This window comes from Carassius gibelio, chromosome B3 (genome assembly GCF_023724105.1).
Source record: "Carassius gibelio isolate Cgi1373 ecotype wild population from Czech Republic chromosome B3, carGib1.2-hapl.c, whole genome shotgun sequence".
Lineage (NCBI taxonomy): Eukaryota > Metazoa > Chordata > Actinopteri > Cypriniformes > Cyprinidae > Carassius > Carassius gibelio.
In genome coordinates, this window is record NC_068398.1 from 50,745,911 (window position 1) to 50,817,999 (window position 72,089).

Below are 72,089 nucleotides of genomic sequence, written 5' to 3' on the forward strand. Positions count from 1 at the left end.
GTCAACAAGTCCTGTACTTTTAATGTAGGACTATTTTCAGGTTCTTTGAGAAGGTTAATACAAGAATTAGATCATCTGTTCTTGCCAAGAAACTGCCTTCTGGGGAGTTGAAAAATGTGCAAAGCCTCTCCCGTACTTCATAGGCTTCCCTGCATCCCCAATTGCCACCCATCCCATATTTATCACACGTGGTAGCACTTCCCCTCTTTCTTCTGCCTTATCCAGCCACCTCTGGTTCTCGGAGGGATTCAGGAGGAATTTGTGGAGTATGCAGGCTGCAGTGACTACATAATCAGCATTCGATGGCTTCACATTCATCTTTGTACTGAGTAACCTCCATCTGGATGCAAGAATTTCCAAATACACACTCGATAACCATCGGTGCCCGAGACAATCTGTAGTTAAAAATGTGTCGTCATTGTGGAATTTGCCCTGATTGTGCTGATGACGCTATGGTGATGTGTTTTCTGTTTCACCTATGCAATTTGGAAAAATTTTATTTCTCCCAAAATTTTGAAGCAATATTTCACCACATTTCCTCTGTTGGTTTAGGAAACTGTGAGGTCATCTTTTTCAACTCAACTGCTCTGCATGCCATGTGCACAGTTTCAGCCACAGTGCTTATCCTGAGCCTATATTGAAATGCTAGGCTGCTGAAACTTTCTCTTGTGCCAAGGAATTTCTATTTCAGTGACTGAATGCAAGTGGGAATTGAGATGGTTAAGAGATGCTTTTGTATGAAGTAAAAAATCTAAAGAAAATGCCTAGTGGTTCTACTGGTGGCACTGTCAAGGAGTGGAAGTATGAACGAGTGATGTCTTTCCTGTTGCCACATATGCAGGTCAGAAGGTTAGTATGTTTCAGATGTTGACATTATAACTCAACAACATATGGGAAACATTTCTGAAGTACCTTATTTAATAATAATTAAATTATGTTTTCAAAATGCATAGCTATATTAAATTTTACATGTACATTAAAGGGTTAGTTCACACAATAATTAAAATTATGTATTTAATAACTAACCCTCATTTCATTCCAAACCCATAAGTCCTCCGTTTATCTTCGGAACACAGTTTAAGATATTTTAGATTTAGTCCGAGAGCTCTCAGTCCCTCCATTGAAACTGTGTGCACGGTATACTGTCCATATCCAGAAAGGTAAGAAAAACATCATCAACAGAACTGTTTCAGTCGGACTTGTCCGATTTGAGAACCGAGGAGCTGATGATACTGCTTATGTATGATTCAATGTGAAGCAGACTGACACACAGAGTGTCTGAACCGAACTGATTGTTTTGTTTTGATTCTGAACTGATTCTGTGCTAATTTTATGTGCCCAGGTAAACCGAAGGCTTGAATCAAGGGCAATCATCACAAATGAAGTCAATAGGTTGAGCGCAAAAGAACAAGTGGACTGTTTTCTTCAACTGGTTTATTGAATTTAACGGTCTGAAAGAACGACTGGTGATCCGAACACCGATGCAACCGGTTCTTGACTCGAGAACGAGTCATTCTTTTGTTCATTATCTGGCTCGGCTCGGTGTTCATCTTCAGTTCTCTCTTCACAGCAGTTCAGTCAGTGTACTGTTTGAGTAAATTAATTACTCCAGCCACATTAAAAGTTAACAACTTAAGTCATTTGCAGATTAATGCTTATTGGAGACGTGAACCGTTTTAAAAATTTGGTGAACTGGTTCAAGAAGATACGGTCACATCGAATGATTCGGGTTAGAGGAGGGGTTATGAACAAAGGCGGGGTTTCTCCGCGTCTGGAGAGCTCTGCGCTGAAGATCATTTCAGAAAGATAACAGCTTTAACACCAGTATTAAATACTTTTTCAAATAAGTTTAGCTCAATACTCACTCTTAGTCAACAGCGAGTGTTTGAAATAACTTGATCCGATGTGGATTATAATCACTAAACAAGGAAGAAATATTTATAAGCGATGTAAAAGACTTTGCATGCTAAACATTAACATTACTATAGTAAACATGGTAAAAGTGACCACTTGAAGAAATCAGACGTCAGCTTCTTATTCTCTATCACAATTGTGTATTTATTTAGTAACTTATATTACCTTTCTCGTCTCGAGAGTTTAGCTCAGTGTAGCCTATCATAAAAAATATAATAATGTTTTTTTGTTTGGGAGCTTTTATAAAAATAGAGACATTATAATTCACTCTAAATGTGATATATAGGATACTGTGGCTACAAATAAACAGAAACAGACTTGTCTGATTAAGCAGGCTATTTTCATAATGCTTAACAGTTAAAAGTTAATAAATAAAATAGATATACATTTAATTCTGTGTGATTAATTTTGAGTCCTGATAAATTAATTCATTATGATCAATGTATCACTTATTCTATAGTAAAACATCAGTCCTTTTGAATTTTAATATTTAACAAAGCATGCAAACAAACAGCCACTTTTATCATGTTTGTTTTGTGATCGTGCATGTTCCAATGATTTATTTCTTAATTTTCTGACAACTTATCTTTGTTGGTGAAATGATGAGGTTGCATGACGTGTAAAGGGATGGTTTTAGTGTAGCACAGCGGAGCTTCAGGCCCGACAGTCAAAACGCTGCATAATGCTGGGCTCATTGTAATTGCCCCGAGGCTATGAGCCCCGCCCGGCCCGTTTAAAGCCCTGGCTCGCACTGGCCCGACAGTGGAAATGCACCTAAGGACTCCCTCTGCCAATGTATTGATGAAATTAATAATTGGATGTACCAGAACTTTCTTCAGTTAAACAATGAAAAAACTGAAGTCATTGCGTTTGGAAACAAAGACGAAGTTTTCAAGGTGAATGCATACCTTGACTCTAGGGGTCAAACAACTAAAAATCAAGTCAGGAATCTTGGTGTGATTCTGGAGACAGACCTTAGTTTCAGTAGTCATGTCAAAGCAGTAGCTAAATCAGCATACTATCATTTATAAAACATCGCAAGAATTAGATGTTTTGTTTTGAGTCATCACTTAACCACTGACTCCAGGGGTACAAAGACCTAATTTTATACCTTACAAAGTCAAATAACTTATTAGTTTAAATTGGAGAAATATTGACTATCATACATAAACTGTTAAGGTGAAATTAGTGACACCCCAGTGAATCTTAGTTTTTCACAGATGCAGAAATCCAATTAAAGATTTTACCACTCCAGCAAAATGACCATGACCATGACTTTTTTTTCTTTCAGTGCATTTAATGCTAGTGAGAATTGTTAAAAAAATCTCTCTGTGAATTTCATATTGGAAAAATGATCTTCATTGTACAGCTGCAGCTCATCCAGAACGCTGCTGCCAGGATTCTGACTAGAACCAGAAAATCTGAGCATATCACACCAGTCCTCAGGTCCTTACACTGGCTTCCAGTTACATTTAGGATTGATTTTAAAGTACTTTTACTCGTATATAAGTCACTAAATGACCTAGGACCGAACTATATTGCAGATATGTTCACTGAATATAAACCTAACAGAGCACTCAGATCACTAGGATCAAGTCAGTTAGAAATACCAAGGGTTCACACAAAACAAGGGGAGTCCGCCTCTAGTTACTATGCTGCGCGCAGTTGGAATCAGCTTCCTGAAGAGATCAGATGTCCTAAAATATTAGTCACTTTTAAATCTAGACTCAAAACTCATCTGTTTAGTTGTGCATTTATTGAATGAGCACTGTGCGATGTCCGAACTGATTGCACTGTATTTAATGCAACCCAAAATGATTGCACTGTCTTAAATTTATTTTAAATATATATATATATATATATATATATATATATATATATATATATATATATATATATATATATAATTATTATAATTATTATTTTTTTCCAACGTTTTTAAATAATTTAATTTTTTGTAAATTTTAATTTTTACTTTTTTTAAATGATTATTTTACTTTCTTTTATGTAAGACACTTTGAATTACCATTGTGTACGAAATGTGCTATATAAATAAACTTGCCTTGCCATAAACCAATTTTGCAGCAAAAAAGTCTTAAATTTATTATAATTTTCAAATTTGTTGATAAAAAGTATACAGTTTATATACTAGTACACGTAGTATACATATGTAGATATTTAATATTTAATGTTATATTAATAAAAATACTGTAATATTATTAAAAAGTTCAATATATTGTTAGAAACACTATAATATAAGAACTGCATTAATAACTGAAATTGAGTAATAAGTGGAAACAACAATCTGTGTCAGATTCACTTAAAAATTCACTTCTGATTTTGTATAACTAATAACTCATTACCTATTTATTGTTTAATTGGTAAAGCTGATATAGATTACCGTTTTTCCTTTTAGACAGAGTCATAAATTAAATACTGTGCTGCACAATCTTTCTTTAGCAGTTATTTTCAGAGCACACATAGACAACGTGTTTTTAAACATATATTTAAAAAATAATAAAACTCTGAACATGAGTTTTATTGTTTGTCTGTTAATATTTCCAGCACTTGTCATTGGCGTTTGAACTTTTATTTTGGAGGGGTGCTGTGACGTCATAAGGCTGTGCTTCGCTCCTCCGTCTGTGATTCGGCTGAAAGGTTTGTTTTTCCCTTTCAGAGTTTTTAAGTCAACGATAACGATGTAAAAAGTCTTATTTATTGTTTAATGTGAGACTGAAGTGATTTATCTGACGTTAATGTTCGTTATTTGCTCGAGTTAAGCGCATCAGTAACTGATCAAAAAAAGAAAAGCTGCTTCTCATTTCTCTCTCGATATTGTGAATCATTTTTATAGAAAACACATGAATGAAAAAAGTGATGCAGAATCATCTGAAAGAAAGATTAGAGCGTTTTCATCTTAATTTAGATTACAGTAGCTCTTTCTGTGAAATAATAATTATACAATTATATTTGTCTCTGTTCTTCTCTCTTCTGACATGAGATTGTTAACATTTCTGATCTTTAAAATTTAATTCAGAGCAGCCCTGAAGCAATTAATAGTCTTGCATCAAATAACCGCATGCTCACGACTAAACTGTGAATGCTACAAGAACTACAAACTATTTTTGCGAACCAGCTGCAAATAAAGTCATTGAAGTGTAATCTAACGACTGTAATCTACTGATCATTTAGTTTCCCAGGTGAAGAACCTTAGATCCATGTGATACACGATTATCAAGATGATGTTTATTAAAGAGGAGAGTGAAGACTTCAGGATTGAAGAAGTATTCAGTCTGAAACAAGAAGAGACTGGGGAACAAACAGGTTGGTTTTCATTCTCATTGAATGATTAAAATGTCAGTCTATATATTTAAAAAGTGTTTTGTGAGTGTCCAAATTTGAGTGGTTTCGTCTGAAATGGAGATTCATTTGTAAAACATGTTGAGATCACATGACCAGACAAATACTAAAGCTGCCTTCAAGAGAATCTGAGAAGATCCAACTTCCATTCGTACATGTCATGCATTAAATAAAACCAATTAAGACCATAAATATGAGCTTTGTTGTTAACTTCCCAATATCAACTTCTGAACTGAAAACAATGAAAGTCATTCATGTTCATGATTTGTCGTCACGAAGTGATTTTTGTCTTTTCATCCTCCAAACCAGTGATTCTGTGGAAAGATATTTTGGATGTAGATGATTTTGCTCGGTTCGTTCAGGCCTGTCCCGTCACATTGGTGGAATGGAGAAATGCTAGGGAAGAATTTAAAGTCCAACCTTGTGGTTTGCTTTGAACCTTTTAGTGAATATTAAACCGTTCCCTCAAAAGCATTACAGCCCTGTCACATAAAAAAAAGAAATAGAATTAAAAAAAAATCCGAAATAGAATCAGTGAGTTACTGGAGTGAAGACTAAGCTGTGTTTTATTTTTCCTTTTTATTATTCATTCCTAAACTAGCGTTAAAATGTTCACACTAAAGTTAAAATTACATTTTTATGAAATGCTAGAGTAAAGCACTACGGTTCACTTTGAGAAGTTGTTGTAGGGGTGCTTTCTTCTCACAAAAAGTGAAACATGTATGCTAGTTAAATTAGAATCAGAATGAGCTTTATTCGCCAAGTGCAAACACAAGGAATTTGTTGTGGTTTTACAGGAGCTTTTGATACATACACAACTATATACATATATTAGGGCCGGGACTTTAACGCGTTAATTGAGATTAATTAATTACACAAAAAATAACGCGTTAATTAAGATTAATTAATTACAACAACAAAAAATTCCCGCATTTTTAATAACTTATTTTTGCACCGCGGAACGTTTCTCACTGGTTGAGTTTCGGCGGACCGATTATACTGCAGCACCAACTAGCGTTCGCATATCATCGCAGCACATCGAACCTCAAGTATCACCTCAACGCAAAACATATAGCAGCTAGCGTGGACTTTACACTTTATGTTGAACTATGTATTATTTTGTTGGTGCAACTGGCAGTTTATGTTGAGCTCTTTATTGTTTTGGCCAAGGTTATTGAGAGTTGGACTTGAGTATGTTATAGCCTCTGAAGCAACAGAGAGAGGTTTTCTAATTGTCAGGGTTTCCAATGTTCTGAATGTAATCGACAGTATTGTGTTTTACTTAAAAAACAGTTTACAAAAGGTTCCAGCACCTATAAGCTTCCTGAATTTCTGAAACATACTATTTCTAAATTATTTCTAAATATGCTATTGCTACACTTAATGGCAAAAATTGCACTGGTCTGCTAGACTTGGTTGAACAAAAATAAACAATATTTTGTTACTTAAGCTTATGTATTCAGTCATTATTCAATGGTATACTATAAATCCCTGTGAAAAAAAAATTACTTCTCACTGTTCTCAGATTAAATATTTATATGCGATTAAAATGCGATTAATTTCGATTAATTAATTACAAAGCCTCTAATTAATTAGATTAATTTTTTTAATCGAGTCCCGGCCCTAATATATAATATATATATATATATATATATATATATATATATATATATATATATATATATATATAATAGTTGTGTACACATACACAGAGTGGTGTGAAAAAAGTGTTGGCCCCCTTCCTGATTTCTTTTTTTTTTTTTGCATGTTTGTCTCACTTTAATGTTTCAGATCATCAAACAAATGTAAATATTAGTAAAAGGTAACACAAGTAAACACACCATGCAGTTTTTAAATGAAGGTTTTTATTATTATGGGAACTTGCAATGAGTCTGTTACAGCGCTAGGGCTGTTCGATTCCACAATTTTTGGAATCGATTCCAATTCCTGGTGATGGAATTGATGGGAATCGATTCCTCATTGTTGTTTTCGGTTCTTTTGATTTGACTAGGCCACCCCAAAGTCTTCATTTAGTTTTTCCACCATTCAGAGGTGGTCTTGCTGGTGTTTTGGATCAATGTCCTGCTGCAGAACCCAAGTTCACTTCAGCTTGAGGTCACAAACAGGTGGCTGGACATTCTCCTTTTTTTGGTAAAGAGCAGAATTCATGTTTCCATTTATCACAGCAAGTCTTCCAGGTCCTGAAGCAGCAAAACAGCCCCAGACCTTCACATTACCATCACCACCACCATATTTTACTGTTGGTATGATGTTCTTTTTCTGAAATGTGGTGTTACTTTTACACCAGACGTAATGGCACACACACCTTCCAAAAAGTTAAACTTTTGTCACGTCAGTCTACTGAGTGTTTTCCCAAAAGTCTTGGGGATCATCGAGATGTTTTCTGGCAAAACTGAGACAACCCTTTATGTTCATTTTGCTGAGCAGCGGTTTTTGTCTTGAATCCTGCCATGCAGACCATTTTTGCCCAGTCTTTTTCTTATGGTGGAGTCATGAACACTGACCTTAACTGAGATAAGTGAGGCCTGCCCTGCAGTTCTTTGGATGTTGTTGTGGGGTCTTTTGTCACCTCTTGGATGAGGGGTCGCTGTGCTCTTGGGGTAATTTTGGTTGGCCGGCAACTCCTGGGAAGTTTCTCCACTGTTCCATGTTTTTGCCATTTGTGAATAATAGCTATTACTGTGATTCGCTGGAGTCCAAAAACTGTGTGGCTTAATAACGTTTTCCTGACTGACAGATCTCAATTACCGTATTTTCCGGACTATAAGTCACACTTTTTTTTCATAGTTTGGCTGGTCCTGCGACTTATAGTCAGGTGTGACTTATTTATCAAAATTAATTTGACATGAACCAAGAGAAATGAATCAAGAGAAAACATTACCGTCTACAGCCGCGAGATGCCGCTTTATGCTGCTCATTGCTCCTGTAGTCTACACTGAAGACATAGAGCGCCCTCTCGCGGCTGGAGACGGTAATGTTTTCTCTTGGTTCTAAATAAATGCGACTTATAGTCCAGTGCGACTTATATATGTTTTTTTTCCTCATCATGACGTATCTTTGACTGATGCGACTTATAGTCCAAAAAATATGGTACTTTCTCATTTGTTTCTGAATCTCGGCATGATGTCTAGATCTTGGGGATCGTTTGGTCTACTTTGTCGGGCAGGTCCTATTTAAGAATTTCTTGATTTTGAATGGGTGTGGCAGTAATACAATAAGGCTTGGGTGTGGCTAAAGAAATGGAACTCGGGTGTGATAAACCACAGTTTTAACAGGGGGGCAAACACTTCTTAATCCAGGGCCATGAAGGTTTGGATTTTGTTTTCCCTTAATAATAAAAAATCTTTTAAAATCAGCATGTTATGTTTACTTATCTTTGACTAACATTTAAATTTGTTTCATCTGAAACAAAGTGTGACAAACATGCAAAAAAATTTGAAATCAGGAAGGGGTCCAACACTTTTTCACACCACTGTGTTTGGGTTTCATATGAGCATGTGGAATTAAATCATTATCATATCAGATATCGAATAGCATTCATTTTAAAAGTTATCACATTTTTCTTCAATATTGCACAGCCCTTTGTACTATAAGAGAAATTTTTAGTATATTAAAGGGTTAGTGCATGATAGCGCCCCCCTAGTGTATAATAGCGAGAACGCAGAAACCTGGAAAATCTTGTGTAGAAAGCGTAGTCTCATGTTAGGTTATTTCAAGTCTGAATTTGGACTTTTATTCAAACCTTTCTGATTGTCTTTTATAAAACAGGCTTCAGATGTACTGGATGCATCGAAAAGCTTTGCCGATCTGATTCCAGATATCACACCTACAGTGATGACTGGCACGCCTGTAGGTCCGATCTTCATGTTCTTTGATTTTTCCAGGCTGATACATAGGCCGATCTTACTGGCTTCGTAGTTGATGTGAGATAAGACCATAGTTCAAATTACAGGGGGTAAAAGGGACAGAAATATCAGTTAAGTAACAAAAATGAATGAAAAAACGGAAAGTAGGTGGGAAAAAACATTGTCGTTAAATGAAATAAAAATAAAAACGAGGCATATATTACAACAAAAAAAAAAAACTGACTTAAACTGTAACGTGTGTTTGGCAAAACTTACTAAAATAAAATTATAGAGTAAATGTCCTTAGTTTTCGTCTTTGTCAAGGTCTTTAATTTTTTAACGTTATTCGTTCTAACACGCAGTGTATTCGTTCAGCTGCATTTCCTTTCCCTGCTCTCCCTCCGTCTTTCTGTCACTCATGCGTCTCTTACATATGTGCGCGCGTGCACACATACACACACAGACCCTCCCCTCCGAGGGGATGACGCGCCATTCCATCGGAATGCAAATGATCATAATTGATGTAATAATTAATAATAATTGATTACAATGCACACCTTATACATGTGTCGTGGAAATTCTAGTTCAAGAACAATTTATAGACTGAGAATGAAAAACCAAACAGAGTTTTGTCTTTGTATTGCTTTAAAGGCCGTGTTGCAGGGTTACATTTTCAATGAATTTGTGCAATTTGCTTGTTGGTAATAAACATTTAAACTGTTATCCATTGTATTTTATGTTGTTGGCTATCACAAAACGGAATATAATACGAAAAAGTACGTACTATCTTACTACAGCGGTTTGCAACAATTCTCCTTTCCCCCACAATGCATTGCATCACGTCACGTTGGGGACAGAATTTACCAAAGCCGCCTTGAGAGCATTGAGAGTGACTAGAGAGACGAGTATTAGACGAGAGTATTCAGATTATAGATAAATAGATAAATACAGAGAGATATATATATATATATATATAGCCGGACGGATAGATAGATAGATAGATATCGACCAAATCGCACTCACTTCTGTACAGCACAAGCTTTCCAATGCAGTTTCCATGGGACAGCACCCACACAAGCACATGCCAAACACAGTGACAGAGACGCGGCTATGTTTGCAACAACATTTTCACCGGAGGAAGAGATAAACGCTTAGAAACGCCCATGTAGCTAGCATGATGCCTTCTATTTCTAGATGACAAAGACAACGTTTACCAGTACTACCGACACTATCCATTGACAGTAAAAAAAACAAAAAGTAAATTAATAAATAAATTATATATATATATATATATATATATATATATATATATATATATATATATATATATATATATATATAATGTGTGTGTATATATATATAATGTGTATATATATATAATGTATATGTATGTGTGTGTCGTTATTGTGCACTGCTGCCCGTAGACTAGCTCCAGTGCTCATTGCTGCATTGTTAAATGATAGCAACTCACCAGAACACTTCACCAAATCTCCACTCATTCTCCTCGGACCATGCATTTAATTGGCTTTGATGGCCATCAGTTCTTGGCAATTCCTCATTTGCCTCTCTCACGTCTGGCAGGTTCTAAATTATGTGGCTGTGGGCCATCATACATGTTGGTTCTTGCCACCTATTCCTTATCCCAGTTTTTATCGCAACCTTACATTGTCCTAAAACAGTTTTTTCAATGTGTACCACTTGCATAAACACTGCATCTGTAGGCAGTATTGTACATCTCATGCACCTCTCCCTGGTACGGACTGTCTCAGAACAAATTTTTCCTGGTACATGATTCCTCTTTAGAAGTAGTTTTTCAGCCTAAAGCAGTTATGTGCACAGGTTACACAAAGAACTCAGTGTCCCTATGGACTATATATGCTACCTTGATCATTGTACGTTAAAAGGATACCTAAATGAGATTAATGCTATCAATGCCATATAAAAATAGACCTACACCATCAATGGCCTTTAAAATGACTTAAAATGCATTATACAAAAAACAATGAGGCGATAATGATTGGTTAACCCCTTAACTGTCACTCACATTTTTGAACATTGACTTTATAGTTCACGATCCAAACTTACATTTTTATAATTCATGAATGAAAATATTTTGTAACATGATGATGTACCATTTACATGGAAATGCAATGTCTGACTTTAAAATGGGTTTTAAAGGATGAATTTTGAGATTTTACGTTTTCAGTCGATATATAACTTCTGATGATTTCTAAAATGTGATAGAGAACGAGGCAACAAAGAAGTCTTCTTTTTTAAACAAAGGTCAAAGGTCAAAAGTTATAAAGTAGGGTGCACTCTTGTCATAAATTAATCTATTACTTTTCCTACATAATGTTTTGCAAAAAAAATTGGTAAAATATATATTTGGGAGTCTTAGACCTTTCCAACGATATATAGTTTGTCAAAATTAGATTAGATTTAATATTAATATAGTGAAGTAAATGTAGGCGTCCCACAGAGTGGACGGGTGACAGTTAACAGGTTAATAACACTGTTAAAATACATAATGTAGGCTAATACAAAATAAACAATTCATGTACACATTATTACAAATGCCTGCAAAGGGAGCCAAAGGCCAAGTAACTGCTGCTGCTACACGTACAGGACAATCAAATCCTTGTTTAGGCTACTGACATTTAATTCAAATATTCACTTAATCTTTCATTTTTGGCCACCTTTTTGCTATAGATGACACAGCCTCTATAATTTTCTTCGACAAAAAACACGTGGACACCACAACCCTTACAAAAATAAACCATGCTTGAGATTATAAAAACAATTATTAGACACCTGTATAAGCACAAATGCTATTTTGGGGATTTCCGCCTGGATTTTTCCTACCCAAATTCAAAAGCTTCCCATTCCTACATGCAGAGGTGTAAATGCAGAAGTTTGGTATCATTTTAAAGGAAACCCTTTGAAATTACATAAAACACTGTTGAAATGGATAAAAATGATTTTATATGTTGTCTGTGTTATAATAAATAGGGGGAAAAAAGGTGCTTTTTGATTTTTTTTTTATTATAAGCTGAAGTTTGAAATTGCATAGCTCAGGAAATGAAGGGCCTAGCAGCTTCAGACCTATTTCTTGTGTTTCCAGCACATGTCAGCTAATAGAGGAAAAAATAAATTTGTTTCTATCATAATCTATGCAAAAGTTATTCTATTCCAACTGAAGGAAGGAATAATACCCTTTTTGTATACAATTTCTGCCTGCCCAAATTTGAAGTATCCCCATAACTACATATAGTGGAATAAATGGAATATCTATATTATTTTAAAGAAAACCCTTTGAAATTACATAAAAAGCTGCTGTTTGTGACAAATATTATTATTCATGTTGTTTTTCATATGATGAACCACCTCAATACAAGGAGATATATATATTTTTTTTCTAAACACTGTCTTTGAACGCGGATAACTCAGGCCCTGTGTGCTCTATCAAACTGCAGGTAGTTCTGGTTGTTACCAGCAGATGACAGTAGACGCTACAAAAAAGAATTTTGTCTTTATCATGTTTTATGCAATAATTATTCTTATTCAACTGAAGGGTGGTAAAATACACTTTTTTTCTAATTCAAGACACCTAGTCCCCACCTGTCAAAAGTGCAATAACAACGTATTACAAAGCCTCTTACCACAGAAATCATACTTTTACTTGTTGATAACAATAGCAACATGACTTTCCAGGGCTTTTATTCATATATTCAAGTTTTCTTCTCAGAAGGAATCATAATCGGTATATAAAAAAGAGCAATGACACACAGTGGTACTTTTTGACTTTTATTTTTCAATAATCAAACATTTTTCAAACAAATATATAAAGAATTAGTAAAAAAAAAAAGCAATATTCAACAGCAAAAGAGCAATTTTCAAATATAAATATTGTATAAAAAGTGTTTTAGAAAATAAGTAAAAAACCGTGGAAACATTTACCTAATTATAAAAACAAAACCTGACCTTGACAAATAAATTGTGCAAATTTGTAATTAAATAATACTAATAATACTACTAAAAAAGTGCAAACATTTACCAAAAATTGTAAAAAAAAACAAATACTGACCTTACTGTCAAATAAATTGTTCAAATTTGTAAAAAATGAATACTAATAATACTACTAATAAAAAATGTGCAAACATTTGCCTCAAAATCTGAAAACAAATCAAGTCTAATAAAATGTGCAAAATTATAAAATAAAACTAATACTTAAAAAAATAAAACTGTGCAAACATATTTGTTCAAACGTAAAAAGAAAAAAAAAGTTCTCTTGAAGAACTTTTTGGTTTATATAAAAATAAACCACAAAAATAGAAAAAAAAACTAGTCTGAGTGTCCCTTGGTGTGCCAGCGTTTGAAGCAGTTGCGTGAAGATACCAAGCAGAGTGCAACGTTGCATTTAGCACAGTATACGGGAGTCTTTACTTTCTTTTCCTCCTTTTTGCATAATGCACAGACTCTCCGGGCAGCTGTGGCATCACTGCCAAAATACTCCGGCAGGCACTTTTGGGCTGGTGCATGTGATGTGGATGCAGCTGCATGTGATGAGGTCGTTTGTGCTGTGGTACCACTGATTAGTTCTGAAATAAGCTGCTCTCTGAATACTTTTTGGGTCAGAGGGGTCTTATTTTGATGCTTTGACAGCTCGCTGTGTAGAATATAGCTGTTCACAACAGCAATGTCAATAAAATGAAAAAAGAAAGTTTTGTACCACTTTCTTGTTTTATGTAGTACATTGTAGTAACCAATGAGAGCGTCGGAGAGGTCAACACCGCCCATGTACCTGTTGTACTCCAAAACGGCTACCGGAACAGGAACCTGGTCCCTTCTCCAACCACCCTCTGCAGTCCTTATCCGACGATTTACAGTGTCACCATTGAAGGATTTGTGAATTGTGGAGCACATGGTGACCTCCCTGGTGTCCATCCATTTCACAAAAAGGAGCTTCCCATTTCGAATCCACCGGATTTCCCCTCTTTTGGCCTTTTTGCTGAGGTCATTTTCCTTGGTTCTAGGGAAGCCCTGTCTGTTTGGACATATGGTGCCGCATGCCTGTGTGTTTTTCATCAGCAAATCAGAAAAAAGGGTTGGGTTTGTATAAAAATTGTCCATGAAAATGTGATAGCCTTGACCAAGAGTGTTGAAATCCAGAAGCTGCATCACAGAATCATAACTCAAGCCTTTCCCACTTTCTGATGAGGATTTTCCTTCATAAACAAAGAAGTTCCAAGTGTATGCACAGTTGGAGTCTGCAAGGACAAACAATTTGTAGCCCCATTTGGTGGGCTTGTGCTTCATGTATTGCTTCAGGCCAATCCTTGCTTTCGAAGAAACCATGCGCTCGTCCACTGATAGCTGCTTATTGGGGTGAAAATATGCCTTACAAGCAGAAACAATCTCTGTGTAGAGGGGTTTTACAGTATTGTTCAAAATAATAGCAGTACAATGTGACTAACCAGAATAATCAAGGTTTTTCGTATATTTTTTTATTGCTACGTGGCAAACAAGTTACCAGTAGGTTCAGTAGATTGTCAGAAAACAAATGAGACCCAGCATTCATGATATGCACGCTCTTAAGGCTGTGCAATTGGGCAATTAGTTGAATTAGTTGAAAGGGGTGTGTTCAAAAAAATAGCAGTGTGGCATTCAATCACTGAGGTCATCAATTTTGTGAAGAAACAGGTGTGAATCAGGTGGCCCCTATTTAAGGATGAAGCCAACACTTGTTGAACATGCATTTGAAAGCTGAGGAAAATGGGTCGTTCAAGACATTGTTCAGAAGAACAGCGTACTTTGATTAAAAAGTTGATTAGAGAGGGGAAAACCTATAAAGAGGTGCAAAAAATGATAGGCTGTTCAGCTAAAATGATCTCCAATGCCTTAAAATGGAGAGCAAAACCAGAGAGACGTGGAAGAAAACGGAAGACAACCATCAAAATGGATAGAAGAATAACCAGAATGGCAAAGGCTCAGCCAATGATCACCTCCAGGATGATCAAAGACAGTCTGGAGTTACCTGTAAGTACTGTGACAGTTAGAAGACGTCTGTGTGAAGCTAATCTATTTTCAAGAATCCCCCGCAAAGTCCCTCTGTTAAAAAAAAGGCATGTGCAGAAGAGGTTACAATTTGCCAAAGAACACATCAACTGGCCTAAAGAGAAATGGAGGAACATTTTGTGGACTGATGAGAGTAAAATTGTTCTTTTTGGGTCCAAGGGCCACAGGCAGTTTGTGAGACGACCCCCAAACTCTGAATTCAAGCCACAGTACACAGTGAAGACAGTGAAGCATGGAGGTGCAAGCATCATGATATGGGCATGTTTCTCCTACTATGGTGTTGGGCCTATTTATCGCATACCAGGGATCATGGATCAGTTTGCATATGTTAAAATACTTGAAGAGGTCATGTTGCCCTATGCTGAAGAGGACATGCCCTTGAAATGGTTGTTTCAACAAGACAATGACCCAAAACACACTAGTAAACGGGCAAAGTCTTGGTTCCAAACCAACAAAATTAATGTTATGGAGTGGCCAGCCCAATCTCCAGACCTTAATCCAATTGAGAACTTGTGGGGTGATATCAAAAATGCTGTTTCTGAAGCAAAACCAAGAAATGTGAATGAATTGTGGAATGTTGTTAAAGAATCATGGAGTGGAATAACAGCTGAGAGGTGCCACAAGTTGGTTGACTCCATGCCACACAGATGTCAAGCAGTTTTAAAAAACTGTGGTCATACAACTAAATATTAGTTTAGTGATTCACAGGATTGCTAAATCCCAGAAAAAAAAAAATGTTTGTACAAAATAGTTTTGAGTTTGTACAGTCAAAGGTAGACACTGCTATTTTTTTGAACACGCCCCTTTCAACTAATTGCCCAATTGCACAGCCTTAAGAGCGTGCATATCATGAATGCTGGGTCTTGTTTGTTTTCTGACAATCTACTGAACCTACTGGTAACTTGTTTGCCACGTAGCAATAAAAAATATACTAAAAACCTTGATTATTCTGGTTAGTCACATTGTACTGCTATTATTTTGAACAATACTGTATTTTATATAATCTGTCATAGTCCGGGGTTCCCTTCTTTTGTGCATTTTCTTCATCATCTTTTATGTTGGAAAGATGAAGATTGCAAGAAATCACCTGGAACTGCGACCTTGACATTGCAAACTGTGGGAATGGAAAACTATAAATGTCCTTCTTTGCCCAATAGTCAGCAATGTTCTTAGCGTTCACCAATCCCATATAGATTACAATGCCAAGGTAGGTAAAAAAGTCTTTCACAGTAAGGACTTTCCAAAGGAATTTCTTTCCAGCCTCTGCCCTCTTTGCAGCAAACTCATTTGTATTGTTTATGATTGTCGCCACAACAGAGGAAGTGAAAAACAGCTGAAAAAGGTCAAGTGGGGAGTATGTTGCTGTTGTGATCAGCTGAGGGCCTGGAGTACGCTTAGGCATAAAGTTTATTACAGCTGGGTCCTCGTCTGCCTCTGTTACATCATGCCACCTTTCATCAGAAACAGCAGCTGGCTGAGCACTTCTCCCCTGTGCTGAAGATCCAGCTCTAGCTCTACCTCTACCTCTGCCTCTGCGCAGCCCAGAAGAAGTGGGGGTTGTGGTTGGAGTGGTGGTTGGAGTTGTGGTGGGGGAGGTGTTGGGCCCAGGTGTGCTTGGGGCAGCTGAATGGGTTGTGTGTCTTGGCCTTTTTGAAGGTACCCACTCCTCATCCGATGAACTCGGTCTGTAATACCAAATAAACAGAGTTTATGCGAATGTTTTCATTTGCAAATGCTAAACTAGTAGACACCTGAACCGTTGTTTCGTATTGTTTTCCAGCTGTGGCAAATACAAACAACTATAATAGCCAGCGGGCAACGCGCAATGAAGAACAAAGAGCAATCGACTAGCACGCGCGGTCATGCTAACAAATTACATTACAGATCATGGTAATAAATTACAATAGAAATGCTAAACTCATAGAACAGCAGTTTCCCATTGTTTTCCAGTTGCGGTGAACACAAACAACCAAGTTATAATAGCCACTGGGAAACGCGCAATGGAGAACAAAGCGAATAGCACGCGCGGTCGTGATAATAAATTACATTGCAGATCATGGTAATAAATTACGATACAAATGCTAAACTCATAGACAACTGAACAGCAGTTTCCAATTGTTTTCCAGTTGCGGAGAACACAAACAACCAAGTTATAATAGCCACTGGGTAACGCGCAATGGAGAACAAAGCGAATAGCACGCGCGGTCGTGATAATAAATTACATTGCAGATCATGGTAATAAATTACAATAGAAATGCTAAACTCATAGAACAGCAGTTTCCCATTGTTTTCCAGTTGCGGTGAACACAAACAACCAAGTTATAATAGCCACTGGGAAACGCGCAATGGAGAACAAAGCGAATAGCACGCGCGGTCGTGATAATAAATTACATTGCAGATCATGGTAATAAATTACGATACAAATGCTAAACTCATAGACAACTGAACAGCAGTTTCCAATTGTTTTCCAGTTGCGGAGAACACAAACAACCAAGTTATAATAGCCACTGGGTAACGCGCAATGGAGAACAAAGCGAATAGCACGCGCGGTCGTGATAATAAATTACATTGCAGATCATGGTAATAAATTACGATAAAAATGCTAAACTCATAGACAACTGAACAGCAGTTTCCAATTGTTTTCCAGTTGCGGAGAACACAAACAACCAAGTTATAATAGCCACTGGGTAACGCGCAATGGAGAACAAAGCGCATTCGACTAGCACGCGCGGTCATGATAATAAATTACATTACAGATCATGCTAACAAATCATGATACATCTCAAAAACATTTGTATTGAGTATAAACATTTACTTACATATCTAGTTCAGGATCCTCTCCATCAATGAAGGCTGCTTCGCGCACTGAGTCGAAGCTCGCGTCGCTCTCCGAATCGGTGTCAGTGAGGCGATCTAACTCCTCCAAAACTGCTTCTGGTCCGACAAAAACCTTCTTTTGGGGCTCTTTTCCCTTTTTTGAAGCCATATTCTGAGTTACAAACAAGTCCGTACGCGCTGCTGTGTGGTGCGTCTCTGCTGTGATTTGTCCTTGCTGTACTGTCTTTGTTTTGCACACGTCATTAATCGTTCACACTGTAATATCTCAGCCGCTGATTGGCCGATCTCAGCTCGCGACATATCAGCGGAAAGCTGAGAGTGTCATCTGCATCAACAAATGTTTTACTATTTTCCTGAATTTTTGAATACCATAACTGTACTTTGTTGTGTTTTGCACATACAAGAAATAGAAAGGGATTATTCAGGCACACAACCAAAGAAAACGTTGTAAATGGGCTCATTTTGTAGAGGAGAACCTAAGGTAAAAGATGATATAGCGTTTGTGGCTATCTACGCTATCTGCTGCAGCTCACGCAGAAAATATTCTGATGTTTCACTTGTTGTTTACAAAAGACCATTCCATAACTCGTTATTCATTCGACGATTGTTGAATATTTGATGAAAATAGAATAAAAATAACGATGGAACCTTATTCCTGGGAATGAGAGCTTTCATTTGATATATGACTTGCACAAGTGTGTCATATTTCAGCGATATGAAAAATATGAATATTCAATAATATACAAATCCGAAGGGGGGTTGTAGTCTAAATTAAGTATTAATAACTTTCTTATAATAAGATATATGTCAAAGTGATGCATATCTGCAGAAAATAGACATTATAAGCTTTCAAACAGTGCCACATATGGGGCTCTGGGTACAGTGCATCCCTTTAAAAATTAAAGGGATTTTCCATGACGTCACATCTCGACCCGGTACTGGGTCTGCAGAGTTTAAGAGGTGTATTAATAAAGTTATATCCATAGGTAACTGTTTTTTATTTAATTACATTTCTGTTTTTACCCATATAGTAGCTTTTTTTTCCATAATATTTGAGGGAGGGTGGGCACAACAATACAGTCCTGCTTAGGGAACCCATTTGACCAGCATCGGCCCTGATCACAAATTAAAAAGTGGTATAAAAATATTTTAAATTCTGAATATAATTTTGTCAGTGTGTTAATGTCGACCTGAGAAGCGATTGAGCCTTTTTTAGAAAGTTAGCTAGTCGCAAGTTTGAAGTAAAATGCACTTATTGGTTGTGGTTGTCGATGTCAAAACACTACATTAGCTATGATTCAAAAATTAAATAATGTTGTGTCATTTTTTTCCCTTTTACACTAAATCTTTGCTGCTTCAAACCAGATCGAGTAGGCTATTAACTGTATAGGGTAAATTTAGGATAGTGTGTGAAAAATACAGCTGTGGTATTTGTATAGGGTGTGAATTCTGTATAGAAGATGACAAAAACTAACACTAAAACTAATAAAAACTAAACTAAAACTAAGCATTTAAAAAAAAAAAAAAACACTTTAAAAACTAATTAAAACTAAACTGAATTTGAAAACAAACATAACATCAGTGAAACCTGTGGTCAACACGTTGCACTTGGCGATCGCGGTGGGGATTGATATGGTAGTGGACCATGATGGTCATAGAAGAAGTGACAGAGCAATACCCCGATAATGGTAGGTTAATTCACACTCTGGATAAGACTTAAACTGTGCTAATGTTTGTTCACAAATGGCAATATAATTCTCATGTTGTCCAAATGAATGTGCTGGAAAATAAAACTTGTCATGCTGTTTCGCAAGGATTTTGATAACTGTCAGATTGAATGTTAAAAAGCAAAGAGTTACTGAGATTACAAGTAACAATTTTTTCATTAGTCTTTTTTTTCCAGTAGACTTTGATGCTTTAATCTGTTTTTGTATTTTTTTTCTCCTAGACCTGATTGAGGAGAGTCAAGAGCTGAATGATTTGGAAAAGAAAAAGCAGAATGAGAAAGATCATGATTTAAAAATTGGGAAAAAGATGGAATCTAACAGTTTTTTAATCTGCAGTCTTTGTGGAAAGAGTTTCAATCGAAAACAGAACCTTGCGCTCCACATGAGAGTTCACACTGGAGAGAGACATTTTATCTGTAAACAGTGTGGAAAGAGTTTCACTCAAAGTGGAAACCTTAAAATTCACATGAGAATTCACACCGGAGAAAAGCCTTATAATTGCTCTCAGTGTGGACAGAGATTTACAAATAAAGGCAACTTAATTTACCACATGAGAACTCACAGTGAAGAGAGCTTGTTCACCTGCCCACAGTGTGGGAAGAATTTCCCTCAAAAACAAAACCTGAAAGTCCACATGAGGATTCACACTGGAGAGAAGCCTTACATTTGCACTCAGTGTGGAAAGGGTTTTACTCATAAAGGCAACCTTAGTTCCCACATGAGTACTCACACTGGAGAGAAGCCTTATACTTGCTCTCAGTGTGGACAGAAATTTTCACATAAATGCAACCTTAATTCCCACATGAGCACTCACACTGGAGAGAAGCCTTACACTTGCATTCAGTGTGGAAAGAGTTTTGCTCATAAACCCAGTCTTAATAAACACATGCTAAGTCACACAGGAGAGAAGCGGTTCGCATGTGCTCAATGTGGAAAGAGTTTTGCTCATAAACACACTCATAATAACCACGTGAGAAGTCACACAGGAGAGAAGCGGTTTGCATGTGATCAATGTGGAAAGCGCTTCACAACAGAACTAAGCCGTAGATACCACATGACCATTCACACCGGAGAGAAACGGTTCTTATGTGGTCAATGTGGAAGGAGTTTCACGCATAAAGTAAGCCTGAAATACCACACAAGGACTCACTCAGGAGAAAAATGTTTTATATGTCATCTGTGTGGAAAGAGTTTTAGTCTTGAATGTGGTCTGAAAAATCATATGAGAGATCACGCTGAAGAGAATTCCTTCACCTGCAAACCTGACTGAACGTTCATTGCTGCTGAGTGTGAACCAAATCTGATTGTACACCTTTTATTTTCAACATTCACCTCTATCTACATTATCCACCTATGTTATCTTGAGGCTACATCTGACCATCTCCTTTGCTGTAGTTTCAAGTAATAAGCATTTATATTTACATTAAGTCCAAATGAACTTAGAAATTGTAAGCAACATTTATTTAAATAAAAAATTCAATAAAAAAGGAATATTGAACAAGTGTGTGTATACAGTGGGGCTTGAAAGTTTGGGCACCCTTTGCAGAATCTGTGAAAATGAGTAATTTTCAAAAAATAAGAGAGATCATACTAAATGCATGTTATTTTTTTATTTAGTACTGTCCTGAGTAAGATATTGTACATAAAAGATATTAACATTTAGTCCACATAACCCCACTCAAAAGTTTGGGAACCCTTGGTTCTTAATACTCTGTGTGGTCACCTGATGATCCTCGACTGTCTTTCCGTTTTGTGATGGTTGTGCATGAGTCCCTTGTTTCTTCTGAACAGTTAAACTGAGCTGCGTTCTTCAGAAAAATCCTGAAGGTCCTGCAGATTCTTCAGTTTTCCAGCATCTTTGCATATTTGAACCCTTTCAAGCAGTGAGTTTATGATTTTGAGATTCATCTTTTCAGACTGAGGACTTTTGAGGGACTCAAACATAACTATTTAAAAAGATTCAAGAATTCACTGATGCTCCAGAAGGAAACAAGATGCATTAGGAGTTGGGGGTTGAAAACTTCTGAACACGATGAAGGTGGCCAAATTTGTCTTATTTGGTTGAAATATAATTTTTTTTTCCATTTAGTTCTGCCCTTCGTTAGCAACAAAAGATACTTGTATGTTTCCCCCCAGCTCTTACTTAACGTTTGAGGAGAAGTTCTACAGAAGGAGGCTCCAGCACTAGTGATGGGAAGTTCGGATCATTTTACCAACTCAGACTTTTGAGTCTCGTTCAGCAAAATGAACAAATCTTTTTTTCGAGTCATTTCGTTCATTTTAGCAAAATCCCAGCCAACATGTCCATGTGGGCCCCACATGGGATTTATCTGGGCTATGTGGGTTTCAACTGGACATGGGCTCAGAGTGGGCACTTTGATGGGCTGAATGTGGGCCCCAGCTTGGGTACAATTGTGGGCCCCAGTTAGGCTGCCCATTATTGTTTATTTGTGGGTCCCAGATGGGCCACATTTGGGCTATATTAGGATATATTTATAGTTACATTATTTATTTATTTTTATTTTGCTAATTATTTATTTTTATGCAGTTATGTGTAGCTAAAAAAGCTAACAATTAAATTGATTTAATTGTATGCCTTTTATGTTTTATATCATTTAGGGTAATATCATAATGTAACAATCCAAGATTTTATTTTATTTATAAGTATCTCAAAGTTTTTTTATCTTCTTATAATCTAAAAGCACCTGTGTTATGCATCAATGAGTCTTGCGATGATTGGTGATGGCAAGTGCACTTCGTCTTGGCGCAATAATATCTTCACTCGTGAAAAATCCTGTCACGGACCCCCGCTCCCTCTAGTGAAGATATTACTGCGCCAAGACGAAGTGCTTACAAGCACTTGCCATGGTATTCCGCCACACAATATAGTTATCCATTTTACATGCTTAGAAAAGCGCAACGTTTTGTTTTGTGTTACCGTCCTAGATCGAGTTACACTACGCGAGTAACTGTATTTAAATTGGGAAAACGTGGAGGTGTTTGGTAGCTTCTCTGCTTGGCCCATATTGAATGAATGGGCTAAGCTAAGTGCTTTCAAAGTGTCACCGCGCGCCAAAGCGATTGAGTGCACGCACTGAGACTAGAGAGGTATGTATCAACTCGTCTTAGTTAAGGGAAAAACATAGTTTAATATGAAAACACGTTGGAGTATCCCTTTAATACCTTTATAATGTATTATAAATATGGGCTTAATAGAAAGTGTTACCATGTTTTTATCCTGTTTTATTTTGTTTTACCAAATAAAAAATGTGTTTTAGAGATTGAGTTGAAGTCATTTTCTTCACATTTGAAATATTTTAACATGAAATTTAAAACTAATTAAGCACCGATTTTTTTAGGTAAATAAAACATTTTAATTTAGAGTTTTATTGCGTATTAGCACATTAACTTTATCCAGAGGAATTAATAAAGAAATATAAATGGGGGCCAGTTGTGACCCACTGTGGTCCCACAAAAACCCCATATAGGGGCCATGTGTGGGTCCAGTGTAATCACCCATCTGAGCCCTATATGGGTTTTGTATGTGGCCCACCTTGGCTCCGGTTATTAGAACCCATTTGGGACCCATGTGGGCCCCTATGGTTTAACACACACGGGGCCCAAGTGGAGCCGACAGACAAAAATGTACAGGTCCCATTTGGGTTGCCTATGCAGGGCCCAAGTGACAGCCTACCAAAAACCCACATGGAAATGTTGGCTGTGATGTAATTAAAATGTTAAGTGTTTCTTCCCCAACACATCTAGTACTTACGCAAACGTTGATCACACTACAAACAGTACAAAACTAAAATGCTATAGGATACAGAAAAGATTAATTCATTCTTTACCTGGGTTTTCAGAGATGAGGACAATCCTGCTAGGATCGTTGGAGCCACAATTTCTCATTTTTGTTTTAATGTTTTACATCATAATGGATGCCAAGACAAGGCCAGGTAAATTACACTGGTTTGCTGTGTACTTTGTCAGATATTGGCTTGGAGCTTACTTGAATGATGTATATGATATATATGAAAAATAACTTGACCACGGTCCTTACAAAAATAACTGCAGTTCATTCAAGTTCAACAGCAATAAAACTGCATTCCAATGAAGTGCAATTCTAGATTGCAGTATAATGAAATACAGATACAATATAACTGCAGTACAATGCAGTACAATGAGAAGCTAAAATGCATGTGAAGATTTAATATGAAAAAAACTATGTCTTAAATTTCTTTTTTTTTATGAGCACTTTTTAAATAAAGCTCCTATGATTAGGTTCAGTAATTTCACTTTAATGGCAATAAAAGAACCTCTTTGCCGTTAAAGTCTTAAAGTCTTTATGTATAGGCCCTGTACTGCAGTCTGCTGTATTGTGAAACAAGTAGCAAGTGCTGTGGTTACAGTATGGCAAGGGTTTATTTATTCAATCATCATTTTGTAATATAGACTTCCTATAAAATATTCAAATATTTTTGTATATATTTCACTCAAATAAATTAATAGCCCGCACGTGAGATCTTACTTCACACCAATGGTCAACGAGTCTTGCGGGAGCTGATTGGATCCAGAACACCTGAAAAGAGATGCCAACCCCTCAGAGGACATCAGATGATGCTAACCCTGAAACAACAAACAGAACTAACAAATATATTACTCTTAAAATTAAAGAAAAAATCCTAGTAAAGAAAAAAGTAATTCAGAAAGCATCTTAACCCTTAAAAGAGGTCTTAAGTCAAACTTGTTAGGAGCACAGACGAGGACTTTTAAGAGTCTTAAGAGTTTCTTTAGCAGAGGAGAAAATGTAATAAAATCTTATTAGAGACGTGATAACATCTCCAACACAGCACAGAAATGCCATAGCGCCAGAAATTAAAGTGATCACTACATTACAATATTTGGCAACTGGGAAAATGCAACAATGCAATAGTGATGATTTGGGTCTGTCACAACCCACTGTAAGAAGAGTGATCACAAACAATTACAGCACTTTCAGAACATCTTATTGTGTCCCAGTTCATTTAGTTTCCACTGGACATTCCCACCTTGCAGGCTCAAAAAACTGCATTTATGAATATAGCAGGCTTATAGGTGCGCACAAGCAGAGGGAATGAACTGTTAATAGTTTGTGCTATACGCTCCCATGTCTGCTTCTTGTGCCTTGCTGTGACACCCGGCCCATATTTTCCTTTAAGAATGGCCTTGTGTTCATCCACTAACTGGGCTAACAGTAAACACTGTTCCTCTGTCCAGTTGGGCTTTCTCGCCCTTCTTGGTTTTCATTCCATGTTTGATACATTAAAACCAACATTCATATCGCCATCTAAATATGACAGCAATCACTGTAAATGGAAAGAGTGGAACAATTTTTATCATTCTAAGCCAATCAAATACCTTATAGGAAATTAAAAGCATGGTAAATAAAAAAAGGATTTAAATACACACATATAGTGTGTGTGTGTGTGTGAGAGAGAGAGAACAGTCAAATAGGAGAAAGTACGTATGTAAATTCAAAGTGAGAATTAGAATAGACCTTATACTTAAAATCACTCTTTTTTTCCTTCTTGGACAACCAACCAATCACAGTCTTCAAAAGATTGTGTCATGCATAGCAACGGGGTCAACCCCGCCTCCTCACTAAGATGAAAGTTTACACATTTCAAAACATTTGCTTGGTTATTACTGTACCTCTCAGCTCCTAGGGTGTACATCCTCAGAAGTGGGTTACATTAGGCTTAACTTACTTAACTTGCTGTGTTTTGGTCTGAGGTCAGTAGTACTGTCAAAGATTCATTTTTTTTATTTTTATTAAAAGCTGCTAATAGTTAACTTTTAAGTTGAGTAATTTTGTATTAATATGGGTCTATGTAGGCTAATATATATCTAATCTAAATGAGAAGACAATAAGGAACATAATATGCATTTCTGCCTAGACTATCTGCACTTACATGAAGAAAGAACTACAAACAAGTGTGGGGGAAACATTATGAAGTATTTCAAACTGGCAATGTAAATGACTTGAAAGAAGCATATGTGTTTTATTTAAGAGTAAAAAGTCTCTCTCTCACTCTCTCACTCTCTCTCACACACACACACACACACTCTCTCTCTCTCTCTCTCTCACACACACACACATGCACGCTGAGTGTGGGGTGCACAGTAACCCAGATACACTCACACTAACACAAATGTATATGGGTGACTGTGCACGCCAACTCCAGCATTTACTCTCAGGTTGAGGGTGTCTTTGCAAATAATCATGAAGGTTTCCATGTCCTGGATGTTTTCAAAATGAACATGAAAGGCTCCATGGCATCGCACTTCATCGACTCCATCAGCACCCTCCATGCTTTCCTTTGATCCATCAACATGTATCTTGGTTCTTGCACCTGGCCAGTGAAAAGCCCAACACTTCCTCACGATTTATTCTGCCTGGTACATATGTTTCAATGTGAGGGGCAGCTCCTCCACTTCTACCTGTACCTCCTATGATAAAGTAAAATACCATAAATTAAGACTACCACATCACCTACAGTAGGTGGACAACCTAAACGGGGATTGCCATTTAGTTAACTGCAAGTCGGGCGCAATTTACAGTGAGTTAATTTCAAAATGTAGGATAGTCTTAGGCTACAGTCTACTCATCAAAACTTTAAAGAAGACCTTTACACAAAGGATCATATGCATGCTATTGTTATTAAACAGTAAATTAATATAAGGCCTATATAATGGATAGAAAGCTAAATGTTTTCATTTAATTTTCATTTCGGTTCATTCTTGGTTTAAAAAAAAAAATCCAGGTTCCATATGCAGAGCGAAATGGGAACGGTCCAGCATTTAGCAATAATTATTATTAACTCTGTTATTATTCTAGATTTTTTTTCAAACTACTAAAACATTGCATTTTTGAATTATGCCTTATGTGTGACCAAATATTGAGTATTTTATGTTTCAGCTGTTTGATCGCTCTGGTGCCTCGTGCAATGTCTTAAACTTGCTGAACGGGTTTAGGACTGTTGTTTTGCTTATAGACTAAAAAATGGTCTGCCCCCACGTAAGATTTTTCTAGTTCTAGTCTTTCATTTGTTATATTCAACAGAGAAGGTTTATATTAAATTTACATAATCAAGTCTTAATATATTCCGCCGCTCGAGCACATGCATTAAATTTGCCACAAAGCACATGCAGAAGTAGCCTAATAATTGTGAAAAATTTGAAATTTTAATAATTAATAAACAAATGTTTTCTTGTCGGCTCCAAGATGAAATTTACAGTGCTGGCTCTCTCCGACGAGAGAAGTGCGCCCTGTCATTAATGTGCATTAATAATTTTGCACACTTGAATATGAATATGAATTCACATTTTCAGATTAATTCACAATTCACATTAATTCACTTCATACATTAAATAATGTTTACAGATTAAGTTAAATCCTCTAAACTTTTCTAAAATAATCAACACAACCACTGGTTTGCATGTTAACTTCCTTTATTTTCCTTTAATTATCATTTACAGCATTGTTTATATCATTTTAATAGGCTATACATATTGCCCATATTTAAACTAGTTCAACAAACCATAAAACTAAAAATTAAATGATAAACAGAAGCAATTTACGTGTTATTAAAGGGGGGGGGGGGGGGTGAAATGCTATTTCATCCATACTGAGTTTTTTGCACTGTTAAAGAGTTGGATTCCCATGCTATACATGGGCAAAGTTTCAAGAATTAAGTTGTACGTTTGAAGGAGTATTTCTGTTCCAAAAAATACTCCTTCCTGTTTGTCACAAGTTTCGGAAAGTTTTTTCGAGTATGGCTCTGTGTGACGTTAGATGGAGCGGAATTTCCTTAAATGGGTCCTGAGGACACTTCTGCCGGAAGAGCGCACGCTCCCGTAGAGCAGAGCAGAGGAGGAGAAACATTTACTGATCAGAGCGAGAGCGTCGCGAAATGTCACAAAAGAAGTGTGTTTTTGGTTGCCAGGGCAAGACAACCCTGCACAGATTACCAAAAAAAAAAAAAAAAAAAAACGGCATTAAGGGACCAGTGGATGGAGTTTATTTTTACAGAGCATCAACGGAGTTGTGCAAGTGTTTGTGTTTGTTCCCTGCATTTCGAATATGCTTGCCCAGTTTGACGCCGGATTTGCGTATCGTTTATTTCTTAAGGATGATGCAGTCCCAACGAAAAAGGGTCACGATCGTGTGTTGGAACTGCAGGCGGTGAGTAAAACTGCTTCAAATATCTCTGTGTTGTTAACTTAGCTATCGGCGCCTAAGCACATCAAGTAAACAAAATGCGATGTTGGCATCAAACTGCACTTCCCACATGTACACCTTTAAAAAAAAAAAAAAAAAAAGACGACATTAAGTGGAACTTAGTCATTTTCCAAAACCACTAAGCAGATATATACAGTTTCAATACATACCACATAGAGACGTCCTGCTGTAGTCGTTGCTGCTGCTGCTCTCGTTCAGTTTCAGCCTCTGGATCTGATTCTGGATCATAAATATACGGCTGAATCGGACTGTTAGCCATGGTTTGTTTTTGATGATGGTTTTTTCCTCACGGTAATGTCACAGTTTCCAGACACTCTCAATGCAAAAGCTTACTCGCGCTCGTGATTCTTTAGCTCCGCCCACACGTCACGCCTCCAGCCGCTCGTGTTTTTCCGAAAAAAAGGTACAGACTATCTTTCTCTTATAAATATAATAAAACTAAAGACTTTTTGGAGATATGAAGGATGCATTACTACCCTATAGGTACTCAAGATTAACAGGAGACTGAGTGAAAATGAGCATTTCACCCCCCCCCTTTAATGAATCTGTACTCTATATCCCCAGGAAAGATATTGAGAGGTTTGATAATGAAATAAGAAAGGTAAACTTGTTTGAAATGGTAAAGAAAGTAATGCAGCTTCTAGTGAGTTGATAAAGATATTTCAACAGCTTGTTTTTAAATATTCTAAAGGAAAAAAGGTAAAGCCTAAAGGCAAAATCCCTCTACCTTGGTGAAATAATAATATATGGAAATTGATGAGAAACTCGAGACTCTGCATTAAAAAAAGTCACATAAAACGGGACTCACTACTGATCGCCTGATTTTTAATGGACTTTGAAAACAGCTAAGACAAGCAAAAGCAATGTTTTTCTGAACATAATTAAACAAGCAAAGGGCAATTCTAAACAACTTTGGCAAACTATAGACAAATTAACTGGAAAGACACAAATTAAGAGTGGAATAATAGAGCTGAAAATAGATGAAGAAAATCACAAGTATGGTTTAACAGTTTCAAACTATTTTAATAACGATTTTATTGATTCAGTGAGTGAAATTATCCTACACGCCTCTGGATTGCCTCATCCTTGTTTATCAACTCAGCCCTCCACTTATGATCATGAGGTTCTGTGTTTTAAACACAATGATTATTCTAAAATGGATAAAATAATACAATCCTTATCTAACTCAAAAGCTAAAGATTTCTGGGGACTTGATAGCCCTCTCATTAAAAAACATAGGGAGATTTTAACTCCAGTTTTACATATATTGTGAATAAATCTATTGATGAGAGTCTCTTCCCCAGTGTCTTTAAAACACCAGTTATAACCCCAATTTATAAATCTGGAAGCAAAAATGAAATGATTACCTACAGGCCTATTAGTATATTGCCTATAGTATCTAAAATTCTTGAGAAAGCCATCATACAGCAGGTAACCGATCACTTAGACTGTAATAATTTGTTGAACCCCATGCAGTTCGGTTTTAGACGTAACCATTCCACAGATGCAGCCTGATGCTATTTGATAGAAAACATAAAGGCTGACTTGGACAAGGGGGGCACGGTGGGTGCCATGTTTCTGGACTTGTGAAAACCTTCGACACGGTAAACCACCATGTCCTCCTGTCTAAGCTCTCTAAGTATAATCTTTCCATGGAGACATTGCATTGGATACAATAATATCTTTCAAACCGGATGCAATGTGTGAGGGTAAAAAATGTATTGTCCTCTCTGAAGCCCTGCATAACCGGGGTCCAACAAGGATCAATTCTGGGACTCTTGTTGTTCAGTATTTACATCAATGACCTTCCGGCTGTGTGCGAGGGTGTAGACATCATGTATGCAGATGATGCGGTCATCTATGTACATGGGAGGGATATGGAGCAAGTAGCCACTAAACTGTCCTTAGCCATGGATAAAATAAGTAATTGGCTTAAATCTTCTTGCTTAACATTAAATATTGGAAAAACTGTTGGAATGTATTTCGCTAAGTCCAATAAAGTTAAAGATATGCCTAACATCTATGTTAATGGACAAAAAATTTAAATTGTGACTGAGACAAAATATTTAGGAGTCCATTTGGACCAAACTCTAAGTTTTAAAAAACATATTAAAAGAATGTGCAACTCTATTAAATATAATAACTCTATTTTTAGACACATTAGGAATAGTCTGACAACTGAAGCATCTTTCATGTATTTTAATGCCATGATTTCTCCACACATCACCTACTGTTTGTCCTGTTGGTCTCAGGCCAACGAGACCACACTTAAACCGCTCAGATCGGTCTATAATCAGGCATTAAAGGTGCTTGACAGGAAAGCCCCTCGCTATCATCACTGTAATATTCTTAGTAAATATAAAGTTTTGACTCTCTAATTCGATATTCAAATTTAAGAAACGTTTTCAAAATTGTTAATAATATTGCTCCACCATCAATGAAATTTTTTTTAAAACTTTATTCTGAACAAACGAACCGAACATCCCGCTCCACTGCTCACAGAAATTGTGCTATCCCGAAGAGATCTTCTGCCTTTGCACAGACAGCCTTCTCATTTAAAACCATTAAACAAACAATGGAATCAACTCCCAGACAGTCTATAGTTGTCCGTAGATCTGAGTAATTTCTCTCGAAACTTAAAGAAATACATCCTCGATAACCAGTTGTGTCAGCATCAGCAGACTTCAAGTTTACAAATGTAACATTGACGTAAATATTTTGACTATGTTGTATATATTTTAGGTTGTGATAGGTTTTTTCTTTTTTGTTTAGCTTGTCATTAGACTATCTAATTAGTTTTAAATATGCATTGTTTAAATAATATTGCTTGTTTTTGTTAGTTCTACTGACAGTTGTTTGTAATGTAATGTTTTAATATTGTGTGCACCTGCCCGGGACTGCAGATGGAAATTAGCATTTTGCTAACTCTGGTACAAAACATCTCTTCGTAAGAGATGTAAAAATGTATTTTGTACATTGTCCCTGACAAATAAACTGAAAACTGAAACTGACATCTATGGCCTTGCTTTATTTGATTGTCAAAGTTTCCTCTGCATCAGAAAATAATGAATTTACCTATAGTATATTCGTCGACTTCTCAAAAGCTTTTGATACAGTCTACCATCATATTCTATTGAAAAAATTGCAAAAGTATGTTTTTCATGATGTTACGCTTGAATGGTTAAATTATATTTTAAACAGACAACAGTTTGTTTGTATTAATGGATGCTATTCCAACAAAGCCAGACTACTTTGTGGGGTCCCTCAGGGGTCCATTCTTGGACCATTATTATTTCTTATATTAATGATTTATCAAATGTGTCAAATATTCTTTTCCAAATAATGCTACATGGTTCAGATTAAATAAATTATTGCTGAATACAAAAAAATCTAATTATATAATTTTTAGTGGAAAAATATATTCCAAAAACCTCTCAAAAGTAAGAAAAATGGAGACTGTGGAGATATCCCAAGTCTCAACAACATGATTCCTCTGAATTTTTGTTGATAACTTGAATTGGAAAACACAAATTGACTGGGTTAGCAAGAAAATAAATAAATCTATTGGTATAATTAGGAGGATTAGCAATCTCATTACTACAAATTGTCTTCTTACACTCTATAACAGTTTAATATATCCATATCTTTCATATTGTAATATAGTTTGGGCAAGCACTTTTCCTTCTACACTTCATAGAATTTTGGTTCTTCAGAAACGTTTTGTCAGGATTGCAACCCCATCTGAGTCAATTTCATCTGTGCCTCTATTTCAGAATCTTCAGATACTTACTGTGTATGATATTCATATCACTCATATGTGTTTTTATTTATAAGGTACATTTTAATTATGAAAATATCCCAGAGCACTTTTAAGACTTTTTAAAAATTTAACTCACAGGTTCACCCTTATTCAACTCGTCAATCCTTAGATCTTCATTTTTCAAAGTTTCTTACGTGCAGAGGTCAATTTACTATCAGATTTAGGGGTACCAAATTATGGAACAGTTTTTCCCACTTAGCAATAAACTCCTCATTAAAATGTTATAAAAGATATTTAAAAGCCCATTTAACTGCTGTTAAAAATTTTTGATATAGATATTATTCCATTTTTATGTTATGATTATATTTTTTGCTTTTTTTCATTACTGTAATCGTCATTAATATTTGATGATGTTATGTGTATGTATACATGTATGTGCATGTGTGTGTGTTATGGATATATGTATCTCACTAGTGTTGTTACTTTTATGTAGTATAATGTTTTTATTTTCTATGTTTTTTGTTTTGATTTTATTGTAATTATGTCTATAGGTGGAGGTGTCAAATAACCCCAGTCGGTTTTTTTGCCTCTTCCTGCACATCATTAAATAAATGATATTTGTCTTATTTTTGTTCATATATTTTATGTTTTGTTATTATTATTATTTTGTCATTTTGTATGCAGGTGCAAGGTGCAAATATAAATAAACAAACAAATACATCAATATTATTCACAAAATAATACAGATGAGAGCATAAAAATATAAAAGATCATATTTGTAATGTTTAGTATTGCACTTAAGAAATAACATTATCCTACAGCATCTGAACATTCTGTTAACAACAATTAACATATATAGTGTGTTATCTTGAGCATTAGTGAATGTTTGCACCTTTCGTAATATGTCTGTATGAGTATAAAAAAAAATGGATCACTCAGCACCATATAGACACTTTAGGGAAGAGAAAAGCTGTAAACTATTTGAACATTTGCTTAAACTACATCATTTGTTAGCAGTAGTTTATAGTTATATAATAGTACAGCATTTTATAATTTAACAAGAAAGATAAAAGTATTTACATATTGTTTAAATAACTACATATTTCATGATCAGGATATACTCATTGTCATTGTTTTTGTTTCATTGTGTTAGTTTTTTTAATTTATTTTTGTAATAGTATTGTTTTACTAAATTATGCAAATAATAAGAAAATCAGAAATATATTTGCATTTAAAACTTTACATTTATGTCTTTACACAATCATGAAAACCAAAAATTACATTTCTATATCTAAATTCAATATTATGATTCACTTAACATTTGATAAAATCAAAGAATGTCACACCATAAAATCCTTGTGTGAGAACAATTCCAAAATAAAGGTAAATAGTTAAGGGTTCAGAACCGCCCAATTCAAAGTAGCCAAGCTGGTTCTACAACAATATTACCATCCAGGTCACAATTCGTTATTTAGCCCTTTCACACATACAGACAAAAATAAAAGATGTCATCCAACTGGAGCAACAGTGAAATTAAAGCGCTTCTCCTTATCCAGGCGGATGAAGAAATTTGTCATCATCTGAGAGGAACTTAACGTATGATAAAATAACTAACTGTTAACCCCCTGAGAGCAATGCATTCACAGGACAAAGTCAGGTCATCAATAAACTGAAAACATTGCGTCTTGAATATCTAAAAAATGTATGACCATCACAAACGAAGTAGTAGTGGAAGAATTTCTTGTTCCTATTATTACTTTTGTCAATTTATTTGGGGTTCCAGCTACTCCACAAATCCTGTAGCTCTAAACTAGTGGATCTCAACCCGCGGCCCGTCACCAAATGAAATGTGGCCCACCATGCCAAACACAATAAAAATAATAATAAAGTTTTACAATTTATTTTAGTTTTTACATAGGGAAAAACATGAAGTCGGAGCATTGAAGAGTGCTGGACATTCGGCATAAACTTTTGGTTTTGCCCCGTAACTCTCTTGAAGATGTTCAGTCCATCTTTTTCCCAGTTCTCCCAAAACAGCTTATAGCCCACTACTGTTTCAGCTATTAAAATAGTTCTGTTTTGTGGGTTTGGAGCAGTTTTTGATCATTAAATAGGCCTAAAGTTTTGTTTTTAAAATAACAAGCGCAGCACAGAGAGCGAGAGAGTTGATCATAGCCTATGTTTGATCAGTTGTGCCTTCTCAAATCATCACGAATTGTCTAAAATAAAATCTAAAGATATAAAACAGATCAAGCATGTACCAATGTTTTGTCGTTAAACCCAGATAAATGTGCACTATATCCAATATTTTGCATGGAGAGTGCAAGATAAAGCACACTTTTTTGGGACATAGAGGTGCCAGCGCGATCATAATATAAAATAAAGAAAACAAACATGCTTTCCACCCTCTCGTTTTGAACATGAGGGCTTACAAAAATAAACCGAAACTCAGCGAATACATGCCTCACAGACACGATAAATGTATCTATAGAAAGCTATAAATTGCTACTTAACGAAATAATAATAATTAAAAAAACTCTTTCATTAAGATCCATATAGCAGGCGCGTCTAATGAGGATATGATGAGTCAGGCAACTTCTTGGGACACAGACTCATAAAACTAGTTTATTAGTAAATAATTCAAATATATTTCTACTATATCCCTCCATCACATTCATGGTAATTACTTTTGCCAGTGCTTTGCGCCATCTTTTGAACGCAGAACTGTTCATCTGCGCTGATAGACTATTTAATATAAATTTGGATCAGCATAGGCTACATTTGTGAGCACATCTTTTCTGCAATGTCGTGCGTCCTACAGACTGCATCTTTCAATCGAAACTTCATTGTGCTATTACTCCTTTCAAGCTGAATTTCACTAAATTGGTCAGCTCCCAAAAGCATCAGGTGTTTTATTAATGGTGAATATAATTATTTAAACCAGTAGTCTATTACGATGTCTCTGTAACAAAAGCAGTTGCATGAATGTGATAGTTTGAAACAAAAATTTAACATCAGCAAAAATACTGACCGCATATACCCCCTAATGTTTACAGATACAAGTGCAGCTGTTTAGAGGTTAATGATGTCACAGAATTTACCGGTATTTTGGAATGGATGTGTGAATGGTGCTTTTCCGGAAAAAAGACGGAAGGTCGTTGACTGTTTGCATTTTTTAATTTATCGGTAAAGTCGTTCTGGTAATTTTACATCAATTTACTGGTATTACTGTGTGAAAGGAGCTATTGATTAACTAGGTGGAAATCACACTGAATGACACGCATCCAGAAGCGTTCTCTCTCACACTTATGACTCCAGTTCTCTCAGATAGCACGCAATCAGTTCTCCTTGCGCCTGAACTGTCAAATACACAGACAGTTGTCAAAATATACATTATGTTGAGTATCTCATGTAAATGCAGTTGGCTAGGGCTTTAGTGTACAAACAGGTAGCAAAAACCTGATATGTGTCAGTAAACTACAGTGTTGACCCGAAAATAAGACGATCCCTCATTTTGTCAAGTTATAAAATTATATTCAGCATCGCGTTAGTTCAGTCAGGCCACGTTAGTTACGCTTGCATCAGCTGTTCCTAAGGTGTACCAACACCTGTGACATGCGGTCTATTTAAATTCACATTTTTCAGTGTCTCTTCCATTGCATCGCTGTTTGCAAATCAAACTGTTGAAGTTTGTTTCAGAACATCTGAAATCCGCATCTAAGATAAGTAAATGCTCTTTTAATCCATATCGACGCCTAGGCCACTGCCTAAGGACAGGGTCGCTTAAAAGGGGGCCTGTGGCAGGCCCTCCCTGGCACCCTGTGCACCGCCCCCCCTTGATTTTTCCCGCCCGGTGACCATCACAATGCAACGGGAGGTCCCCCGAACTCGGTTGAAATTTTGCACTTTTCGACGCTATACAGTGGACGGCCACAGGGTGGCACTCTCCTGGACACAGTCCCCCTTCTTTATGGGCTACGTTGATTAGGTGGTGGCTGGGCATCCACAGACCGCCTGAACCTCCCAAATAAAGCCTATGTGGCCCAGCATCTCTCATTGGTCCCCGCGGGCCCCGACCATGAACAGCCTATACGTCCCCCTGTTCGCCTGTGTGGCCGCCAAAGGCCTGTCCGTCCCCCAGACCGCCTGTGTGACCACAAATGGCCTGTCTGTCCACTGGCAATCTGATGACAGGGTCCACGAACAGACTGTCCGTCCCCCTGATCACCTGTGTGAGCACGAACGGCCTATCACTCCCCCCACCACTTATGTGACCACAAACAGCCTTTACGTCCACTTGATCACCTATGATACCACAAACAGCCTATACGTCCACCTCAACGCCTATGTGACCACTAACTGCCCATCTATCCACTGGTAATCTAAAGACTGTGACCACGAGGAGACTGTATGTTCCAATGATCACCTGTGTCACCACAAACAGCCTATCTATCCCTCTCACCGCCTATGTGACCACTAACTGCCCATCTATCCACTGGTAATCCAAAAACTGTGACCACAAGCAGTCTATGTGTCCCCCCTGATCCCCTATGTGCCCACGAGTAGCCTATTTGTCCCCCTGACAAACTTAAAAACACATCCATCTGGAGTGTTATTTTCTGCTAAAATGATACAAGCCGTAGCAGTTTCTAACACATGGCCGGTCTTCATCATTACATGATAAAACTTGAGTCTTGAGTACAGTACAGGTGTGTCCATTAACAATATTGAACACATTTTAAGTCAATCATATTAAATAGAGTTGCTATTTAATGAACAGTGAGACACGCACCACATGTGGTGCAAATTAACCAAAATTCAACATTGGTTTTTATGCAAATTCTACATTATTATGGGAAAAAATTTACCTGAATGGATTCCTCTGAGATTCCTGTGACACACTAAAGACTGTGACCTATATGTGTGACCACAAGAAGTCTATATATCCACCTGACCTACACTGGCATTCCGTGGACCATTGCATAGTCCATGGAAAGCTTACTTAGGTCCCTTCAAATAAGTTGCACGTGCACTTGACCACCCATAACTTATTTGACAGTTCCACGTAGATATTTTCCAGTATGATATTGAACATGAACACATAACTTTGATACAAAAATAAAGGAATTCAGGGCTTAAATACCAAATTTTTGTGCATGGCTTCTCGTCAGTGGTGAGTCCAAATTTTCTAATATTCAGATTTATGCATAAAACTACCCAATAAGCTTTCAGCACCCCAAGCACCTATGAAAATCAATGGGATAAGCTGCACGTGGGCACTTCCTGTTTGACTGGGCAATATCACAAGAAGCGCCCACATGTAACTTGTTTGACGGGACCTATGCAGGCGTTCCGTGGATACAGTAACATGTCATATTTCAAATTAAAATTATGTTGATGAGTAACACAGAGTTCATTTAAAAATCATAAAATATTTATTTAAAACATTATTGAACACAGCACACGTGGAAAAATACAATCTATGAACATGACTGAAAACAGTGCACATGGAAAAAACTATCGTAACAACCTGAAAAACTATATACATTTTTTTAAAACATCCAAAAGTCAGCAATGTTGATAGTAGGGAGGTCTGTGTCGCCCTGCAAGAAAAAAAAAACATTGAAACAGAATCAGCTTGGTGTAATGGTTAAAGAGAAAAAACTGAATATAACTACAAATGAACCGATCACCTAATACTTACCACGCCAAGAAGTATGGTAGGATCTTGCAGTAGATCTACCACACAAAAAACAAACAAAACAATTAAATGTTGGTAGCGTGTTCTTCATGGAGAAAAAATGGCATAATTACTAAACTGATCACTTAACACATACCTTGCAGGCTCATGGTCATCGGACTATTCAGAGTGCTTTCAAATTCTTCTACAATGAAAAAACACCAAAAAAGCAATACATTTTTCACCAACTTGTTAAACAAAATATTATTATCTTATCTCATAAAATATTCAAAGCCTACCCAGAAACTGCAAACACTCCTCCATAGGCTGGGGGAGCATCGCCTGGCACTCTGGAGGCTACGGCTGGGGGAGCGTCACCCGTCCTTCCGTAGGCTGCGTCCGGGGGAGTGTTGCCTGGCTTTCCGAAGGAGTGACGGCTGACTCTCCTCCCCTCCATTGGGGTCATCGATGTGTGACATCACCCTAAGCACCTATGAAAATCAATGGGATAAGGTGCACGTGGGCACTTCCTGTTTGACTGGGCACAATCACAAGAAGTTCCCAGGTGCAACCAATTTGACATAACCTATAAAGGTGTTCCATGTACAATACAGTAACGGGTCATAGGTCATAACTATGAAGATTTTGAGTAATACCAAGAGTACAGTACACAGGGAACCCCACCCAGCAAATTAATGTATCCTCTGAGTATTTAAAAAAAATTTAGAAAAATATATTCATGGAAAATTATCAACCTATAACATCACATTAGATCACGTGTCATCCAGATGATGATACAGTAAAGGGTCATATGTCATAAGTATGGTGATTTGATCGAGTAAAACCTACAGTACAGCACTCAGGGAACACCCCCCAGCAGTTTGATGTAAATTGGAGCTCATGAAATGGCTTAGTTTGCATAGAAATGCATTGACCATGGAACGCCTGCATAAGTCCCATCAGATAAGTTGCACGTGGGCACTTCCTGTTTGACTCGGTCAAAACACCCTTTAATATGGTGCAAACACCTGGGGGCTTTGAATGCTCATTTGTCACGCCCTCACGTACCGCCTATTTGAGACCTGTACCCATCTGAGTATGGTTAGTAGTAAAATAAATAATAAGAAAAAAATATTCTAGGAAAATTATCATCCCGGGCCGGATCAAACGAGCACTTATTGTGGTCCTACGGACTCCAAACTTTGCACACTGTCTAAGTGGCCCCTGAGGGTCCACAATTTGCATCAGAGCCGTTCTGAACTTTTGGACGCGTTCTGTGGATTGAACACAAATCACATGTCAAAATGAATGGGATAAGATGCACATATCCGCTACTCCCGTTTGCCCCCCGGGGGCCCGAGGGCCATCAAATCGATACATCGAACTGCGTAGACGCGGTTCCCTGGTGTTTTGCTCATCTTTACGGACCCCAGCAGCTACCGCCGCTGGTAATACACCACTCTCAAGAACAGTTGCAACTTTATTACTATTTTCATGTATTTCATATTAAAATGTACAAATACATTAACATTTACCAGATGCTTTGATCAAAAGTGGATAATTTGGGAGTATTTGTAGTCTGTTGAAAATTAACCATGATTTTACTACAGCTTTTTCAGTAAAACCATAGTAAAAACTAAATCAACCATAGTTTTACTACAATCACCTTGGTTTAGCTATGACTGTTGCAGTAAAACCATAGTAACTACAAAAACTGTAGTAAAAGTATAGCAGTTTTCACAGTACCTATTTCAAAGTAGGTTTACAGAAAATGCATGTTTCAAGGTTACAGTTTACAAAGCCAGTAGTGACTGAGACTCACTGGGGAAGACCATCTACTAGTTCATAATACAATCATGTGTTCAGTGCTGTCAGCATCGAAAGTTATGTTTCTTCCAAAAACTGAGTTACCATAATACAAGACTTACATAAACCAAGCAAACAATAATTAAGCAATTAAAATGTTTTAAATTGCATGATAAAATATTCTAAAATATTTTCTGATAAAATCTTAAACTAGTCTCTAGTTTTGTGTTCAGGTAACATTATCCTTAAACATTTTTAAAGGCTAAGTAAAAAAAAATTAAATCCATTTTGCATTGCTACAACATTTGTTGTTGGTAAAATTTGTAAAAGAACAGTGTTTACAAGATACCGTTTATTTGCCAGCAAAACTGATGCAAAAAAAACATTTTTTTCATTTAGATGCTGCATTGTGTCATTTTGTCAAAACTTGTCATCAAGTGCTGCTTACAAATAAAAATGGACATGCAGGTATACAAATTTCAGTAGGTTGAACATCATATTTGTAATTTATACTACCATTCAAAGTTTTGGAGTCAGTACGATTTTTTTTCTGTTTTGAGAGAAATCACAAAATGCTGCCTTTATTTGATCAAAAGGAAGTAAAAAAACGGTAATATTGTGAAATATTACAATTTAACAACAGCTTTCTATGTGAATACTTTGTTAAAATGTAACTTATTTATGTAATCTACGCTAATTTGTATAACTCAGTGTCGCATAATCCTTCAGAAATCATACTGATTTGCTGCTCAATAAACATATTTGATTACTATCGATGTCTTATCAATTATCAAAAGTTAGAACAAATATTTGTTTCAAATAAACACTGTACTGTTTTAAAACTTTATTCAAAGAATCCTGAAAAAAAATGAAGCTGCACAACTATTTTCAACACTGATAATAGTCAGAAATGTTTCTTCAGAAGCAAATCAGAAAATAAGAATGATTTCTGAAGGATCACGTGACACTGTCTGTATTTTCAGCATCATTACTCCAGTCTTCAATCACAGGAATAAATGACTTCTCTAAATATATTCAAATAGAAAACAAAATTGTAGTTAATTGTATTCGTTTCATACATTAAACTGTGGTTGCCATAAAAGACTTCTTATGAAACAGTTGTACTCACTAGTCCTGCAGTGTATAGCATCTTGGAGATGTTGTCTGACAGCAGCGGTGGGCCGTCAGGGGTAGCAGGGCCTTCTCTGCTGGCTCTATAAAAAACAAAATTGTGTGAATTTTTTTTTTTGATTATTTAGGTATCATTTTCATTTGTCTAATGACCACAAATTGCCTGTGATTAGCAGTGTTGGGTAAGTTACCCAAAAAAAGTAATCCACTACAAATTACTAATTACTGCTCTAAAATTGTAATTTGATTACATTACTGATTACTGCATGTAAAAAGTAATCAGATTACTTATTACTTTACTTTCAAGTTACTTTGAAAACCTATTAAATCTACAAGGAAAAAAACTACAAACAAAGTGAAACTCAGTTCCTTCCATAATTTAATATTGACTGAAAAATATAACAGAAATATGAAAACAGCAACTTGAATTAAAGATCCAATGCATTTCTATAACTTAACATTCTTAACATAAACTTGCCTAAGAATGGAAACTGTAGTCTTTTTAAATGTATATACAGTATGTCTTAACTAAATATGGGCTGTCGTTCCAAGGAAGCTTCTATTATTACAAGTCCAGATGTCTGCGGTTGTGGAGACATATTCCAAACGCTCGAATGTTTTTTTAAGTTCATACTCCATAGGGCTGTCGCTTTTCGTTCGAAAATCGATTGCACAATCGGACCAACCAAAAAAAGTTTCGAAAATGAAAATAGGGAATCGATTTTGACCAAACTATTAATTTTTAAATAATTAAACAATTAAAAAAATATAGATGTAAAAAAACGTGTTGGGGCTTAATTTGTATCATCTTACGCGGACTCGGGCTTGCGCTCCAGTTTGTGAGGTAAATGAGCGGTCATGTGATGTGTTTCGATTAGCGCGAGAAAGATGTGAAGTGGATGCCAAGTAGGTGTAACGGAGGCTTGCCTCTGGCGAAAATACGTTTTGGTTGCACCAGCAACTAAAGCAAAGTTCTGAGGTGTGGAAAAGTTTTGACCATGTTTATAATGAGAATAATGAGTGAATAATCACCATCAGTGAGCGCATGGAACACATTGAAGACAACTACAGTGGATTCATTCATTTTTCTCCACAAAAACATGTAGACCTAGCCTAATCTCTGTGAGTAAAGGTTTTTCAAATGATAACTATATATTCATTAAGGCTTAAATGCATAATGTGGACAGAGTATTTACGCTAATGTTGGCAATATTCTTTTATTAAATCCCAGCTAACAAAAAAAGGTCCCCAGGACGTCCCCTAAATGGCCTCTGCGAATGTCCCCCGGACGTCAGCTTGTAGGGTCCGCTTGACGTCGAGCGGACGTTCGCAAGGACGTCCTCCGGACGTTTACAGGACGTGCAGCGGACATTAGGGACGTTTGGGGGACTTTCGCTTTAAGTCTTCAAATGTTATTTTATTTTAATTTTAGTCTAACCAAAGAAAAAAAAAGTTTGGAACATAGGGTACATTTTATTTAAACAATTGAAATGTATTATTATTATTACTTTTAATTAAATGTTAAGAAATAAAAGAAATATATATATATATATATATATATATATATATATATATATATATACACAACTGTAACAAAACAAAGTATAGCATATGTAAAGAGGAGTGCAATAAATAAATAGGATTGCAAGAAAAATGAATGTATAATTATGTATAATTATGTATAATGTATAATTAAATAAAATTAATAAATATAACTAAATAAAAATGAAGCGAACAACATCTAAAAATCAATGCTACAATAACAACATACATGTTAAATTTTAAATTACATGACTCTTAAGCAAATAAAAAATATATATATTTGTGTTTATTTATTTATTTATTTATTTTTTCCCGGGCGTGGGTGGATCAAGCAAAGCAGCTGTATCACTCCGATAGTAGCTCCTGTTGGCTTCTAACCTAAAACAATGAAAGGAACACATTCATGTCATAAAACATACCTAAAATGTTTTCTAACTTATTCATTTAATTTGTAAAGGTCATCATCAAGTAAAATAAAATGACATTTCGAGGACTTAAAGCAAACGTCCCGAGTGGCCGCTGCACGTCCTGTGAACGTCCGGAGGGAGGTTTTGGTGACCTTTATTTGTTTGCTAGGATAATGGCGTGAACAGTCACTTAAACATTAAAGTGGTAAACATTTTTTAAAGTTGTGTATCCTAGCTTATGTGTAAATGCAGACATCATCCTCGATGTCTGCACGTGAGCTCATTAAGCTTAATTTCCACAACGACTTTGTCACACGTGCTTACATCTAAAGCATGAAAAATACGTTTTACCAGGTCCATTACTTCAAGTAGGCTAAGGTAAGTTGTCTTATGACATGGGCTGCTTGTTTTTTTATGTTCTTCAATGTTCTTATGCGTCTGCAGTATACATTTTGAAGTGTAGATTTTGCGTAACGACCTTATCACATGCCCTTATGCATAGGCCTCATGAAAGCCGTACGGAAAAATACCTTTTACCGTGACAAAGTAAGGTGAGTTGTCTTATGAAAGGCGGATTGTTTATTTATAATCTTCGATGTTCTTTTGCTTATTGTCTGCAGCGTAAAGACACTAAAGTGTAGCATTTGCCACTCGATTACGATCGCATTTGAGCTTTACATATGGCACAATAACGGATGACATTGGCTTGTACAGTCACTCAAACTTTAAAGTGGGGAAAAACTGTTAAAGTTGTGTTGCCTAGCCTATGTGTAAATGAAAACATCATTTGATGTCTGCACGTAAGCTCATTAAGCTTGATTTTCATAAAGACTTTGTCACATGCACTTATAATGTACATCGTAAGTGTCATGACTTCCATGATATGGGGGAAAAATACTATGGAAGTCAGTGGTGTCCAGAAACCGTTTGATCACCAGCATTCTTCGAAATGTCATATTTTGTGTTGCGCACAAGAAAGAAAATCATGGGCAATTCCATGAAAAACTAAACTTTACCATGAAAATGTATTTATTTTTTTATCAAAGAAAAAAAAAAAACTATTTAAGTTGTGCATTTAGGTCTGCATTAAAGAAAAATATGTAATTTTGACCCATACAAAAAGTATTGTTGGCTATTGTTAATGTACAAATATACCAATGCAACTTAAGACCGGTTTTGTGGTCAAAGGTCACATATTGTTGTATCTGTCTTTCTGTCTGTCTGTCTATCCATTACATTCTGTCTGAGAATTATATAGATAGATAGATAGATAGATAGATATATTATAATTTATTTATTTATTTATTTATTTTTGGCTGACTGTTTATAACATAGAATTAAATTTCATAATGCACTCACCTGATTAACAGTTTTTTCACGATCCGGGGCATGTTTTAGGGTCACAGCAATCATCTCTTCCACACTCTGGGATTTCTGGTGTGGGTATGCCTTGCTGTAGGCACCTTGATTTAATACAGAGATCACCATTATTCATATTAAAACTAGAAATTAGAATGACAAAGTTATATTAAACATTAATCTTATTTCTGCTATGAATAATATATGTATTTAGAACAACTTAAGACTTTTACATTTAAAAGGAGGAACAACATTTACAACCTACCAAATCTTATTAACAATTTATTAACAATCCAAATGATTTGACAGGCAGATTATTAAACAGAGAGATAATAAGAGATAATTAGTCATTAGTGGCGAGTTTTGAAACTTACGAATGATGACATCATTGATGTAGAGATGTTGAAATTTAAGTTTTCCCTTTCTCCCTTTATAACTATAACATCCCCATAAGGAATTATCTCCAATTTTTTTCAGCATCCTCCTAATTCCATCTCTCAAGCTGCCTCCACTCTGAAGACACAGATAACGAATCTGCAAACAACAACAATCAGTAATTAAACACGAGCAAAATGCTTTAAATGATTATAGGTTAAAAATAACTAATGTTGCTTGTGTTAAGGCACATACCATCTTCTTTCGAAATTCAGCGTCTTTCAGTTTCCCACCAGTTTTGGCTGGCTCACTGATTGCTGCATTGTAATGTTGTTTTGAATTTGGTCCAGTTTCAACATGATCCTTCTTTCCAAATTCTCAAATAACTTGTAGATTTCTGAGCAGAATTTATTTTGAAACATAAATGAAATTACAAACTACAGCAATAAATACAAAATAAATTATAACAAAAATAACGCTAAGACAACATAATAATTGAAGAATTATGATGAAATAAATTGTTACCATCCCGAAGAGATTGTGGATTAATCACTTCCTAAACAAGTCACAAATGCATTTCGTCAGAAAATGAATACATTATGTGTGTGTGTGTGTGTGTGTGTCAGTGTGTGTTTTGGTGTACTGTACCTTGATTCTGCCAATTGGCTGAAACTGACTGTTGTGGCTGCAGTCGTGGTGTTGAAAGACATGGAACTGTGAACAAATTACAAGAAAAAAAAAATCATTAGATTAAACATTTCATGACCTATTGGTAGTCGAACAGTCACACTCTTGAGTTGTACAGTGTTCAGCTGTACAGTCCTAAAGACAATATTATTAGCATGTTTAAATCATGACATAATATCTTTAAAAATATTTTTATGTAATAATAACTATTAGAGTTTTGCATGTTTTGAATGAATTTTTTTTTTTTTTTTTTTTTAGTAATCAACATAACAAAAACATGGTAGACTGACTTTAACCTTGATTGCATTGAGATTTTACTCACAGGAAGGTGCCTCAGGCAAAATCACATTAGATCTTTTTTTTTTTACTGGGTGCTCCTCATCTAACTCCGAAAATAAAACAAAAATATATATACATCAGTAAAACTATAGCAACTTCAGACTATAGCAAACAAATGAAAAGAAATCGTAGTTCACCTTCACCAGGCTCCCCAGCTGAAAACAAAACAAAATATTAGCAAGGACCTTTTGACATTTCTTAAGACAAAAATGAAAATTCTGTCATCATACGCACCCTTGAGTTGTTTCAAAGGGTTACAGACATTCTTCAAAATATCTTCCTTTGTGTTCAGCAGAACAAATATATTTATACAGGGTTGGAACAACTCAAGAGTGAGGATGATGACAGAATTTTCATTTTTGGGTGATATCCCTTTAATGTTCTGGCCTTTGTGAATCATTTTTTCACAACATATAACGAATATTCCATTTTATATTCTCATCAACAGTTTTTGTAAACTTTCTACTTACACTTAGATGCAGTTTCTGTTGATCTTGGCCGTTTGTTTTTCTTTGCTCTCATACTGGAAATCTCATCTTCAGGGCCAAACGCAACAGGGCAATAAACAGTATTTTATGTCATTTAGAAAAATATGCTAGATGGTACTGTTCTGAATAATTGATTCCCTCTGTTTAACCTTGCATTAAATAAAGAATACAGTAACTTAATGATGATTTTACCTTGGGATGATTCACTTTCCTCAAGAACTGTAAAACAAAATTAGCATTAATATATATATATATATATATATATATATATATATATGCATTTAGCCTTTAGTTGATTATTACAGATTCATTTGTTTTGCATGTATACTTACATTGTTTTGTGTGTGGTGTCTTTCTAGGTTTGGTGGCCTGAAGTTCTTCTTCTGCAAGAAACAAAAGTTACAACTGCAATGGTCTTTCAGTATGAAAACTTTACCTTATTTACAGTGTCAGCACAGATTTTATACCTCCAAATCTTATGGTGGTATAATCTTTCGGGAACAATTTCCATCCGAGTCCTCAACATGGGAAGTTTCAACAGCTTTTTGGACCCGATACCTTGCTAGGTTGTAACTGTCTGTTCTCAGAAATAGATAAATAATGTATATCTTAGGAATGGTTACTAGTAGTTGTAGGAATGGTTACTAGATAAAAAAAATAATATTGGTATTATACTTTACCTGTGTCAGAAAATACTCTGAGAGCATATTTTGTCCAGAGTTGTTTGTCTGGAATGACACATTTTTGGACTTTGGTCCCAACATTTGAATTTGGCCAATAGCAGAACAGTACCTTTCAGACAGAGACAAGGATGCTTGCTGTTTTCTACATAGTTGATTAATAAATCATAAATGATTAATGTATATCATTTATGTTTTATAAAAACATATTTGGACTAAATCCTACCCCATTGATCCTTTCAAGCCATGAAGATGGTGCCACCTCAACCTCATTTTGCTCAATGAAATTGAGTAATACATAGCGAAGATAAACCTGCAAATGAAATTTAGATAAATCTGTAAGTTCAGTTTGTAATAAACAAATGAAACATTCACAATTACCTATTAATAGACAATCATTGGTTACTTTCTCTAACCTTATACTTAATTTATGTTTACCAATGTTGGTTCTCATTGTACTGGAAACTAGGTTTTCAAAAAATAATTGCACTGGAGAGCAAATCACTAGAAGACAGAAGGAAGCTGTAGGAGGCAGAAACAGATGGGACAAATCTTCACAAGAGAGAGGCCAAGGGGTGAAGCTGTAGAAGGCAGAGACTCCAGGGCAAAGCTTCAGGACCAAGAATCTCAGAGGTACAGGCGAAGCAGTTAGACTCACAGGGGACAAAGCTTAAAGAGGTGGAGACACAGGGGTGAAGCTGAAGGATGTAGAGCCTCAGTGAGCAAAGAAATTCTTCAGGTATGTAATTTCACCCAAATTGTCATTCTCTTGTTATTTATTTTTTTTTTCATTTTTATTTTGGTGATTTTATATTTTGTCACATTCTAGAAAGTATGAAGAATGGACACCACAATTTTGATCCCGTAGTTTTCCAAAAACCAGCCCTCCTCTGAAGGGACTTTCTTTCTACATAAAGCATTTGAGAATGCCTGATGTTAGCCATGCATGTTCCATAGAGGCGTGAATCACATGGTGTTGTCAGATATGGCTGTAGATTTGTGTACACCCTGCATAACACTGAGTTGTCCGCTTGTTCTGACACCACCTCACAAAATTGTTCAGGGCCTAACACAAAGGCATTGTTTGGGCACTTGAATGACATCAAGTTTTCCTTGATTTCTGTCTTGGACTTAGATGTTTCCTCAAGACGATTTGCAACTTTTGCCAAAACATTTTTTCCAGATCGGACCAATTTTTTGATTTGATGAAGATAGCTCTCAAACTTGAAAGCACTGCAGCTGTCAAGGCTGCCAAAGTTTTGGGCATCTTCTGCAAGGTGCAGCAAGGAATGGACATTGTATACCAAAAATGTCACTCCATACAGCTCCCGTCGTCTCTCTACAAAATACTTAAGCAGCTGGTTTGTATAAGCTCCTTGTGACTTTGTGAGATCAGGATTCATCAAAATGCAAAGAGCCGTGCTGAAGCTCAAGAAGTGTTCATAGAGATGGTCTTGGAGAATTCCCTTTAGAACAATCTTCCCAGTGTAGATAGCAAACTGTCTGAACTCTGTTGCTTTCCAGCGATCTATTTCCTGCAAGGCCCTTGGCTTCCTGGCAAAGCAATGGGAATGGACTTCTTTAGTGACACCAGCCTCTCGCTTACACTGGTCACGTCTCCTGATGACATCCGAAAATCTGTTCTCCCTCTTGTCCACAAGAGCAGCAGCTTTTTCCTTACCCCGGGACAGCTCTGGTGCATATAATCAATGGGGAATGATTTGATCATGTCAATCGGGAGGACAGAGAAGGGTGAGATCCCATCTTCTTGATGGTGTTCAGGTTGCCAGCATTCCCTGAATGATTGATCTGTTCTCATGGTCAGGTTATTTGTGTCGGGATATGTCATCCGACCTTCCCAAGATCCCCTCTGGTCGCATCTATCGCAACCATAGTATCCAGAAAACTGCTTTACACACTTTACCATAGCTTTAGCTGGAGCATCGCAGGTAACACATCGTAATTGGATGTTTAAGTGTCTCCCTTCCCAAATAAGACCATCCTGGATTAGTTCTGCCAATTGCTGAATAGTGTCAGAGGCAAAGTTTGGTGTTTTGGGTTTGGAAGCAGCAGTGGATATCCACAGGGGTAAAATACATTCTGGAGACAAGTTTATGGAACAAAGAACTGGCCAGAGGGATACATTTGAGCTTTCGAACAGTGGCAGGCCATCGATGTTCAAGGAGAGATCAAGTGACTGCAGATGGTCTGTCACAGCTGCAGGATACCTGCTCAGATGTTTTGAGAGCTGATCTGCCACATTAAACTGTACACTCTCGACACCATATTTGGTAGTATGTTCATAATGTTTTGTGTGTCCAAAGAGCGTCCTTGCAGTATGGGGAAGGTCTTCATGCCCATGTCTTTTAAGGATGTTTAATAGAGCATCCACAGCATTATGTTTAACTTGAAACATACATGCCCATTCTGAAAGTTCTTCCCTGAGTGTGGGTGTGATCTCTTGTTCGCTCTCAGAACTAGACAGGGCTGGATCCGAAAGCATGTCAAGATTTTCTTCCTCAATATGCTGGTTGTGATTTAGGCTTTCACTTTCAGCAATGCTGCCCATCTCAACTGAACTGATAGTTTCTCTGTTGCCTGCCGCCTTATGTGCCCTTGACACTCTAGCCCAGATTTTGTTGTACTGCCTCCTACGCTCTTTGGATGTCATCAAGCTACTGTACTGGTGTCTCTGTCAATAATTCAATAAATTACATTTTTCAGTACACTTACAGATTTGATCTGTTTTCACAATCTACCAGTATCAACCATATAATTTACTGAACTAACCTTTGTTGAGGACATATTTGCCAGAAGCATAAAGGCTGAGAAAACAGAAATAAACATAAATTAACACACACACACACACACACACACATATATATATATATATATATATATATATATATATATATATAAAAAATATAGTATCAGTCAAAAGTTTGGAAGCATTACTATTTTTAGTGCTTTTGAAAGAAGTGTCTTATTCTCATCTAACCTCCATTTATTTGTTTAGAAATACAGAAAAACAATTGTGAATATTATTTAAATATATACATTTAAAATAATGTTTTTATATTTTATTTTAATATGCTTTAAAATATAATGTTGATTAAAAAATGAATTATATTTTGAATAAATTCTGTTCTTTTAAACTTTTTTTTAAAAAATCCTTAAAAAATGATCACAGTAGTCAAAAAAAAACATTACATACCTTTTTCTGATGTAAAATTGGGCACCGCCATTTGTAAATCCTATGGGTAAAGCTATCATTATCCAATATCATTAGCATCCAGCTATTTTTAGCTTTACAAAACAGTTTGTTTTGCTGCTTGATATTGACAAATTGACAATTAATGTGTCCTATCATATTATTTTAATCTGTTTTCTTAATTAAGAACACACTGGTTTGTACTGCAAACAGTTTTACTGTTTACTGCACGTTGTTATTCTCCCCATTAATTACCTATAGCGGCTAATGAAACAGAAGTTTCACCCATAGGCTTACTTCCATGTCGAGGAAAAAGGTGTGTGTGTGTGTGTGTGTGTGTGTGTGTGTATATATATATATATATATATTGTCACGGGAGGAGCACAAGACAGACACAGTGGGCGTGGCGTCAGGCCTCGGAGAGGCTTTTATTAACAGAAATCATAAAACAAAGGGAATAAAAGTGGCCAAAGGGGGAAAGTGTCCAAAATAACAGGGAATCTGGTGTCCTCGTCGTGCTGCGGGATTTGTGTAGGTCGGGCAGTGTTCATCAAGGAAGGGTCCAGGCAAGGGGCGGAGTCCGGCGGCCGCACGCGCTCCCCTCCTTGGTCCGGGGCGCGAGGGGCGGCGGCTTCTCCTAGCGGCCGCGTCTCTCTCGTTGGCCGCGGCGCTGGTAGGGGATGGACGGCCCGGCATCCTGGCCCGTCGGCCGTGTATACGGGTGCGGTTCCCATCCGGATCGCGGGTCCGGCAGCTCACGTCTTGGTGGCGCGGGAGTCCCTCAAGGCACCCTTCCTGGACCCACGAGGACACCAGTGTGCATGCACGGGGAAGAGACCGGTCTCCTGAGGAGAGGCGCGTTGGGCTTTTAAACAGCGGCGGGGATGAGGCTCCATTCACATCAGGTGTGCCCCATCACACGCCGCCAGCCCTGACTCGTCCAGCGCCCCTCCTCTCACACACCCACTCCAGTCGGGAGCCTGGTGAAGGGCGGCGATTTAGGACGGGGTGCCGGTGACAATCAGGGAGGAGGCAGCTGACTCGTCACAATATATATATATATAAAATCTTTTTTTCTTTTTTTTCTGAATTTGATTTAAATAAATGCTTTCAAAAGCATTCAAAATAGTAATGTAAATGTAAAAAAAAACTATACTGTTGAAAGTGCTTTTGCTTTTAAGGTTAATATTTTGTATGAAATCAAATTTGAAGATTAATCGAATATCATGTTTATATTTAACTTATTTTTTTTGCTGTATATATTGCAAACTAAACTCAACATATGGTAAACAATTTGTAAAATCTTATAATTTAGTTACATTTGGATGTAGTAATGTATAGGCTAAGGCTGAAGATTATTTAAAAAAGTATTTATAATTAAATTCAGACTGAATCAATGGCATGCACTGTCTACACCCAATTATGACCATAGGAACAACTTCATGAATCACATTTTTCTTCAAACACAGAAGGTGAATTATTATTGTGATTTGACCCTAAAGCTACTTTTAACTGTCGCGCCTATTGTTTTTGCGGTCCACTTAAAAACTTTCCAGTGTGTTTTCTGATATTGAACACTACAAACAGTTTTGATTAAACTCCAGTGCAATAGGTGGCGGTATGCATAGACCTGCCCCTCAGTAAACAGGAGAACAGGATGTTGGGCTATTTCCGACTTGGAATATGCGCACAGAATGGAAAGCAGATGCATCGCTGGAAGACCGAGAGAGAAAGCCCTATGAAAGGTAAGATGTTACCGTAATTTAAACATTAACGTGTTTATTATGATTTCAGTACATGTTAGCTTTTCTGTTTTTCGAGAATCTTTTATTTCGACAGATTGCGCATCGTAAGATAGGGATTGCAATGTCCCTCGAGTCGCGTGACCGCGATGTGTAACGTTAACTTCTTGTCTCGCGCATATCACGCGCAGCTTTTAGCAATAATGTTTATATATTAAGTTTATATTTTAATACATATACTTACCAGAAATGTAACTGTGTGTGCCCAGTTGTCTCGGAGACAGTGGTGTAATGACCTGCAACGTATTCAACGCTAAAATTGACTAAAATACTATAAATAACAATGCGAACTATACGCGAAAACTTAAATAGAGCTAAAATTACACTTATTATAAAAATAACTAATTGTAGACACAAACACATATGTATATACAGTATTGTTCAAAATAATAGCAGTACAATGTGACTAACCAGAATAATCAAGGTTTTTCGTATATTTTTTTATTGCTACGTGGCAAACAAGTTACCAGTAGGTTCAGTAGATTCTCAGAAAACAAATGAGACCCAGCATTCATGATATGCACGCTCTTAAGGCTGTGCAATTGGGCAATTAGTTGAATTAGTTGAAAGGGGTGTGTTCAAAAAAATAGCAGTGTGGCATTCAATCACTGAGGTCATCAATTTTGTGAAGAAACAGGTGTGAATCAGGTGGCCCCTATTTAAGGATGAAGCCAACACTTGTTGAACATGCATTTGAAAGCTGAGGAAAATGGGTCGTTCAAGACATTGTTCAGAAGAACAGCGTACTTTGATTAAAAAGTTGATTAGAGAGGGGAAAACCTATAAAGAGGTGCAAAAAATGATAGGCTGTTCAGCTAAAATGATCTCCAATGCCTTAAAATGGAGAGCAAAACCAGAGAGATGTGGAAGAAAACGGAAGACAACCATCAAAATGGATAGAAGAATAACCAGAATGGCAAAGGCTCAGCCAATGATCACCTCCAGGATGATCAAAGACAGTCTGGAGTTACCTGTAAGTACTGTGACAGTTAGAAGACGTCTGTGTGAAGCTAATCTATTTTCAAGAATCCCCCGCAAAGTCCCTCTGTTAAAAAAAAGGCATGTGCAAAAGAGGTTACAATTTGCCAAAGAACACATCACCTGGCCTAAAGAGAAATGGAGGAACATTTTGTGGACTGATGAGAGTAAAATTGTTCTTTTTGGGTCAAAGGCCACAGGCAGTTTGTGAGACGACCCCCAAACTCTGAATTCAAGCCACAGTACACAGTGAAGACAGTGAAGCATGGAGGTGCAAGCATCATGATATGGGCATGTTTCTCCTACTATGGTGTTGGGCCTATTTATCGCATACCAGGGATCATGGATCAGTTTGCATATGTTAAAATACTTGAAGAGGTCATGTTGCCCTATGCTGAAGAGGACATGCCCTTGAAATGGTTGTTTCAACAAGACAATGACCCAAAACACACTAGTAAACGGGCAAAGTCTTGGTTCCAAACCAACAAAATTAATGTTATGGAGTGGCCAGCCCAATCTCCAGACCTTAATCCAATTGAGAACTTGTGGGGTGATATCAAAAATGCTGTTTCTGAAGCAAAACCAAGAAATGTGAATGAATGTTGTTAAAGAATCATGGAGTGGAATAACAGCTGAGAGGTGCCACAAGTTGGTTGACTCCATGCCACACAGATGTCAAGCAGTTTTAAAAAACTGTGGTCATACAACTAAATATTAGTTTAGTGATTCACAGGATTGCTAAATCCCAGAAAAAAAAAATGTTTGTACAAAATAGTTTTGAGTTTGTACAGTCAAAGGTAGACACTGCTATTTTTTTGAACACACCCCTTTCAACTAATTGCCCAATTGCACAGCCTTAAGAGCGTGCATATCATGAATGCTGGGTCTTGTTTGTTTTCTGACAATCTACTGAACCTACTGGTAACTTGTTTGCCACGTAGCAATAAAAAATATACTAAAAACCTTGATTATTCTGGTTAGTCACATTGTACTGCTATTATTTTGAACAATACTGTATGTATATATATAAATAGAAATAACGTTACACAACCTAACCAGAACTTTGAAAAGTACAAAAAATTAACTTCTCAAACTACTTGAACTAACTTACAATAAATACTACGTTAGCTATAAAAGTTTAACCTAGAATGAAAACTTAACGAAATAACTTATTTTAGCTACCAGTCAACTAGAAAATACATGCAAATTTATGTAAAAAAGGCGAAGTCAAAAGGATTCAGTCTATTTCCACCACCGTATTCAACCAACAGATGTCGTTTTGACAGTTATTCACAGACAGTCTTCAGTTCTCTTCACACTTTCAATTGGATTCAGGACTGGACTCTGGCTTGGACCACTTTTGATGTGTGTTGTGGGTCGTTAGAAAACAACTAGTAACATACAGCAAAAGGGGTCAAGAAATGATTGGAAGAGAACAAGATCAATATATTGCAGTGGCCAAGTTTTGTCTTTTGTCTTCTGTCTTCATTTTTCATGTTGCCTGTGCTGGCAGCTGACACTATAAATCAGAGGTCTCCACATTCCGTCCTGGAGGACAGGTGTTCTTCAGAGTTTAGCTCCTACTTGCCTCAACTCACCTGCCTGAATGTTTTTAGTATACCCTAGCAAAGACTTTGATTAGCTAGTTCAGGTGTGTTTAATTAGGGTTGGAGCTAAACTCTGCAAGGCACCAGCCCTCTAGGACCAAGTTTGGTGACCTCTACTATAAATAAATGCATAATCGCTTACTTTAATATTCTCTGTAATTACTTCCATTAGACTCAGCGATGCGTGATGTTTTCAAGAATTTTTTTCTTTGTTGCTGTAGGTTGTTTTAAGTGACCTCACTAATGCGGTATTTAGGGTCATTTTCAATAAAATGCATACATACACATACATAAATCCAACTTTACATGGTAAAACTTAAAGCATTCACAAACTAAAAATTGATGCTAATTGCGGTCTAATATTTTTCTGTGTTTCAGTGCCTGGTGTTCTAATGTTCACTTCCTGGAGGATGGATGAAGTTTTAGGTAAACAAATAAAAAAAAAACTAAGTTTTACCTGAAATCTTATAATCTTAAAACTTGGATTTTGAATCCCTTTCTTGACTTTTGAATAGCATATTGGTTTGGGCTACAAAGGAGGAGGATCAAACATGCAGAGATTTAAAGATATTTTTAGTTGAGAAAATGTTATAAAAATAAGTAAAGAAATTACTTGATAAAAACAAATATAGTTACAAATATAGTACATTTGTAATACAATTGAATCCTGAATAAATATGTGTTATGTTTAGTATTTTGTTTTTTATTCTTTAACTTTTTTTATATTTATAGTTTTATATTGTTATATTTTTACCATGATATTGATGTGCAATATGTGTAGTTTTAACTGTTTATTATGATTTCAATGTATCTTACTATGGGAGCCGTTGCTTGGTCAGAATAAATTTAACCATATACTGTGGTTGCTACAATTTTTAGAGATCTGATTTCGATAATGAACAAAAATGTACCTCTGCATCCTAACATAGTATCAAATGTGTATTTCTAAGAGACAAAAAGTCATATAAATATTATTAATATTATTGGGAAACCCAAACAGTTTTTTTTTTGGAAACAATATCACTCATTAGAACATCCAGAAACTCAGAAACTAACTTTTCTATTTAGATATTTATTTTAAGGAAAATTAATGGTCCGATTGCACCAGCTAGACGTAAAGAAGCTGAGTGTTAGTACTATGCTGGGCTCTGCAACATCCAGCCTTACGCTAAATATTTACACCTGTTGCACCACAATCGGGTGCAACTACGTCCAGTATGGCATTCTCCCACAGTTATAGATCTATCTGAGACTACGTTCACGCCACAATGACTACAACTACTAATCTATAACTTAATTGCTTAAGACATCATAACAAGTGAAGCCACCGCACCATGATTTCAGTAAACATTTCCTAACAAGTCGGTGTTTTTAAATCTAAAGTCTCCCTGCACATTCCCATGACGGATTTAATCAAGGTTAAGTCAAATATAACATTTTGTTGGGAAAATTGTATTTGCATCTACTATGCTGCATAAAACGTATTATTACCCAAAAAATGTTGCTGCCTGACAAAGTTTCTCAAATAATGTGTGTAAAATATGCTAATAGTCCAAGCTTACATGATGATGTATGTCTTACCTGTATATTTTTGTTTTCTTTACCAACAATGGACTCGTTTCCTTTCTGTTTGGAGGTCATTGTATGTGTCTGATTGAGCAACTGTCATTATGCATTTCTGTTCGCAGTGCTTTGCTTAAATTTTGAACCCTTCGCAATAATAAATGTCTTTGGAATTTTCCATTTGGGTTGTACGTGTTTTACTTGATTTAATATCCTTATGGATATGTGCTATGCGTTCATTTATTTCACACTAAAAAAAACGGACCAGCTATAAACATCACATATTTTTTCTCTTTTTTTCTTTTTTTTTTTTTTTGTGATCTGCATGTAGTATTTAGCAGTCTTAAATGCAATAACTAAAATAATTTATTTCCTAAATAACTTTTCATGTTGGCTTACCAACGGTTTATTCAATACACGTTTATTTATATAGCACAAATAAACGGTTTAATAGGTAAATTAAAATATTTTATTTATTTGTCTTACCTGTGTTATTTTTCACTTTCTTTTCTTCGTGTTTTCCTTGGCATTCACTCTATAACATTCTAGTAGAGCTCCTGGGATGCAAACATATTTTCTTCATTCATGCATAAACCTAATTGTAGCTATGTTCAATTATATTATTGAAATGCATCATGATTTTGATGTTAAAGGATTTTGTTTTAGGCAAAAATAAAAAATCCAATATGCGTTTATATTAGTTTGATTTTGTTTGATTAACTATCTTTGAGTTGCAAGGTGTCAGGTCCAGTGTTGGGAAGGTTACTTTGGAAATGTTATAGTTTACAGATTACAAATTACCTTATTTAAAATGTAATATGTAGTGTCACTGTTTCACGTGACTTTAAGTAATGTAAATGATTACATTTGATTACTTTTTGATTACTTTTCTAAATTTCTATTGTTTTCAAATTTTGATTATTTTGAATCATTTAAAGCAGGCAGGGTTCATGTTACAGTGGTATTCGACACTGATTACTCTCAGATTTCAGAATCCTTTTTCATTTGAATTAAGACTAATTTATTTGTAAAGTACAACCACCTCAAAATAGGACTTTAGCAGCTCTTTTTACTTTGCAATATTTTTTAGGTTAAATACAGATTTAAAATTATAAGATATAATTTAATAGCTATGATACTGTTTTTGAAATCAAATCTTTGCATAGCTATGACAGGAAACATTGGCATCTAACAATGCCTTGGAAAAAAGGCAGTTAATCTAAAAATAAAATAAAATAAATAATAATTTACATAAACCAAAATAGGAAATATGGAATAAACATGTGTCACATTCTGTGTCTTCAACTCCAGAAACATTGGTGTCAGACACAGACGAGGACACAGAGGATTCAGTGAAACAGTGTTTATTATAAATCAGAGGTTTCAGACACAGGTGAATCTTGACACGTGGAAGACACTGAGACAACACAACTTTCCTTAGGTGAACGGTGGTACAGATGGTGACTCAGACGAAGACGATGGTGGAGGGAATTCCGATGAGGATGAAGAGGGTAAGGCAGATCAGGAAGGTAGACGAATGTCGTTCAGGTTAGTGAGGAGATCGGTGCAAGACCAGACACTGAGTGCTGGTGACTGGTGGCTTTATATGTGGTGCTGGTGATGATGCACAGGTGTTCAGAATTCTGGTGATTGGGGACGAGTGGGTGTGGCTAGAGTGTCTGATCCTGGGAGTGTAGCAGGTGTGGTTGTGACAGTACCCCCTCCTCCACGGGCGGCTCCTGACGGCTGGGATCTTGTACGACGACGGGGTCTACCTCGGCCACGGGGAGCGGGGCGGTCTGGATGGTCTCGGTGAAAGTCAGTGAGAAGGCTGGGGTCCAGGATGTCGTTACGATTAACCCAGCAACGCTCCTCCGGGCCGTAATTCTCCCAGTCTATAAGGTACTCCAATTGAGGACCCCGTCGTCGAGAGTCGAGGATAGCTCTAACCCGGAAGATGTCGTTGTCTTCTTCGATGGCTGGAGGAGGAGGTACGGCATCATCACCAGGCTCTGTGGATGGAGGAGACAAAGGTTCAGTGAAGGGTTTGAGGAGTGAAACATGGAATGAGGGTGAGATGCGGTACTGTGCAGGTAGCTGGAGTCTATAGGTCACTTCATTCAGTTGCCGTTCTATTGTGAATGGTCCGATGTATCGGGGACTCAGCTTACGGCAGGGCAGCCGGAGGCAGATATCCCTCGTCGAGAGCCAGACTCGCTGTCCAGGTTGGTATTGCGGTGTAGGTCTTCGACGAGCGTCCGCTTGCTCCTTATGCCTCCGCACTGCCCGCTGGAGATGCACGTGAGCCGAGTCCCAGACCCTCTCGCTCTGTCGGAACCAGTGATCTACCGCTGGGACCTCCGAGGGCTCACCTGACCATGGAAAGAGTGGAGGCTGGTATCCGAGGACACATTGGAAGGGGGTGAGCCCGGTGGTGGATTGCTGGAGGGAGTTCTGAGCGTATTCAGCCCAGGGTAGGTACTGGCTGCAACAGTCCTGGTTACGGTGGCAGTATATCCTCAGGAACCTCCCGAGCTCCTGTATCTTACGCTCCGTCTGACCGTTGGTCTGTGGATGGTATCCAGAAGAGAGGCTGATGGACACCCCTAGAAGACGGAAGAAAGCAGACCAGACTCTGGAGATGAACTGGGGACCCCGGTCGGAGACGATGTCCTCAGGAATGCCAAAGTGGCGGAATACATTGCTGAACAGTGCCTCTGCCGCTTCAAATGCAGTGGGAAGCCCTTTGAGAGGGATGAGTTTACATGACTTTGAAAACCTGTCAACCACTACCAGCACACAGGTGTAGCCTTGTGAAAGAGGGAGGTCAGTCATGAAATCTATACCTATATGGGTCCATGGCCGTTCAGGAATGGGAAGAGGCACCAGTTTACCCTCTGGGAGTCTTCTAGGGGTGTCTGCTATGGCGCAGACGGAGCATCCCTTGAGGTAGCGGACAGTATCCCGAGCCATCGATGGCCACCAGTAACGTTGTTGAAGGAGCGAGAGGGTCCGCCTCCTGCCTGGATGTCCAGATCCCGGAGAGGTATGAGCTAAGTCCCGGCGGAGCAGGGTGTTGAAGGTTTTCTTGTTCAATCAGATGATCAATATTCCATTCGATTGGACTTACAATCATGGCTGGAGGGAGGATTGGTTCCGGAGATTCGGGTTCAGGATCTGCTTGATGAAGATGGGAGAGGGCATCGGCTCTATTGTTCAGGGAGCCAGGATGATAAGTGACCTTAAAGTTGAATCTCGTGAAGAACAAGGCCCATCTGGCTTGGCGATGATTCAGTCTCTTAGCATCACGGAGGTATTCCAGGTTCCGGTGGTCTGTTACTACCTCGAAAGGGAACTGGGCTCCCTCCAGCCAATGACGCCATTCTTCCAGAGCCAGCTTGATGGCCAGTAGTTCACGGTTACCGATGTCATAATTCTGCTCCGCCGAGGATAGCTTCTTCGAGAAGAAGGCGCATGGATGGAGTTTAGGAGGATCCCCCTGCCGCTGGGATAGGACTGCTCCGACCCCGGTTGATGAGGCGTCCACTTCCACAATGAACTGTTGCTTGGGATCAGGGTGGACTAGGATCGGAGCAGTCTTGAAGGCCTGCTTGAGTAGGTGGAAGGCTTCTGTGGCGTCGGGGTTCCAGGACAGAGACTTGGGCCGGTTTCGGAGGAGAGAAGTTAGAGGGGAGCTGAGTAAACTGTAGTCCTTGATGAATCTTCTATAGAAGTTGGCAAAGCCCAGGAAGCGTTGGAGTTCTTTAATGGAACCGGGTTGAGGCCAGTGTGTAATGGCGTCCACCTTCCCCTGGTCCATCTTCACGCCTTGTGGGTCGATGATGTATCCCAGGAACTGGACTGAGGGCGTATGGAATTCACATTTTTCAGATTTGAGGTAGAGGTGGTGTTCCCGGAGTTTTCGGAGTACGAGTGTGACATGTTGAATGTGTTCCTCCTTGGAAGTGGAGTAGATGAGGATGTCGTCGATGTAGACAATTATGAACTGGTTAAGGTATTCTCTGAAGACTTCATTCATGTAATTTTGGAAGACGGATGGACTGTTGGATAACCCATATGGCATGACCCTGTATTCATAGTGCCCGGAAGGAGTAATGAAAGCCGTCTTCCACTCGTCCCCCTTCCGGATGCGGATTAAGTTGTAGGCGCTCCTCAAGTCCAGTTTTGTGAATATCTTGGCTCCGTGTAGTTGTTCTAATGCCGCTGGGACCAGGGGAAGAGGATAGCTGAATTTGATGGTTTGAGAGTTGAGGTGGCGATAGTCGATACACGGCCTCAAGCCTCCGTCCTTCTTGGCCACGAAGAAAAAGCTGGAAGCGGCAGGGGAAGTAGATGGTCGGATGAACTCCTGAGCGAGGGCTTCCTGTATGTACTCCTCCATGGCCTTCTGCTCCAGGATGGACAGTGGATAGACTCGTCCTTTAGGAAGGGTTGCTCCAGGCAGGAGGTCAATGGCGCAGTCCCATGGCCTATGAGGTGGAAGTTTCGTTGCCAACCGCTTACTGAACACATCCTGGAACGCCCGATATTCAGGAGGGATGATATGATCAGCCTTGGTGTCGGGGCTTTCCACTGATGTGGACTGGACCGGTAGGGATGACTTCTTAATGGGAGGAATGACCTTGGGAATTTTAGCTGGGGGAGTGATACAGGTAAGATGACAGGATTGCCCCCATTTCAGGATCTCACCAGTGGGCCAATGGATGTGAGGTTGGTGTAGATTTAACCAGGGGCGTCCCAGGATGATGTCTGCGGTGGATTCCTCCAGCACCATAAATGTGATGTCTTCCTCGTGCAGGAGTCCCACGCGGAGGATGATTGTGGGGGAGAAATAGTGGACACGACCCTTGCCCAGCGGTTTTCCCTGTATTGTTGTTATCTTGAGTTCGACGGGGCTTCGATGATGTTTGGCATTTAGACGAGTTAATGTTTGCCGGTTGATGAAGTTCCCCGCAGAACCGGAGTCGATGAGGGCTTGTACTGAAACGGAAGAATGGAGATGTCTTAGAGTAACCCAGGTTTTAGTCAAAGGAGCAGTTAGAGGTGGAATATGGATGGTACTCACCGCAGGGCGTGGAGGTCGTACTTGACAGGATGGTAAGAGGTGTCCATCTCCCCCACAGTAGAGGCACAGCCCGGTGTTAATCCTCCGCTGACGTTCCGATGTGGATAGGTGGTTAGAATCCACTTGCATGGGCTCAGGTGCTGGAGGAGCGACAGATGGTATAGCGGGCGGAGGAAGTACAGCGGGAGTGAGCTGATGACAGGCAGTGAGTCTCTGGGCAACTCTAATGGATTTTTGGATTAGACACTCAAGTCCCAGTGAGTCTTCATATACCACAATCAACCCTTGTACTTTGTCACACAAACCGTGGCGATATGCTGTAATTAAGGCAGTCTCATTCCAGCCGCTTATGTAAGCGAGTGTACGGAAGCGTACGGCATAATCACTCACGGATTCATCTCTCTGTTGGCGAATAGTAAATAGTTGATCGTGGACAGATAATGCCGAAGTTTGTTGACCAAAGACGGATTTTAACTGAGAACAGAAATTTGTGACTGATCCGATGGCTGAGGAGTTAGAGTCCCAGAGAGATTGAGCCCATTGAAGAGCTTTACCTGAGAGCAGGTTGATGATGAATGCGACTCGACTGCGTTCAGTGGTGAATAGATGAGCGTTGGATTCCATGTAGAGGGAACACTGTAGTAGGAACCCGCTGCAATCCTCCGCCGTGCCGCTGTATGTCGCAGGTTTGGCCATGGGACTCGCAGGGGCAACTGAAGAAGTGACCGGCGGTGTCGAGGTGATAGAACTGTTGACAGTAGGTGCAGAAAGTTGAGTTTGTTGTATTAGTGAGGACCGTACAGCATGAACCAGTTCCGTGAAGGGATCCGCGGTGCGGTCCTCGCCTGTATCTGGAGAGCTCTGCATTTGGTCTGGTCTTCTGTCAGACACAGACGAGGACACAGAGGATTCAGTGAAACAGTGTTTATTATAAATAAGAGGTTTCAGACACAGGTGAATCTTGACACGTGGAAGACACTGAGACAACACAACTTTCCTTAGGTGAACGGTGGTACAGATGGTGACTCAGACGAAGACGATGGTGGAGGGAATTCCGATGAGGATGAAGAGGGTAAGGCAGATCAGGAAGGTAGACGAATGTCGTTCAGGTTAGTGAGGAGATCGGTGCAAGACCAGACACTGAGTGCTGGTGACTGGTGGCTTTATATGTGGTGCTGGTGATGATGCACAGGTGTTCAGAATTCTGGTGATTGGGGACGAGTGGGTGTGGCTAGAGTGTCTGATCCTGGGAGTGTAGCAGGTGTGGTTGTGACAATTGGTGTCTCATATATTAAATATGTGTGAAAATATTCAAATGTAACTCCCTTTGTAATCATTAACAACATAATAATTAACTGTAATTTAATTACAGTTTACATTACATTAACAGATTGCTACATTTATTTTGCAATTAAATTACGTAATTTAGTTACATGTAACTAGTTACTGCCCAACACTGGTCAGGTCTGATGATAAAAGATAAACGACTGAATTTTTCAAGTGTTGGAATGGAAACTAAACTAAACTAAATGCGGCGGCTATTGGGACAGATTTCTGGGGGCGAAAAGAGGAACGAGGCAGGGGATGAGGATATTACGGAGCTCGGTTTTACAAATCTTACCCACGGATTAACAAACCGTGCCCACGAATTCCCAATCCGTGCGCTCAGATTTTGTAAACCGTACCCACGGATTCATAATCCGTGCGCATGCTTTCGCAATCCGTTCCCTCGGATTTGTAAACTGACGCACATTTATAGCTCCGCCCCCACCGGCAGATTCATTTCTGTTTATTAAACATTATTTTTCATAGTATCCAACAAGTCTTTGAGCGTTTATTTTACATTAATCACCAATAGGATAAGACACAGCCGCCTGTGTTTTATTACCAAAAAATAAACGCTAAAAAGAAGAAGAAAATAAGGGTGAAAAGCAAAACAAAACAAATAATTTGCCGGTTATGTTTTCATTTCTTTTCTCTCTAACTGAATGCAATGTTATTTTTGGCCTCATTATTTAATAATAACAATAATTAAATGAATTAACAGTGAAACATGCATCTAACTCAGGCAGGTGGGGTGGATGGAGCTTAGTATAATAAAATCACAAAAATAAGTCTTCATGCATATTAAGAAAGAATTGTACACAAGCATTTACAAAACTGTCAAAGTTTATTTAAAAATAAAGCAATTCATGAATTATTTTCTTGTACTCATTTATTTAGCTTACAAATTAACACTATAAAAATAACTATTTTTATCATTATTATATATTATTATACAGGTTATGCATAAGAATCTTTTAACCAAAACAATTTACAACTGAGGAAAAAATTACTCCAGAGTTAGTCACAATGCCAGGTTTATTGTACAATAATAATCAAGTGCTATTATAAGATTATTCCTTTATTATTATTAAACCTATTCCACATAATAATATTAAATAAAACTGGTGACGTGCGGGGCTCCGTAGGATATCGACAGAGAAACAAAGAAAATAAAATGTAATGCCAAATGGCTGACGGGTCATGAATGGCTTGTGTTTGATCACAAGAATGTTGTAATGCTTTGTCAGGATTGCCGCAAGTTACGCGAAAGAAAAAAAAAAAACAAGCAATTTCGTGGTGGGAAGTAATAATTTTTAATTTGAGTCAGTGTGTATTTCGTTGCATTGTACTTTATATGTGTTTTTCATAACAATGTTAATAAAATGATCAAATTCATTCAGTGGCACTCATCATTTGTTATTTTTACCGAAAAAAAAATGGCTAGTGGAAATTCTGATTGGCTGGTAACTTTAGAAAGTTACCAGCCACATTGGCTGGTGATCAAAAAAGTTAATTTAGAACCCTGAATGGTACCCTTTTGCTGTAAGAAGTAACATCTAATTTGTTATGAGCATTATACGCCATTTACACTGCATGGTTCACGTGACCCAAATCCATTTTTTCCTCTCATGTGGCACAGATTGGATATGACCGGTGAACGTGTAAGCAGGAAAAAAACGCATGGATTCTGATTTTCTCAGATCGTATTCAGGCCTCATTCATATCTGGTAATAAATCTGATATGAATAGGATACGTGCATTTGCATGTGCCATGTAAGCAGATAAATTGGATATTCTCCAGTAAATGAGAGTTGTACATCATCGAAAAAGTGACGTCAACACCACCAACTGAGATCACATGACTTATTATAGGCGCAAAATTCTCCCAGGCTGCAACAAGGGCTCCTCTTTTTTCTCAGCCGTACGAGACTTTTCAAAATATTGTGTAAAGTAAAACACTGAATAATTTTATTAGCATCTGCATCCATTGTATCTCATGCTGTTTTACTTCCTTTCCCAGGTCAGAACGTCTACGTTTGGTAGTTTCAGCAGTGTTTAGTGTAAATGCAAAAATCGGATACGGGACACTTTTAAAAGGTGATGTAAACGGGTCATTAAAAAAAAATCGGATATAGTCAGAAAATCGGATTTGGGTATCAAGACCTGCAGTGTAAATTCAGAATCATCAGGCAAACCAGTTTTGATTTTTAATGACAGCACACCCTCTGGGTCTAGTGACATGCCCAGTGCTAACCCCAGCATTAGACCACCCCTTTAGTCAGGGATTTCCGAGGCAAGTGAAATTCAATGAAAAGAAAAAGATAGCCTACACCAGAACTTGCTGCCAAATCTACTAAAATACTTTTTTCAAGGTGCTCTTTTGCAGACAAAAGAGATTAACTGAGAATGGAAGACCTACACCTAAACTGAATTCGCTTACAAAAGGCTTGCAAAGTTTTTATGCACCATTTCAAAGATTGCAACTATGAGTGTTATGAGTGGCTAACAGTTAACACCAAGCAGAAGTTATTTTGTTGGCCATGTTTACTTTTTAATCCGAGTCAAGGGACATGAAATGAGTGCTTTAATATTTGATGAGTGTATATTGATATCATGCACATTGTTGTAATAGAGGTCGACCGATTCATTGGTTTTGCTGATTAATTGGCACCGATAGTTGATTTGTGGAACTATTGGTTATTGGCAAAAATCCATGGAGATAATTTTCCATGTTTTGTCTGGAGTAGTAGTACTTATACTGTAGCTTATGTCATGATGATTTATGACTTTGACCTTTGACCTTTTGACAGGTTGAACTTCCGGTAACCTTATGATGGATGGGCGGGACAAATGAGATCAAGGGTTAACCTATGACCTTTCCACGCATCGATCATGTGCTTTTGACAGAAAGTTTTACCCTATTGACCTAATTAGTTCTAAATCCTGGTTTTGACGGCTAGTTTAAACGGAACATGAAAGACTCCTCACGCATCGATCATGTGGTTTTGACAGAAAGTTTTACCCTATTGACCTAGTTAGTTCTAAATTATATTTTTTGACGGCTAGTTTAAACGGAACATGAAAGACTCCTCACGCATCGATCATGCGGTTTTGACAGAAAGTTTTACCCTATTGACCTAGTTAGTTCTAAATTATATTTTTTGACGGCTAGTTTAAACGGAACATGAAAGACTCCTCACGCATCGATCATGCGGTTTTGACAGAAGCTGTTTGAACTTTGTGTTAGTTAGGTTGTTTGATCTTTGTGTCAGTTAGTTTGTTTGAAGTTTGTGTTAGTTAGGTTGTTTGAAGTTTGTGTCAGTTAGGTTGTTTGAAGTTTTTTGTCAGTTAGTTTGTTTGAACTTTATCATATATTTGACATTCGGTTATTTCACATTTATATATATATATATATATATATATATATATATATATATATATATATATAAAACATTATATAATTTATATAATCTAAAACAATTAAAGGTTGAAAACATATTTTAATTATTTCACATTTATATAATTCATATAATCTAAAACACATTTTAATTATATCACATTTATATATATAAAACATTTTATAATTTATATAATCTAAAACACATTTTAGTTATTTCACATTTATATATAAAACATTTTATAATTTATATAATCTAAAACACATTTTAGTTGTTTCACATTTATATATAAAACATTCTATAATTTATATAATGTAAAGCGATTTAACCAAGGTTGAAAAAACATTCTGTTCTTTTAAAAAAGGTTATAAATTAAACTGTATAAAAAATATACTGAAACCGACTGTTTCAGATAAACAAGATCCAATGTTTATTTTTTATTTTTTTTAGAGAGCAGAAAGGAGGTATTTTCACATCACCTTCCTGACCTGCAAGTATTCACAGCGTCTGTGTTTGCACGCCACAGTGCACACTCGTCGGAATTTACTACAAAATCATAATATCTTCAAAGCCATTTTTTTATTAAAACTAACGTATCTCACGCGGGAGTACCATGTTTTTGACAGTTTTCTGACCGGTGCATCTATGAATTACGGTGGGCGAGCGGCTAGCATCTCTTGTACCCCTCTCTCTCTCCCTCTCTCTCCCTCTAATGCCTGTGTACACACATTCGTCTCCAAGTCTTATTTTCTTCTTTTAATGAATATAAACACATTATACATTCACAAACAATATAAAACAAAACATTTACATTAGTTTTGTTCATCACTAATAATATACATTTTACCATGATCGGGGAAAAAATATATTATTGAACAGAATGAAGAATATGGTCTATTGAGGAACCCGGACGTGTCATTGACACAATTCAGTTAAATTCATTTCACATTATTTGTTGCAAGACATTTTCTATATTATATTTAAAACCTTTTATATCCATCTTTATATTATATCTTTTTCAAAAAGCTGTTTAGTTATTTATTTTAACCGTACACCTACAGTACCACCATACAATAAAATGCTGCATGCAGGTACACTTTTAAGCGATCTGAATTATGACTAGCCTATAAATTTCATCATAAGCCACACGTACCATGTTATATCACTATAATATCCACGGCGCTATACAAATTTGTATTCTGATAAACCATATAAACAAGCGGACATACGCGCGGACATATCAAGTTAAAAAAGAGACTTATCTCTATTTTAAACAATATTAAATTATATATGACGGCATGTTACTAAACCGGAACATACATTTTAAACAAGTATTCATCGTTTTTATAAAACACATCGCAGTAACAGACATGTTATTAAACCAAAACAAATAATTTTATCATACATTTTTTTTAATCATGTATTCAATCAATACTTATACTACATATACAAACACATTTTAAACATATTTTAAACAAAAACTAATCATAAACGCAGCCTTCTCAAAATTACAGACATGTACAATCATGCTGATCACATATTATGGATATTCAGACTTTTAGCCATTAATACGTTTTAGGATAATGAAAAACACCAACGTCTGAGGGGTGTCAAAATATCTCCAGTCCCCCCAAAACCCACTCAGACTCCAGGGGTTAAAGAATATGGAAATAAATAATTATATAATGACATCATCATCCTAAAGCAATTCATTAAACAAAAAAAGTATTCAACATTTAGGTTAATCAAACTTATAAAACACACCATACTCCTCTTTTTAAAAAAGATAACTTATTTTAAATGTGATAGCATAGTATATACAATAAACATTTCTGATGATACATATAAAAAATTACCCCTTACATTTTTAGACCGGTGAGAGATGTCCAAACATGAATGAAATATCCCCAAAATAAAATGTATGACTTAAAAAATAAAATAAAAATGATTAAATCATAAACAGAATCTCACAGGTCCTCGTAGTGAAATGTATGTGAGACCTGAGGGGCTGCTTCACACACACCCCGCGCAGGCGAGGGTGGAGTTCCAGACCGCATGATCTAAGTCAATGGTGTACATTATTTCAAAGCTAACATTAATGTAATGTTTTTTTTATTTTTATAATCAGTATCCCCAGTACATCTGATGTCCGTTGATTCTTAATTCAACAAAATGATGATATATATTACCTAAAATATTTTATATTTTTATATAATATTATATAATAAAAAATTATTTATATCATATTATATCATTTCGTATATATGATTATATTATATTAGATGCGTCATGCATTAATCACTTTAGATTCTTTAAAGTTCTTATTTTTAGCACCATCTTCAAAGTTTTCATACCATCTCTCTCTCTCTCTCTCTCACACCCACACCCACACACACACACACACACACTCTCCCTCTCCCTCTCTCTCCCTCTCACACACACACTCTATCTCTCTCTCTCTCTCTCTCTCTCTCTCTCTCTCTCCCACACACACACACACACACACACACAATATGAAACATGATGCCAAAGTCTTTCTGTATGTTTTAAAAATAAAAACAAAAAAATATTGATTTAGCTTTAAATCTATGCTGAGGAGCTCGTTTGTTTGTCACAGTATAGACTGTGAAGTTTAGATGAAGTTGTTTTATCTTTTAGAAGAAAGACCCTCGATCGTATTCAACCATTAAAGATGGTTCAGGAAAGACCCACGCGTCCTAGAGATGTAATTTATGTGCGTTGCTACGGTCGTAAACCTTTCACATATCCACGGTACTTTCAGACACAGAGCAGGAAAGACATTTGCAGGCCCTCTGCTTAGCCGTCCCAAAATACCTCCATTTAAAAGCAAAAATATTAAAATGACCGCCTGTACATCTAACAGGCTGTAGTTCTATTTTATATGTTTTGTATTAAAAGTACTTACTTTGTATTTAAATCCTTATTTAAAACAATATATTTAACCGACAGTATCCCCCCAACGTGTGTTTTCCATCAGTTGTTTGCCCTTCAGCCTTATTACGTAGTGCTTTTCATTTAGCCTACTGTAAGATCCCTTTACAATAGTGTAATGAAAGTTAACTTTTCTTAAAGTTTATAGTTGTATGTTACTGTATCCCCATCCTTCTATCCTGTAGTTTAAACACATTGTGTGTCACTAAAGCAAGGCACACCGTCTATCGTCTTATTTTTTTTAAATAACCCGATGACCGGCATCGTCTCTTCATATAATTTATGCACCCGAGTGCTTTTCTCTCCAGAGAGGAAAACCTTTTCTCTTTGGATATGTTTGACAGAAACATAATTTCTACATCAGAAATTTTTTTAAATGTACGACTGAACTTTTCTCATTCGACAGAAATACTATTTTCAAATTATTTACCCGGCCTATAACACTCGGTGTAAATGTTCTTACCTAGAACAGAAAACATACGCTTTGACTATTTTGTAGGTATCGTGTAATGTTAAATGGTTTACAAAAAAAAAAAAAAAAACTGTAATCACCGGCAGCTGTGATTTTCAAAATGAAAGAAATGTACGAGCTAAGGATGTTTCAACTATTATCATCATATCCCTTTGATCCGGATAAAGCGGTAATTAATTTTCTATGCCAGTGAAACAATATACAGTTCTCATACTATTTGTGTAAATAGCTGTGCTAAAACATTTATGACTATTTTAGCGCAGGCCAACAGATCATGTCAAGGGTGTTTCACATCTAAGAATCACAATGTTTTGTAAATGACATTTTTCTTACACCTCGAGATTTAGGCGTGTCAAGATTTTGGACGGCCTTTCGTGTATTCGAGCGACCAAATCACTAAGAAAGAGAGTATAGCGAGAAAACTAACGTTTACAACGCATATAGAATTCAGAATACAATTGTTAAAGTATTTTTTTTTGTTAAATGTTGATTTGTAAATGATATTTTTATTACTTCCGTTAGATTAGGTCATTGTGTTCGGATAGCCGATGACGCAAATCACATTTTGTTTTAAGACTCCTGTAAGTCCATGCCAACTCTCGCGTGGGAAAGAGAGCGGGGTGAGCGTATTCTTAAAATTATTAAACATTTGCCCAAACCTTTTTATTATTTTGACAAAACACGACACGACGACATTAAAGAATGTTATCAGTTCCTACGGCCATCTTCTTCGATTCAAATAAAGCAACATCTCTTGTGTACGTGTGTATGTGCTAAACATCTTTGCTTCTCCACTTCTCCAGATTCGTTAGATGGGCTACCGTTGTAATACAAACACATTTGAGAACTACGACGTTCTCACTTTTGTAACGGTTATAGAAAAATGGCGTACACACTTTTGCATTTCATAATTCTGTGATTTTAGCTGTAATGGTCACATAAGACAAAAATTGTCAACGTGTGACTCGTAAACATGTATAATTTTATTAATTTATTTATTTTTACCAGAGATAGTCGACCGATCTGTTGACACGTTGTTTTGCAGTTTTCTGATGAAGAGTTTTCCCTGACTGCGGTCAAACATACACTGCCTGTTGATAGGAATTTTACAGCATGACAATATCGCCCCTACATCTAGAGCTCTTGTTCATATAGCCGATGACCGTATTCAGATTGTTTCAGCATTTGCCACTTGACATTAAAGAGCAGGCCTACGCGTACTCCCCTTCGGTCGTAAGCATTATCATCTACCGTGCGCTGAGATTTTTCTGCTTTGTCCACTTTTGACGGATTTGCTAGAGGGACTATGTCGCCTTGTTGTAACGTGATTACGTTTAAGATCCATAAGATTGCACTACATTCAGCTGAAAAGGTTATAGATATAGTCTTTTATACAGGAAATGTGTATCAGAATAACAATTACCTAATAGTGAAGTCCACTCTTCTAAACTATTGTGAAAACTTTTAATGTTGATCCGGCCCAACAGCCGTGTATCTTTTTCATTGTTTTTTAGATAAAGACTATTCTCAGAGTTTGGCCAACAGACAAAAACATGAACAAAATAGAGTACAAGATGATAAAATGATTGTCAAGAGAGTTTAAACTGAGATTGTGATGCACTTTAGAGCTTTTTTCTGGTCTACCTGTGTCACAAAGACACATAATAGCCACTACCTCGACTTTTAAAATGAGTCTTACCATATTCTGTTATGACTGTTACACTTAATACAAACCCATCTACTACACTAAAGTTAGACATTAAAAATCATGGATGTCATGGATGTGGTATTTTCATCGTATGCATCTCTAAACAGTACTTCAATAAATAAACCGCTGTTGATAAGTCGTTCATTTAAGTGAGAGGCGGGATGATTTTGACCGTTTTAGTCATTGATCGCGCTTAAGGTCAGATCCGGAAAACGCGCTACGACTGTAACTGCGCTGTCACGTCTACATAAACCGTTCTTCTTTAAGAAAACCGCGAGGCGAGCAGTTTCTGACATCTATTAATTCACTTCATTTTTTTCACCACCGCAAATGTTTTGTTTAGCATACATGTTAGTTTTAGTCAGTTACATAGGCGTCACGCATGAAGTTTATAGTTATTTTAAATAATTATGATGGAGTTACAGGTTTAGGTTAGTGGGGTGCCTGTAAGCGGTGACAACTTCGAGCATCGGAGACGACGGTGCTACTCAAACAGCCCATATCTTTTAACAAAAACTATTATATTCCATGTTACTAAGACAAAATCTGTAACAGCGTTCATCAATATGTTGAAATGAAAATAAACATACAAAACTTTATAATGACCGTGAGTTCAATATAGCCTAACCAACAAATGTTTGTTCTAACGCTTTCGCCCTAAAATTGCAAGATGTCTTGACTTCGCCGTGTTTAACGGACGCTAGATCTCATCACGCCGCAGCGAAGTGTAAACCACACACTTTCTCATCGCATTACGCCAAGAAACTGCACATGGTTAAAGCTATTACACCATAAACTGTCTAAAGTCGTTAATGTACAAGCACAGTAAACTATTTCTACAAAAAATATCATTGCACTACTGTTTTTGCATATAATACATCGTTCAACAATACTTTTGCACACTCATTCGACTTTATTTATTACCCCGTTCTCACGTTCCTGCTGTTCATAATGTATATATAATCCTTCATTGCTCGGTTCATAATGTACATACGATCCCTACGTTGCATTCATATTTATATTCTGTATATACTCTGATCAATATCGTATATAGCAACTACACTCTATATTCTGTATAGCTTTACTTACTCTGCACTTTTATGTATATAAAACACTATATTCTTGCACTTCTGGTTAGATGCAAACTGCATTTTACTAGCTCTGTACTTGTACTCTGCATAATGACAATAAAGTTCAACAATAAAGTTGAATCTAAACAAGTACAATCGTACGCTTCCAGGACTTTGCTCATTCTTTCTGTTTAAATTTGTTTAAACGGACTTTCGCATTCTTATCTTATTTTCACCAACTAAGCGTTATTCCTAGGCCTCGCGGATTGTTTTCTAGTTTTGGCCGTCAACCTCTTTGTTCATACGGAGTGATATCTCTGTGAATTTGCTCGATTTCATAAAATATCTTTTACGTCATATCATTATACTATCCTAGTTTATATCAGATACAAGTTTGTTTCTTCATATTTCTCGCAAGTCAAACCCTAGCCTTGCCTTGCCCTGCCTTGCCAGTCAGGTTTGTCTGTTCTCCCCCACGGGGTAGTTTTTGTTTGTTTGTTTTATTTTTATTGCTATTATAGAGCCCTTCTCTCTGCATCCTTGAGTCCTCGCCTCATCCCTCTACCCAAACCCTGACATATATATATATATATATATATATATA

General features: G+C 37.0%; 1 protein-coding gene and 1 long non-coding RNA gene across 3 annotated transcripts; both read left to right on the plus strand.

Annotated features, from left to right (window-relative positions):
- Positions 1–4,481: 4,481 nt before the first annotated feature.
- LOC127951813 (gastrula zinc finger protein XlCGF8.2DB) lies at positions 4,482–23,059 on the plus strand. The gene is made up of 3 exons (XM_052549859.1): positions 4,482–4,572; positions 5,107–5,238; positions 20,002–23,059. The coding sequence occupies exons 2-3, from the start codon at positions 5,154–5,156 to the stop codon at positions 21,048–21,050; spliced, it is 1,134 nt and encodes a 377-aa protein (XP_052405819.1). The 5' UTR covers positions 4,482–4,572; positions 5,107–5,153; the 3' UTR covers positions 21,051–23,059.
- A 19,480-nt stretch (positions 23,060–42,539) lies between these two features.
- On the plus strand, positions 42,540–47,190 carry LOC127951816 (uncharacterized). Of its 2 annotated transcripts, none has more exons than XR_008152741.1 (5): positions 42,540–42,762; positions 45,992–46,198; positions 46,557–46,650; positions 46,782–47,051; positions 47,142–47,190. It is a non-coding gene; the product is annotated as an uncharacterized LOC127951816 (long non-coding RNA). The 2 variants fall into 2 exon arrangements; XR_008152742.1 differs by having other exon boundaries at positions 45,992–46,053.
- Positions 47,191–72,089: the final 24,899 nt, after the last annotated feature.

Bases quoted from the DNA above. Each gene is read 5' to 3' on its own strand.
- LOC127951813 (XM_052549859.1), top strand. From the start codon at position 5,154: ATGATGTTTATTAAAGAGGAGAGTGAAGACTTCAGGATTGAAGAAGTA. The intron at 5,239-20,001 runs GTTGGTTTTCAT...TTTTTCTCCTAG, and splicing joins AGAGACTGGGGAACAAACAG to ACCTGATTGAGGAGAGTCAA.